The sequence below is a fragment of the Siniperca chuatsi genome, linkage group LG8 (genome assembly GCF_020085105.1).
Source record: "Siniperca chuatsi isolate FFG_IHB_CAS linkage group LG8, ASM2008510v1, whole genome shotgun sequence".
Classification (NCBI taxonomy): Eukaryota; Metazoa; Chordata; class Actinopteri; order Centrarchiformes; family Sinipercidae; genus Siniperca; species Siniperca chuatsi.
Window position 1 is genome coordinate 697,886 of NC_058049.1, and position 71,903 is coordinate 769,788.

Consider the following 71,903-nt stretch of genomic DNA (forward strand, 5'->3'; position numbering starts at 1 on the left):
TGGCTGTACCCTGAGTAATTTCCTCAAGACTTTAGAAAGTCACTGAGACAACAACGTCTACAAAAACAGTGTTTACTGTCCAAAAAGAGTTTAAACCAAGTGTTGTGGCGTCAAGCAGATCCCGACCGGTTACAATGAAAACACACACAGAAGCTAAACGTTCCCAGACAGCTCGCAGGCGTATGTTCATGCAGGGCCACGACACAAACGTGTGAATGATGAAACACTTCATACTGAGGAGAAGTGAACAGTAATTATCCAGACAATCTCCAGCATCAAATCCATTCATTCTCTACTTAAATACTCAATAAAAAGGCAAAATGATCATAACGTTTCATGTTAATGTTAGTGAAGGTTATAGGTCGGTGGTAAACTTGACATTTAGTAATATTTTGGAATCTCACATACATGAGGTTCATATCTGGAGGTTGACAATGTATGGCTTCTGTTAGGGTCATGCTATTCTGAGCATTTTATTAATAGGGACAATCAAATAGGGGAATTATCATTCTGGGAAACTCAAGAGACTCCAAACGCTGTGGCCTCAGCACGCTGCCAGCCTTGAACCGCAGTAACCTACAGTCCTAAAGATTTAAGAAAAATGTCGATAATTACGCGAGGAATAATCGTCTTTTTCTATGAATTAACAAATATTTCATGGACTCAGTATTCTGCAGCTGTGACCAACCTGGTGAGGCTCGGAGCCGTCAGCATGTGACGGCAGTTCTTCCTCTGCATCCTTTCCAGCAACAAACGTTTAGAGTCATCCTGGTTTTGGCTCTGGTGCTACAAAAAAGGTTTTTAGGTCAGCAACAAGCAGGGGAAAAAATAACGTACTTACAAATTCTTAAAACAAATGTTGAAAGACACACGAGGATATGGAGCAGTGGGGGAAAGTAGCCAGCTGGGGGGTCCGGAGAAACATTTTGGCCATAAACGCCCAAATTTGGTGGCCTCATGCCACTACATCATCACATAAACTGATCTTAATTATTGCATATTTTAATGAGTTTGCATGCCCGATTATAAACATGTAGTGAATTAATGTAAAAAGAGAATCAGGCTTCTTGTGCTTCAGCCCAAACAGTCTGTAACTAGCTGTTAATATTTAAAACCACGCCTATTCCTGACTGATCAGAACTTTAGTATTTAGACCTTATTTCATATGTTTTATTTATTTACTGGCGCCTTCACTGTAAGGTTTATCAGGACATGCCACAGTGATGGTTAGTGCATTGTTTTAAAATTACAGTGAGGCTGAGGCACAGCCTGTTCCTCATAAGACAGCTCCATCAAAAGAGAAAAATACAACAAACATAGTCAACAACATGCAAATCAGACTTTTGGAATTGTTAACGGAGCTAAGCTAGCTGTTTCCCCTTGCTCCCAGTCTTTGTGCTAAGCTAGGCTAAACGTGTCCTGGATGTATCTCTGCACTGGAAACACATGAAACTGATATCTATTTGAAACATCTGACTTTACTTAAACTTCAGCTAGTAAACTTTGGCTATCAAACTCATTAGTTGGTAAACTATTAGATTATTAACTTTAATTAGTAAACTTTAACTTGTAAACTATTAGCTAGGAAACTCTGCTAGTAAACTTAATAGCCAGTAAACTTTGGCTATCAAACTTATTAGCTAATAAACTTTAATTAGTAAACTTTAGCTTGTAAACTATTAGCTAGTAAACTCTGCTAGTAAACTTAATAGCTAGTAAACTTTGGCTATCAAACTTATTAGCTAATAAACTTTAGCTAGGAAACTATTAGCTAGTTAACTTTAACTTGTAAACTATTAGCTAGTAAACTCTGCTAGTAACCTTGGCTATCAAACTTATTAGCTAATAAACTTTAATTAGCAAACTTTAGCTTGTAAACTATTAGCTAGTAAACTTTAGCTAGGAAACTATTAGCTAGCAAACTTTAACTTGTAAACTATTAGCTAGTAAACTCTGCTAGTAAACTTAATAGCTAGTAACCTTGGCTCTCAAACTTATTAGCCAATAAACTTTAATTAGCAAACTTTAGCTAGTAAACTTAATTAGCTAGTTAACTTTAGTTAGTTAACTAATTAGCTAGTGAACATATTAGCTATAGCGAATAGTTTAATAACTAACATGTTTAGCTATATTAGCTTGTGGTGAGACTGGGATGTTATTAATCTTTTGGCTGAAAATAAACACATTTTTGACAGATTCTCACAGTTTTTTCAACTTGTGATGGAGCTAGTTCAAACTGTTTCCTCCTGCTTTCAGCCTTTGTGCTAAGCTAGGCTAAACATGTCTTGGAAAACCACAACATCTACACCTCAGTTAGGGTTAGGCTTAGGAAGGTGGATTTTTTTCCTGCAACATTTAGCATGCATGCTATCATGTGAAGCTCCACATTCGATGCTTTCTGTGTATTTTCTTCTTGCTGATGCTCAGTAACTTTGTATTCAGGCTCTCCACCTGAGGCCGCTCGCTCTGAAACCAATATGGAGTCCGGCGAGGGTCTCCCTGATGCTCGGCGTCCCCGGCGGTGTTCGTGGAAATCGTTACAGCTTCGATGCTGGAAGCTGAATGAGGCCGTCAGGTGGAGGGCAAACACTCTGCATGTGTTTATGGTGGATCCGATTTGGTTGCTGACACGTTTCTGTGTTTTATTATTGACGAGGAGACGACTCCAAACATCCAAACTCCCCGAGCTTCTCCTCCAACCTGCAGCCGCTGAGCTCCGAGCCGCTCACCTCCACCTCGCCGATGTTTACTCCGTCTGCACTGATGTGTTTGACGTTTTAAACGTTGGTTTGTTGTGTTTCTCTCGTGACACTGGAACCAAAACAGATCTTTTCATTTCACACAGCAATTTCAACTCCACTTGTTCTGGAGCTTTCGACCACATCACATGGTCCTCGGATTTTGACAGATGAGGACCTTTGAACTGTAATTAATCAAAATATTCTCCAAGTGAGTGAACGAGCAAATGAATCAATCATTTCTTATAAAACTTTTATTTAAAAACTGTTTTATTTCATTGATCACTTTTTATTCTACATCTACGTTCTTTATTCATTGTTTTGTTTTCATATACCTTGCTGTTTTTACTTACAAAGTTATGAATTATATTATTGTTTTTGAAATTACTGATATAAAAATGTGCAACAACATATGAAAAAAGTAATATAATATAATTTAATATGAATTTGCAAATGAGAGATGGTGAAATAAATGTTACATTCAACCGAAAGATTTTAAAAATAGAAATGATAAATTATTTCTTTTGATGCTGATTTGGCGTTTTGTGTGAAATCACTCCAGTACACTCCTGTTTTCACTTTTTATTATTTTATTTCGATGTAAAGACTAAAAATAAAGATGCTGAAAAAAATGAAAAGGATAAAAACTGAAAGGCCAAGCACTGCTGGGTTTAATTAAGTTGCAGAAATTACTGATAAAGGAAAAAACAACATTGCGTGACATAAAATGTTGATATTGAAAGTTAGTTTGGGTTTTTTCGTGGGATTTAACACGTCGGTCCGTCCCTCAGCACCGTCTGACTTCCTGTCTGCGGCTCTCAGCTGCGAGCCCGTTGGTTCCTGCTGAAGACGTAAATCTTTAAAAACACCTCACAGACATATAGTTTCCTGTTTTTCATTTTTAAAACGTTACTCAAACAGGAGGAAACAGTGCGTCTGTTGGGGACTACTTCCAGCGGCGGATGAATCCACATGTGGTGCTGTAGTGAGTGTTTGGGGCAGCAGGACGGTGTGTGTGGGGCGGAGTCAGAATAAAGTACAGTGTGTGTGTTCATGGTGATGAAGCAACATGTCGCCCAGTGCAGCAGAGCGGCTCGCTGATGAGTTTTAACAGTTTCTAGATTCACACACAGCACTCGTTAGCGGATATTGTTGGTTTGCACATGAAGAAAAACATCCTTTAAAATGGTCAGAAAACACAAGAGAAGTGGTATTTAAGGTTAAGCAGAGGAGTTTAAGGGTGTTAAAGGACAGCAGATGGCAGGAAGGATCAGTGCACGCTGGGAGTTGAAGTTCAGGAGTGCGTCAGCTCCTGAGGCTTCAACTCGTGACGAATCCAGATCCTGAAAACAGACGGTTTTCTCCAAGATGGACGACCTGAGAGGAAAATAAAAGACAAAGGAGCAGCAGGAGTTTAGTTTGTCAGGCCTGAACGTGTGCGAGTGACGTGGGAACAGCAAACAACAACGACACAGTTACTGTGTTTGGAAACGAGCATCTTGAAATCCTTTAAACTTAATATTCAGCCAACAATTAGACCGAGCCCCGGAGCTGGTTCAGGCCGAGACTTTCACACGAGTTAAAGAACAAGAGAAGAAGACTGACCTGAATACAAACACACAGCGTCTTTGTGTCAGTGCGGGTGTGTGTGTGTGTGTGTGTGTGTGTGTGTTAGAGGATGTCAGAGGTTTGTTCCTCGCTGTTTTCCCTGGGTCGAGCCTTGTAGGCAGTGTGTGTGTGTGTGTGTGTGTGTTATGACCTGAGGCAGGTCCGGCCCTCGGGGGACGGTTCTGTTTTGTTGGTTTTTTGGGAGGAGAGGCCGCTGCAGGAAATCTGCAGCTTAATGAAGTGTTCACATTTCTGCATGTTTCAGTCACACAGCGTCCATTTACGGATGCTGTCAGTCTGTTATTAAATATTAATGGTTCCCCTCTGATGCGATGCAGGTTCCTCTCTGTTTTCACAGCTGTCTAGTTTGATACTCAGGCTTTAATTTCTATTGGAGGACATTTTTATTTATTCTAGTTTAAATCAATAAAATCAGCGGGTGGTGAACTGAGAAAACTTCACTTATTATCCTCAATGCAGTTTTCCATGTTTCACGCTTTTTTATTCTGTTTAACAGGGACAGTGCTCAGTGATCAATAAAACACACAGAACAGTGTGAATGAGCCAGAGTCCGCCCCGGAGGCAAATCGTCCCAGGCCAGATGTTAAAGGAAACAGTTCGGCACACATTCACTAACAGTTCTGAGGACACATTAAAGGCAAACACAAGAAAGGAATTAGAGGAACGATCACATGTTTGATTATTAATGAGCTACGGCTCATTCTTCTTCTGTAGTTTCAGAAACAACAGAAACAGACCGACTGCACCCAGAATCAACAAAATGACTGACTCCAGTAATTAGCCCGATCCAAAAACACCTGTGATTTCTTCGGGATTTTACTCAACAGAAACAGCAGCTGCGTCCCACGTCTACGCCACAAGCTCCAGTACTGCAGACTGACCAGCAGAGCGCGCTGTTCCAGCAGCTGCGGTGCAAGAAATCTACATAACAAACTGTTTTCTACCAACAGGAAATGACAGAAGAGAGAAGATGGCAGCGATATGTTTTGTTGTTCACAACTAACATTTAGTTTCCAGGCCGTTCCTCCTTCCTCCCACCAGCACGGTCCGTGTTTGCTGTGATTTCAGTAATAATTAGAATAATAATGATAATAATAAGTGCTACACAAAATCAATTAATAGTAAGGGTTAGGGTTAGGAAAATACATGAGATGCATCAGAATGAAACAGATTAGACCGATTCAGATAATGACAAAGATAATTTAAGTGAAATCAAACAAAGTGTGAGAGAAAAGCGAAAAGAGCCTGCAGGTCCTGACGCGGACCGGACTGCAGATCAACCCGGAGATGAGAAGCGAAGCTCTGTTTGTTCTCTGAAAGCCTCGACTCCACACCTGAATCATTAACCGTTCAGAAAGACGGAATAAAAACTTGCAGCGCTTACAGAGAGGTTTAGAATAAACGCTGTTGGAGCAGGAACAGCGAGTCGGCCTTCAGGCCCCATTAGAGCCGACAGCAAACAGCAGAAACGAGCGTCCAATCAAACATCCAGCGCTGCAGGACGAGTGGGAACCGACAGCAGCGCTCAACCTCCACCTCCCCGGAGACGCAGCTCGTATTATCCTACGGTAAACAGAAACCCCCTCCTCCTCCTCCTCCTCCTCCTCCTCCTCCTCCTCCCTCTCTTCTTCTTCTTCTTCTTCTTCTTCTCTGATACGCGTTATTACTCTGACACCTGCACCCAACATGTGGAACTTAATGTCTTTTCATTTGCCATTTGTTTCCTCCCAAACAAGGTGCAGGGTCCGGGGTGGGTTCATCAGCTGGGAGCTCAACACCAGCTGGAGGTTTACTGACGAAATGTACCATAACCCCCCACACACACACACACACACACACACACACACACCATCACACGCTGCTTTAACCCCCCCGACACAGACTGAGGCGTCACTGTCAGTATTCATTTGTAAATGTTGCTTCCCATCAGCAGGATGACAGATTCACATGTTGTGTCTCCTTCACGACAGTTCGAACACATCATGTCTCAGTCAGGTGGAAGAAGTATGCAGACACTTTACTGCTAACCCCACGCTGTGAAAATACTCCGCTACAAGAAACAGTCCTTCGTCTGCGATGGTTCATGACAGCGACTGGAGACAGACTTTTCTTTCTTTACCATAATACCAAAGCAGATTCCTTGTATGTGTGAACCTGACTGTTTATCTCCATCAGCCATCACATTCGCACAGCAGCAGTGGATGGAAACAAGCATCGATTCGTGTTTTCTTTCGGAGATTCGGTTAAAAGCGGCCCGACTTGGATGGAAACTTGACTGTAGGCTCTCACAGAACAAAAGACTGACTTTGACTTCATCAAACAGTTCAGTCACTGACGTTTCCTCTCTGGTAAAACTAAAAAATACTGGTTGGTTTGGTAAATGTTAACTTCCTCACCTCCATTAAAAAGCTGCTTCATTAAACTTTTTAAAGCCAATATTTGTTTCCATTTTGTCAAATGAACCCTAATGAATTAATCTCCTCTGGACGCGTGAGTCACACGTTGTTGCATCACGTGCTGAGACATATCTTTGTAGCTCTCTTGTCATGACGACTGCATAAACCAGAAATTTGAGCATGCTAACATTTAGCGTACAGCATTTAGCATCTTTGCATGCTGACATGTGCACAGTTAGCACATGGAAATTAAAAAACGTTAACATTTGCAATGTGATATTTTGCACGTAATCATGTTAACATGCTAACAATTAGCATGTGTGGAATGCAATGTGTAGCATGTTAGCTTGTTAGCATGTTAACATGTCTACAGCTAACATGTCAGTATTTATGGTATCTACTGGATGTTAGCATGCTGACGAACATATGCATATTGACAAGTTTAATTGGCATGCTAATATATTGATCTTTAGCATGTAGCATTCAGCATGTTAGCATGTCGACGTGTCTTTCAAAAGTTTCAGAGCTTCATCAATAACTCTGTTAATAATTGTTATTTTAACTCTGCCGACCAGATCTTTAAGACAGACCGTCCGCACTGTTATCTGCAAGTGATCCGGTCGGACTTGTGAGTCCAGACATCACCGGCCTACAGTGTCTGTACGGGTTGCTGTGGTAACGCGCGGTGCAGAACTCCTCCGTCGCACCAGACAAACTCAGCGACGGAGGAGTTCTGCACCGCGGCCTGACGGCGCGCAGCACGGATTCTGCCGAGAGCATCCATGAGCCGCTCCGATGCACTCCGTCACTCTGGATGTGAAGTCGTCGTCGTGCGTCGCGTTGTGAGTGACGCTTTGAAATCCTATGTGAGCGTCACTGCTGTGGAATCGCACTGCAGACCTCCTCGTGTGGCCTGGATCCAGTCGCGTGTGGTTTTTGGCTGTCCGGACTTTCTAAAATCAATCTGGATCTGCCAAACAACGGATTTGGGCTGGCAGCCTGAGCAAGGCCGAAGAGTCTGATGACAAGACGAGTTAAAATATCAGCCTCCTCCTAACGAGACACCTGAGACAAACCGTAAAAGAAACCCGGCCCTCCATCAGTCTGAACTGGATTCGTTTAAAGATTTTTTCACTCAGTAATGAAGTCTTTGTGAGTGCAGATCATGAACCTCTCATCGCACATTATTAAACACTCAAAAACTATCAGTGAATTTAATTTCCATGAGTAGACGAGTTAATTCCCTTTTCCTTTTTCTGCCTTTTTCACTTCTAATTTCAGAGAGCCGCGAGGTCAGAGGTTAATGAGGGCGTTCGGTTTCTTCACCTGTTCCATATTACATGAAGTCAGGTGAAACTGTCAGTAATGACTCGCTGTCGGCTCGGTCACAGTCTGCTACAGACGACGCACTGACGACAGAACAGCGGGAAGAAAAGGAGAACACATCTGGGTTCGAGGTGGAAAGTTTCCTTTAGTTTCAGGGCGTGAAACCAGACGAGACGCCTGAATCTCTCTCTCCCGGAGAAGACAAACGATCAGCAAACACGGTGACACATACAACACGTACGTTTGAGATTTCCCCTGCAGCCGCCCGGAGGCGCCGTGACGTCACACACACGCCGCGTTCGCCTTCATTACCTCACCTGTAAACGACACCTGGCTGCTGCAGAACAACCGCACACACCTGCGCACACACCGGCCCGCTCCGCTCATCAATCCTCTGTCTCGGACTCCTTCCAGCTTTCTGTTATTGCAGATTCTGGGTTATTATTTCGCACATATTCTTCATACTGTTAAACATTCTGCAGTCAGTATTTTGCACGTTCCATCCTCTTCGTTTTAACGTATTTTTTCTTTCTTCATTCTTTACTGCGACCGTTACGCACCAACAACAACACCGAGGCGAACTCCCCCCTTGTCTGATGAGACCAGCGATGTGATTGGCTGAGAGCGTATTTATGAATCACCGCACCCTCCACCTTTATATTCCACCTGCCCACGACCGTTCACACCGCGTGCTGCGCCCACGCGACCCGAAACAACGGGTGGAGACGCTCACACGGCTCTTTGTGTCGTCTTTATCTTCAAGAACCTTTTTTGAGTTTCTACTTTTGTTCTGTTCCCATCTGGCATCGTATTATGTTCGTTCTGCATAATTTCAAGTCGCGTCAATCCACTCAAAGTCCGTCACAAGCAAATGTTCTGGACACATTTGCCCAAAACGTCATGCTGCCAGGTTTTTGTAAACTTTGCGTTGAAAATAAAGTTGTGTGAGTTTGAAGAAACAGCATGAGTGTGTTGCAGAGTTCGGGGGGGGGGGGGGGCAGAGCGATGACAGTGACCGTGAGAGCAGCTGAAACCCTGCAGAGGAGATAACTGTCTGAATAAAAATGATGAACTCTGCAGCTCCTCGGCTCGACGTGCTGAAGTCTCCTGCTGGTGATTTCAGCCGCAGGTTCAAATCCCACAACACACACACACCCAGTAATGACCCCTGGCTCCTCCCAGCATGCACTGCTGCTGTGTTTTATGTTTATTTATGGGGGCTGGTGGGGGAGGCGGGGCAGACTGACATGTTTATTGTGGCCCTCGGATCAGGAGCCGCCGGGGGCCACAGGTGCAGAGTTTTACATGAGGAGAGATTTACTGTATGGTCGCCATGGAGGGGGCTCTGCTCCGGTATCTGCACTAACAGATACTGGACTCTAACTGAACTTCTGCAAGTTTGAATTTGAGAATTTTACAGTTTTATAGTAAAACTTTGGAGTTTTTTGTTGTTTTTTGTTTTTTTGCATTTTCAGTTCTGCAGCTGTTTGTTGTTGTTGTTGTTTTTGCTTCGGGTAAATGACAAGTGTTCGTTTTGCTCCAGACTTTCCGATAAGGGTCTGTAATTTATACTTCTAACAGCTGTAGTTACTAGTTACTTTTCAGATTAAGATTATTATTATATTTAACAAATGATGGCACATTATTATAGGCAAAGCTACCCAGCAGTATAATGTAATTAATATGAGCTCCCCCTTAATGAACACTCAATAATATAATATATATTATTCTGAAATGGGCCATTCTGCATGATGAGTACTGTACTAAGTATATCTGGATGTGAATACTTTTAATATTTTTACTGAAGTAAAAGATGTGAGTACTTCTTCCAGCGCTGTGTAATTTCCTGATAATAACAGACTCTTCTTCTGTAAACGAGACTCTGAACATTAATTTAGCAGCAAACAACTATTTGCTATGTGAAGATAAAGAGGACGACCCCCCCCCCCCCCCCGCCTGTGTTGTCATGCGAGGTAAAATCAGTGTTTTTCCTAATGGAGTCTGGTGCGCCGTAGCGCCCATTTGTTTTGGTCTGAGATGCTGGCGCTCTGGTGCGACATCTAGTGGCGGTGAACGTCGCTCACAGCTCCTTTAAGAGAAAATGGGATTTTATTTGAAAGAGAAGTCACATTTATTTTGGAAACTTGATTTAAACTGTGTGCTGCCTGTAGTTCACGTTGATCTGACTGAAAGACCAACTGAAGTCCGTCATCAGCTGATCAGAATGATCAACAAGTGATAAAAGTGTCTCATCAAAACAACCCACGTGAGTAAAACTCAAACCACAAACAAAAACGAAACTGTCAATCAATTAAAACCCAAATTTAAACCATAAACAAACTCACCCCGACGTCCATTTAGTGGCCCTTCTGGAGTTTTTGATCACATGACATGATCTTCATTAGGAGATGAAGTTGTTCAAAGTTCCATATTGACTTTTCTTGATTTTAAGTTCAAGTCAAGTTTAAGTCTCACATTGAAATATGAATTATTATATAATGTTTGTGTCAGAATCCTGCTCCAGGACTTCTCTGCGATATTGTTTATACGTTTTTTAAAGGTTGAGGTATTTTTGATCACTTTTCCTTCCACGCACATCCAGGTGAGGAGTCGTAATCTGTCTCCTCCAGCTGCAGTTTCCACTGAGAGAAACCTGAGAGTCGGAGGGAAATACCAGGTGAGCGGCAGCATGGGACAAACTGTAAAACAACATCACCTGCTGATGTATTTATGCAGGTGTAGCTGCGCTTCCACAGTGACAGTTTACTGCTCGGATGGAGCCTCTGCAGGAAAAGAAGAAGAAGAAGAAGAAGAAGAAGAAATATTTTACTGCTGTTTTATTGCTGCCGAGTCGTCTGGAGGAGACGTCAGAAAAAACAAGATTGACTCTGGTGGTGGAAGTTATTACAGGAAGCAGACTGAGAGTCGTCAGGTGACAGACAGCAGGCCAGAACACGATCACACCTGACAGGAAGATGAAACTACACTTGAGGAGACTGTCAAACGACACAAACGCACACAGGAAGCGCAAGTGTGTGATGGGTAACTTTACTCATCTGCTTTTTATTTCAGTTTCTTGTCGAAGCTCTTGACTGATAGAATTTTCTCTCTTTAGCAGAAAAAACTACAAAACCGTCGTCAGCTCGGAAAGCTGTTGTCGAACACGAGAACATGAAGCGTGTCTCTTTCAGCTGCTGAATGTGAACTGAGATCAGCTGTACTGACGCACACCTTTGTTCCGTATGTACGTGCTGAGTTTTGAGCTGAAAGATGAAGACTGAACCTTTTTACTCAACGATGGGTTTTTATTAAAAAAAAGGTTAATACTCCAAAAAGCTTACACTGAACCGTCGCACAGCGGGACCTGGACTGTCAGTTCTGTACAAGTGCAGCGCTACATCAGTCAGCTGAGCTCATTATCAATGTGGAAGTGACCGACCACAGAACTGTGATCTCCGGGGCCATGAAGTGGTCCGCTTCAGCCTGAGACCAGCTGAGATCAGCCTGAGATCAGCCGAGGTCAGCCGAGGTCAGCAGAGACCAGCTGAGACCATCTGAGATCAGCCTGAGACCAGCTGAGACCAGCTGAGACCAGCTGAGGTCAGCCTGAGACCAGCTGAGGTCAGCCTGAGATCAGCCTGAGACCAGCCTGAGACCAGCTGAGATCAGCCTGAGACCAGCTGAGATCAGCCTGAGACCAGCTGAGATCAGCCTGAGACCAGCTGAGACCAGCCTGAGACCAGCTGAGATCAGCCTGAGACCAGCTGAGACCAGCTGAGATCAGCCTGAGACCAGCCTGAGATCAGCCTGAGATCAGCCTGAGACCAGCTGAGACCAGCCTGAGACCAGCTGAGATCAGCCTGAGACCAGCCTGAGACCAGCTGAGATCAGCCTGAGACCAGCTGAGACCAGCCTGAGACCAGCTGAGATCAGCCTGAGACCAGCTGAGACCAGCTGAGATCAGCCTGAGATCAGCCTGAGGTCAGCCTGAGACCAGCTGAGATCAGCCTGAGACCAGCTGAGACCAGCTGAGATCAGCCTGAGATCAGCCTGAGATCAGCCGAGGTCAGCCTGAGACCAGCTGAGACCAGCTGAGACCAGCTGAGATCAGCCTGAGACCAGCTGAGACCATCTGAGATCAGCCTGAGACCAGCTGAGACCAGCTGAGACCAGCTGAGATCAGCCCGAGACCAGCCCGAGACCAGCTGAGACCAGCAGAGACCAGCTGAGACCATCTGAGATCAGCCTGAGACCAGCTGAGACCAGCTGAGATCAGCCTGAGACCAGCTGAGACCAGCCTGAGATCAGCCTGAGACCAGCTGAGACCATCTGAGATCAGCCTGAGACCAGCTGAGACCAGCTGAGACCAGCTGAGATCAGCCTGAGACCAGCTGAGACCAGCTGAGACCAGCTGAGACCAGCTGAGATCAGCCTGAGACCAGCTGAGACCAGCTGAGACCAGCCTGAGACCAGCCGAGACCAGCCGAGACCAGCCGAGATCAGCCTGAGACCAGCCGAGACCAGCCGAGACCAGCCTGAGACCAGCCGAGACCAGCCGAGACCAGCCTGAGACCAGCCGAGACCAGCCGAGACCAGCTGAGACCAGCTGAGACCATCTGAGACCAGCTGAGACCAGCCGAGACCAGCCGAGACCAGCTGAGACCAGCCTGAGACCAGCCGAGACCAGCTGAGACCAGCTGAGACCAGCCTGAGACCAGCTGAGACCATCTGAGACCAGCTGAGACCAGCCGAGACCAGCTGAGACCAGCTGAGACCAGCCTGAGACCAGCTGAGACCATCTGAGACCAGCTGAGACCAGCCGAGACCAGCTGAGACCAGCCTGAGACCAGCCGAGACCAGCTGAGACCAGCCTGAGACCAGCCGAGACCAGCTGAGACCAGCTGAGACCAGCCTGAGACCAGCTGAGACCACCAGACCAGCTGAGACCAGCCTGAGACCAGCAGACCAGCTGAGACCAGCTGAGACCATCTGAGACCAGCTGAGACCAGCCTGAGACCAGCCTGAGACCAGCTGAGACCAGCTGAGATCAGCCTGAGACCAGCCTGAGACCAGCCGAGACCAGCTGAGATCAGCCTGAGACCAGCCTGAGACCAGCTGAGACCAGCCTGAGACCAGCTGAGACCAGCTGAGATCAGCCTGAGACCAGCCTGAGACCAGCTGAGACCAGCCTGAGACCAGCTGAGACCAGCTGAGATCAGCCTGAGACCAGCCTGAGACCAGCTGAGACCAGCTGAGATCAGCCTGAGACCCTGAGACCAGCTGAGACCAGCTGAGACCAGCTGAGACCAGCCTGAGACCAGCCTGAGACCAGCCTGAGACCAGCTGAGACCAGCCTGAGACCAGCCGAGACCAGCCGAGACCAGCCGAGACCAGCCGAGACCAGCCGAGACCAGCCGAGACCAGCTGAGACCAGCCGAGACCAGCCGAGACCAGCCTGAGACCAGCCGAGACCAGCCGAGACCAGCTGAGACCAGCTGAGACCAGCTGAGACCAGCTGAGACCAGCCGAGACCAGCTGAGACCAGCTGAGACCAGCCTGAGACCAGCTGAGACCAGCTGAGACCAGCTGAGACCAGCCTGAGACCAGCCTGAGACCAGCTGAGACCAGCTGAGACCAGCTGAGACCAGCTGAGACCAGCTGAGACCAGCCTGAGACCAGCTGAGACCATCTGAGACCAGCTGAGACCAGCCGAGACCAGCTGAGACCAGCTGAGACCAGCCTGAGACCAGCTGAGACCAGCTGAGACCAGCCTGAGACCAGCCGAGACCAGCTGAGACCAGCTGAGACCAGCCTGAGACCAGCTGAGACCAGCTGAGACCAGCTGAGACCAGCCGAGACCAGCTGAGACCAGCTGAGACCAGCTGAGACCATCTGAGACCAGCTGAGACCAGCCTGAGACCAGCCTGAGACCAGCTGAGACCAGCTGAGATCAGCCTGAGACCAGCCTGAGACCAGCCTGAGACCAGCTGAGACCAGCTGAGATCAGCCTGAGACCAGCTGAGACCAGCTGAGACCAGCTGAGACCAGCTGATCTCGGCTGCAGGCCGAGTGGACAGAGAGCTGCGAAGGATTCACCTTCAGCCGACCAATAACAGTAATCGATGGTTAAAAGCGGAACTCAAATCAATAAAAAGCCGTCATTGCAACACAGCAGCGCCTCCTCTTCCTCTTCCTCTTCCTCTCCACCTCCTCTCTCACTTTTTATTTCTTTCCTCTCTTTCCTCCTTCCTTTCTTCTTATGTTTGAGTTCAATTTCTCTTTGTTAAATCCCTCTTCTTCCTCTCCCTCCTCTTCTCTCCCTCCTCTTCCTCTCCTCTTCTCTACCTCCTCTTCCTCTCCCTCCCTCCTCTTCTCTACCTCCTCTTCTCTCCCTCCTCTTCCCCTCCTCTTCTCTACCTCCTCTTCCTCTCCCTCCCTCCTCTTCTCTCCCTCCTCTTCTCTACCTCCTCTTCCTCTCCCTCCTCTTCTCTCCCTCCTCTTCCTCTCCCTCCTCTTCTCTCCCTCCTCTTCCTCTCCTCTTCTCTACCTCCTCTTCTCTCCTCTCCTCTTCTCTCCTCCTCCTCTCCTCCTCTCTCCTCCTCCTCTCTCTCCCTCTCTCTCTCTCTCTCCTCTCCTCTCTCCTCTCTCTCCCTCCTCTCTCTCCCTCCTCTTCCTCTCCCTCCTCTTCTCTCCCTCCTCTTCCCCTCCTCTTCTCTCCCTCCTCTTCTCTCTCCCTCTCCTCTTCTCTCTCCTCTCTCTCCTCCTCTCTCTCCTCTTCTCTCCTCCTCTCTCTCCCTCCTCTCCCTCCTCTCTCTCCCTCCTCTCTCTCCCTCCTCCTCCTCCTCTTCCTCCTCCTCCTCTCTCTCCTCTCTCTCTCCTCCTCTCTCTCCCTCTCTCCCTCTCTCTCTCCCTCCTCTTCCTCCTCCTCTCTCTCTCCTCTCCTCCTCTCCTCTCCTCCTCTCTCTCCTCTCTCTCTCCTCCTCTCCTCTCCTCCTCTTCTCTCCCTCCTCTTCTCTCCTCCTCTTCTCTCCCTCCTCTTCTCTCCCTCCTCTTCCCCTCCTCTTCTCTCCCTCCTCTTCCTCTCCCTCCTCTTCTCCTCTCTCTCTCTCCTCCTCTCTCCTCTCCCTCTCTCTCTCCCTCCTCTTCTCTCTCCCTCCTCTTCTCTCCCTCTCTCCTCCTCTTCTCTCCCTCCTCTTCCTCTCCCTCCTCTTCCCCTCCTCTTCTCTCCCTCCTCTTCCTCTCCCTCCTCTTCCTCTCCCTCCTCTTCTCTCCCTCCTCTCTCTCCTCCTCTTCCTCCTCCTCTCTCTCCCTCCCTCTCTCCCTCCTCTCTCTCCTCTCCTCTCCCTCTCTCTCCCTCTCTCCTCCTCCTCTCCTCTCCTCCCTCCTCTTCCTCTCCCTCCTCTTCTCTCCCTCCTCTTCCTCTCCCTCCTCACATTTATATTTTTCTGCCCTCCCTCCCTTTCTTTACGTATCCCTCCTTTCCTTTTTTATCTCTCCTCCTTCCTTTCTCTCAGCATCCTCCCATCTTCCCTCCTCCCTTACATTTTTAACACCTCTGTTACGCCCTCCCTCTTCCTCCTCCTCCTCCTCCTCCTCCTCCTCCATCCAATCACTCCTCTTCCCTTCCTCTTATGTTTTTATGTTTCCACATTTCTCTGTATTTCCTCCCTCCCTCCTCTCTTCTCTCCATCCTCACATTTATATTTTTCCTCTCCCCCTTTCCCTCTCTTCTTTGTCCGACACATTTTTCACATCTCTGTTATTTGCCCCTTTAGATTTCTCTTTCCTAATCCCTTCCTTCCTCTCTCTCCCTCTCTCTCTCCTTCCTCCCATCCCTCCCTCCTCCTCCTCCTCCTCCTCCTCCTCCTCCATCCAATCACTCCTCTCCCCCTTCCTCTTATGTTTTTTTTCCACAGTTCTCTGTATTTCCTCCCTCCTCTCTTCTCTCCATCCTCACAATTATATTTTTCCACTCTCCATCTTTCCCCCCTCCCTCGTTTTATTTTTTCACACCTCTGTTATTTGCCTCTTTAGATTTGTCCTGGCTAATCCCTCCCTTCCTTTCTCTCTCCATCCTCCTCCTCCTCCTTCCAATCACTCCTCTTCCCTTCCTCTTATGTTTTTATGTTTCCACATTTCTCTGTATTTCCTCCCTCCCTCCTCTCTTCTCTCCATCCTCACATTTATATTTTTCCACTCTCCCTCCCTCCCTCGCTCTTCACAAACATGCCTGTAACCATGCCCTTTCCCTCTTCAAACTAATTACCTCGGCTACCTTGTACCCGCCCCCCCGCGGGACTCCAACAACTGTCAGACCAGTATTATTTTTGAAATTTAAACAATCATCTTACGTGCGCTGCTGCTAAGATCCTGGCCTTTTCGGCAGCTTCGACCTTCAGTAATTAATACCCCAGGGCCCATTATTGGCAAAGCCTTTATCCTCTGGGCCAAGAAGCCTCTAACCCGCTAATTACGGCCAAGCAGCTAATCTTCCAGCCGGCTGATTGACAGCTACACCTATTCTACTAATTGCCTGTTGCAGACAACACCTGGTGAACCGCAGCGCCGGGGGAGCTCGCCGGGCTCCGACAACGCCTATGGGTCCTGGGGGAGGCCAAACAAGTGAGGGGAGGCTCTGTGAGTGAGTGTGTGAGTGTGTGTGAGGGGTTTGTATTGTTTTCATGTGCAGGAGGTGAGTGTGTGACGGAGAGGAAGCTGTTTTTCTCGTAGGTGTGTGCGAGTGTGTGAGTGTGTGGTCAACATGTTGCTTATCGAACACACAGAAAGAAGAAATAATAACGACGAGCTCATGTGAAAATATTTAAGCGAGATGTTTCATTATTGTCTGTGTGGACACGTGAGACTCCATTCTGTCTCTACGAGGACACCTGAGAGCCAATAAGCGTCTCATTGTCTCTGTGTGGACAGCTGGGAGTCCACTGTTGTCTCATTCAGGTTTTCAGGAAATCGGTTTTTGTCTCAACATGGATATCTGATTGTCGTGTCTTTGGGGACGCCTGTTTGTCCACTGGACACCTCAAAGTACATTATTGTCTCTATGTGGAGAGAGTCGGTTACTGTCTCTGCGCGGACACCTGGAAGACATGAATACATAGAAGTCAATGTCTTCATGGAGTTCACCTGGACCACCTTGAGTCCACTGGACCTCTGGGAGTCCGTTATTGACTCTATGTGAACACATGGGAGTCCATTCTGTCTCCTATACCTATGTCCAGTTCCCAAAGAAACAAAGAGGCTGCGTCTTAGTCCATTATCTTATCTATGTGGATACCTGGGAGTCCATTAGTCTCTCATTGTCTCTACATGGACAGTTATTGATTCCATATGGAATCCAGTATTGTCTCTGCATGGACACCTTGGAGTCCATTATCATCTATACCTGGACCACCTTGAGTCCATTGGACCTCTGGGAATATGACATTTTGTGAATGGGGACACCTGAGTGTCCACTGGAGACCTGTGAGTCCCGTATTGTGTCTATGTGGACATCTTAATGTCCATTATTGTCTCTACAAATTTACGCATGCGATATTTAAATCCTGGTGTTTCTCAGAAACGAGCGTTTCACAGATTAAATCTGTTCACTGACGAGAGGAGTCGGAGGGCGAGTTTGTCTCTGTGACACGTAAAAACCGTGAAAAGCAAAATATCCTCGTCTCTGCCGGAGCTCGGAGCGCTGCTGACCGGCGAACACTTTCCTCTCAGACTGTAGCGCACGAACACAAATGTGGCGTTCACTTTGTCCCGTTTGTTTTGACCCTGGGATTTCGGTTCAGACTCAGTGTGCAACAGCTTTAAGAAGCAGAAAAGTGTCACGTCAAACGTACATTTCATCAAATGCATGGAGGATTCCCTGCAACGATCCACTGAGAAAGTGACTCTTTGCTGGAAGCTCTTGCTGTCTGGTGTGTATTATTTAGGCCTTTGTTGAAGAAAACTGTTCTTAACTTTCCCCTCAAAAGTTCCCTGAAAAGCGTTCAGTGCTTCACACAACGAGGACAATCTTCTCTCATCTATTTTATTTGTTTGTTCTCTGAAACTGAAGGTCGCCAAGTTCTTTATGGCCGCATCATTTCGTTAATATTCTAGTCTTGGAGCATCATTTTAAACACATTTTCATTCAGCCTGGGTTTGGGATGTTTGGGATGTTTGGGATGTTTGGATCTCCACTAGAGTTGAAATAAAGTTCTGTGGGTTTGAATCAAGGGCCCAAGAGTCCAGCAGAGTTCGAGCAGCTTTTTACAGGCGAGTTAAAGGTTGCTCTGTTATCTTGTGACCAGAGAGATGCAGTTATTTACCATTTTTTGGTGCTAATTGTACAGTAAAGGTCAGCGAGGCCGGTTTGCTTCTCACTCCTGATACTCAGTTGTACTACACCGGGTTTTTAATCGCCGTGTTGGCGAGTTGGGTTTGGAGAATAAGTCGGAGTGATATCTGAGCGTCTGACAGCAGCAGACGAGGAGGGGAGGGATGTCTGAAGTCAGCCGGGGGCTTTGGGACTCGCTGTCAGTCTGCCTCCGTCTGACAGGCTGGCGAGGGGAAAAGGCCAGAGCTCTGAGGCTCAGCGTGGGGCCGCAGGCGTGAGGAGGACGCCGCCCGGTCCGGCGGGACGCCCAGCGCCACCGTGTTGTGCAAATGTAACCCGTCACCCCCACGGCTCCTGACCTCAGACTGGCAGCGCCCGGCGAGCGGGCCGATCGATTGATCTAAATAACATTATGACGTGATTAACATAAACGGCCTGTGGAGGGGCCTGTTGAGGGGCCCGGCCGGCCCCGACAGACCGGACCACACAGCAGGCAGCGGCACGACGGAGCGACGCCACGGATCAGAGAGTCAGAAAATCCATCTGGAGAGAAACTCTGCTGCAGCCAAATGTGCTCATGCAGATTATTATACATCAATGTTCTCAGCTTCCATCAAGCTGTTAAATTATTGGGCCTATACTTTCTGCATCTTCTCCCCAAAAGATGTTTCTCGGAAATAACTTTGCAATTTGTCTGCAGACAAACACACAATTCAACAAACAGTATCTGCAGAATGAGGTTGAAACATTTCATGAGTTCATTTTTTTTTTTTTGTAATTTCCTGGAAGTTTACTGGAAACTATTTTGTAAATTGGTAGTAAAATAAGGGAACATAGAGATGGTGTTTAATTTGTCGGCCGGACATAAAATTCTACTTTTATGAAGAATAAAGATTCCAATAACTGATGAATTTATCTTTATTTGTTAATACTTTGTTACTGGTCCGTAATTTACGTATAATTTCCCAGAAATGATCCTGGGAAGAACTTAATTTGGTGCTAAATTGTAGGGAAAAGGTTTTTCCTTGAGAGAACGGCTCCATGTAAATATTTGGTAATGTTTTATTTTGTGGGTGCGGAGTTTCAGAATAATTTCCGAAATATTTAGGTTTCCTAGAGAAACCATGTAGTTTGTCTGAAGGCAAATAGCCTATACAATTCAACATATATGAAGAATAAAGTTTCCAATAATGAACCAAACAATGAATGCTTTCCTTGAGTTTAAATGGAGAAGTTCTGTAGAGGAAAAACATCTTTACAATGAGCACCAAATTACACCGGTCTTTCCAGGAAGTTATTAGAAAATGATGGAAGGTAAAAATAACTTCACAATAATGAGGTCAGTTTGAGGCTTTTCTCTCTGCAGAAGAGCAGAAAAGTAACTGAGAAATGTTAAATGCCATTAAAATAATGACTGTCCACCGACTCCCAAATGTCACGTACGGATATTGAATATTGATACTGAATGGTTTTTCTTTAGGAGAAAAAGATCTTCAATTTTATGCTAGTTGCTAACAAAATGGCGGCTGTGGCTCAGGAGGGAGAGCGGGTCGTCCACTGATCGCAGGGTTGGCGGGTGATTGTAAACGGGTGAATGAGCGGTAAAAACCATGTGAAGCGCTTTGGATAAAACCGCTATATCAATTTAGCCCTAATGCTACTGTAGCGGTTTATTTAGTGGCTGATATTATGCTAGCAGCGAGCATCTCTCAAGCTATGCTAGCTGTTTGTAGCTACCATAAAGGCCTGGAGCAGAACAGCGAAATTTATCAGGGAGTCTTTGTGAAATATTTGGTTCTAGTGACTTCAACTTCATAAACTACTGTAACTGGCGAGTAAACCGCTAACACACACACACAAATGAACAACAGTCAAATATCTCTGAGCGTCTTTCTAGTTTCTCTGTACTGAACCATTTACTCTACTACTTTGTTCTCAGTATTGTTCATCATTTAATTTGAGCACGCTAACTCTCAGTTAGCAGCCTTGTTAGCTAACAGACAATATGTCTCCAGAGTTTATTGAGAGCAGTATTAGTATGACGTCCTCTCGTCCCCTAACTGTGCGTAAATGGAGCAGTTTATACTCTCCATCCACTCAAAGCTCAGCTAAGTCAGGATGGTTAGCTATTGGTCCGCGGTGGGAATTTCGGTGTCAAAATTCACCAAAATTGAACTTCGCTCCTGCAAGCAAATCCACGTATCACAGTGATTCCACGAATTAATTAACTTTGCTGAATAAATTTAGTTTTAAATGCTGGTGTGACTGAGCTTTAACAATGGCTAGCAGCTGAAAGCTAGCATATTGTAGATAGCTAGATAGCCTTGCTGTTTGTTGCTAGCATAAAACAAATAACCATTAAATAAAGAGCTACAACAGCATAATGACCAACATCAGCTAGCAACAAACAGCTAGCATAACCTTAGACGTGCTAGGTCTGTTATTCTACAGTTGTAGTTTATGTTGTGAACAAAACACGTCGCCGTGGTTACTGAATTGATCCCAAACTGATCCAGAATCAGAGAGTGAACTGATTTAAACGTTGTTTAATGTTTCTACCAAGTGGAATATTTAGCTTCGTCTCGCCTTTAGCGGAGCACACAACAGAGTGTGAAGCTCTGTGATTGGATGTTTGTTAGTGAAATGCATCTTGGGAGTCGTAGTTGACTTCTCTCTTCTTGTAGCTTTTTTGACTTTTTATCAAAGAACCAGATATTTGCTAACACAGTTGTTCATCTTTTGTTGCGACGATTCAACAGGAGAGTTTCATGTCAGACTCAAATATCTCAACAAACATTCGATGGATCGTCACGAAATTTGGTTCCGAAACCCTCTGACTTTTCCTGTGGTGCCACCGGCAGCTCAAGGTTTTCACCTCTGCAGTGAAATAGCTTAACGTCTAATTTGTGGATTACCACAACGTTTGGTGCAGACATTCGTGCTCCCCTCAGGATGAATCGTGATCATTTTGGGGACCCTCGGGCGGATCGCGGAGCTGTCTCATGCCTCCAAGAAGATTGTTTAAACCACCTCAGGAGGACGTTTGAGACGCATTCGAGCCAGATGTTGAAAAGGTGTAAATGCATCCGTCTCTCCAGGACACATCTGTCTCCTTCCTCCTCCCACAGTGTAACTGAGTCAGTCAGCAGTGTGATGATCTCAAGACCTCCTCTGTCAACAGCAGCTAAAGCTCCACTACAACGACTCTGAAACGAGCTGCGGCCATTTCTACACATCCGATCAAATACATCTGATCTCTGATCAGCTCAACCGCTGAATGATCCGCACGGGCGAGGGAGCGGCGTGCGTTAGAGCCGTGAAGACGACAACACTTTCGTTTCGTTCGTAGTTCATAAATACGAATTATTCATGTGTTTGTGTTTATGGATAGCTGTTAGCTAACTCTAGCTAAACTGCTAAAGTTCTTCTTCAGGTGTTTTTGTCAGTTAGCAAACAGCTTCAGGTGCGTCAGAACGGAGACGCAGATATGCGACTGGCTGCAAATGAAAGAGTCTCATCTGGATTTTATCTGATACGAGACTCTTGAAATGACTTGAAGTGGAAATGAGGTCTCTGACGTGTCCTCTAGCGCCACCATGAGGTTCGCATTTGTGGTTCGGAGTGAAACGTGTGCTGCTAGCACTAGCATGGCTAAAAAAAGTCCAACAATTCAGGAAATACAGAACATTATAAACTCTTAACCCCATCGTATCAAAGGCCTTCTGCAACAGGAATAAAAATAAGAGAACAAATAAAATCTATTTGGCTAATTGTTGAAATAAAATACATAATGCAGGTTCGCTACAAAATAATCATCTAAACATTTTAAACTAACATTGTGTTTGTTTGTTTGTTTTGTTGTTACGGACTGCATGCGAGTGTGTGTGTTCTCAGAGTGTGTGTGCATGCTTTTGTGTGTCTCCCAGGTGTTGAGGTTTCTCCAGGAGTTTCCGTCTTTACGATCCATTTCGATCCTCCTCGCCCTCTCCCGCCTCTGGCAGCACACACACACCGGGGCTTCTGGGTAGCGGTGGCGAGGCAAACCTGCTGCTCCACAGCCGTAAAAGAAGCAAATGGAGCAGAAAAGTATTTGGAGGGGAACGACAGCTCGGTCCTCAGCGTGGTATCGCTTCCCTTCTTCCTCCTGCGTCAGCTCCCGGGTCGAGTTTAATGTTTGCTTCAGTGACACTCAAAGGTTCCTCGGTGGGTTTTTCCAGCTTTGCTTTGTTTGTTTCCATCATTGACCTTTTGTGGGGAAGCGTCTCCATCGTGGCGGCGGAGTCAGCACCGGCCTTCAGTCGAGGACTGTGGGGAAGAAGAACTCTAAGTCACACACAAATCAAAGAGAGAGAGATTTCCATGTTGAATGAACCCACCTGAGTCACGTCTTAGCCATGCTAGCAGCTCTGTGGAGGCTAATATCTGTTGGTTCTTTGGTCCTGAAGCATCGGCAGCTGCTGGACTGTGATGAGACGTGCTTCATCGTTCATGCTCCCCTCAGGATGAACTGTAATCACTCTGCTGATCCTCTGACTTTCCATCTAGCGCCACCATCAGGTCGACACGTTAACGCGTCCGACACTTTGGTTTCTGACCTGCAGAGCTGATGGCGTTCCCATCAGCCTCAGCTGCGCTCTGTGTTTACTGCTAACTAGCTAATGTTAGCATGCTAAATTAAGATGGTGAACATTATACCTGCTAAACGCTGACGTTAGCATTTAGCTCAACGCAGCGCTGTGTCTGAGTGCAGCCTCACAGAGCTGCTAGCACGGCTGTAGCCTCTTTTATTAAAAGCGGCGATGACATCCAGGAAGCCGCTGGCTGCCATCTTTGTTTGGATTAAGCTGTGTTCACATTTCATGTGATGGTAGAGATGGAAAGATCCCCATGTTAACAACAATCACCAGGACGGCTGTTTGATTACAGAGCTGGTCGAGAGGATTAAAATAAAGTGCATTGACAATGAAACACTATAACCATTACATTTGGGTTTAATTACGTTGAGTGAAGGGAGGCGTCCATGTTTGTTTTGTTTTCAGGCCCTTCCATATTATTAAGCGTCAAGTCGGATAAATCTGAGCTTTCTCTGTAATTACAACTTGGAAGCTGAACATTAGTCAGAAACGTGTAATTACGATATGACATGAACGTGACGTTATTTATTTAATCCAGATGGTTCAAAGAGTCTTTAGGATTCTGGAAATATCAGCAGGAAGTGATGTCAGAGCAGCCTCTGGGTTTTTCAAACACCGCTGGCTATTATTCTTTTAGAGAAATATATACGAGACGCACAAACGGACCTTTTACAGGCCAGGAGGTGAAACCAGATCAGCTGGTCATCCCGTCAGCCAATCGTCTCCTCAGCTGGAACAGCAGTTTAAAGAAAGACGTTCTTGAAGACAAAGTAAATAAGCAAAATAGATTTTTATTTAACATGAATGTTTCAATGAACCGAGATTATTGTTGTTGTTTTGTTTCAGCTGTTAACATTTAAGTCGTTCCATTTTAAAGTTTAGTACATGTGTGGGTTTGCAGCTATGCTGTTTACTGTATAAAGGTTAAGTGCAAACATGGCTGATTACACGTATTTGAATATGGACCCCAGAAAGAGTAGCTGTTGCCAAGGCAACAACTAATGGGGATCCCAGTCAGCAATAAACAGACGACCCAGTAAACACCGAGAGACGCAGGTGAGCCTCTTCTTCTGTGATATCCAGATGTTGGTGCGTGTCAGGTTCACGTTGTCAGGCCTGAAGAAGAGCAGCTCCGTCGGATCAGCTGCTTTATTATTCAGCAGCTGCATTAATGCGATGAAAGAGAGAAGCTGCGGCGCCGCGAGCTCCGAGGGTCAAACACATGCAAGTATTAGCATGTTGGGATGCTCTTTAAGCACTTCCTGTGTGTGTGTGTGTGTGTGTGTGTGTGTGTGTTATATAACCGTGTCTGTGCGGGTGTTTGAATTTAATTAGCTTCGTACTTACAGTCTGATGTCAGCTAATGAAGCGGCTGTGTGTCTGTCGCTGATGAATGGGGGGCGTCACCTTTAAACATGATAAATCGGACTCGGCCCCTCCGGACATCAAAAACACAACGCCGTCCGAGCGCTGGAGCAGGGAGCGCGGGATCGTGGGTAAATGACTGAGCGAGAGGGGGGCGGTTGTGTGTGGAAATCAGGGCGGCCGAAAGGCACACAGAGCTGAAATGTCAGGCCCCTGAAGAGGGGCCCCATCTGACAGAGAACTGAATAAAACACAGAGAAGAAGAAGAAGCTCAGCCTGACTTTCATGCGGAGAAACAAAGAGGAAATTTAAAACACACACACTGTTTGTTCTAATAACCGACTGATTAATAATGATCATTAGTTGCAGCCCGATTCTGGTTCTTCTTCAGTCTAAACGTCATTTTGCGGAGCTCACCTTTAAAAGGTCCAGCGTGGAGGATTTAGTGGCCTCTAGTGGTGAAACCGCAGATTGCAGCCATGTGAACACCGCTCGCCTCGCCCTCCCCTTCCAGGCGTGGAGGAGGAACTCGTGAACTGGTGTCTGGTTTGTCCGTTCTGGGCTCCTGTAGAAACATGGCGAAGCAACATGGCGGCCTCCGTGGAAGCGGACCCGCTCCCTCTGCAGATATAAAGGGTTGATTCTCAGGTAACGAAAACACAGCGGCTCTGATTTTCAGGTGATTAAACACTGATGAAAACACACTTATAAATATTATATTTCTGCCGACGGCTGCTGGAGCTTTACAGCTCAGTTTAACACGCATGAACGAGATGATTTTCTGCAGCCAATCAGGATCCAGTCTGCAACCTACACAAGTGTGATGTGTGAACATGAAGCCGGACTTTGTGGCGAGATTCTTTTGTCAATAAATGGATTTCAGTGAGAACATTAGACCAGTCCAGTGTCAGCATGAAATGTTATAATACCAACTGTTCTTTAATAAATCATGTACAGCAAATTCTCCATGCTTTTCTCATGCTTGTGATTTAAAGGCATATGAAGACATGAATTACTAATTAGAGGAAGAAAGTGATGGAAGTGTTCCCTCCTGAAGCCTCCAGGTTTGTCTGTCTGTCTGTCTCCCTGCTCGTCGACTGTCAGGCTCGCAGCCTAATGACACGGAGCGAGACTTTTAATGCACCTACCAAGACAGCAATTATCACCTCTGTAATCCTACAGGTCATTAGCCCACCCCCCACCACACCATCACCACCCCCCCTTTCTTAATAATTAAGTTGGAGAAGTGCCGGGCTCCGGACCCCCTCCTCCTCCTCCTCCTCCTCCTCCTCCTCCTCCTCCTCCTCACTAATGCACACATTATCACTCAGCCTCTGTTGGACTTTAAAAAGGTGTGTGGAGGATCTGGTCTGTTTCCGGTCTTGTCCTGTGGGGGGACATCGGTACATTGGGGGGGGGGTCATGGGCATATCGATCAGCGGCTGGTCGAGGTTAATGAGCAGACAGGTTTTTGCCTAATTGAACTTTATGTTGCCAAAGGGGAAACGTTGGGGAAACGTTTTTTAAATGTTGCCTGATGTTTCCAGAGACGCTGCAGCACGAGCGACCGTCGCAGGCTGCGAGCAGACGCAGACGCAGTCGCAGACGCAGACGCAGGCTGCGAGCAGACGCAGACGCAGTCGCAGGCTGCGAGCAGACGCAGGCTGCGAGCAGACGCAGACGCAGGCGCAGACGCAGACGCAGGCTGCGAGCAGGCGCAGACGCAGGCGCAGACGCAGACGCAGACGCAGACGCAGACGCACTCCGTATCTTAAAAACCTAATTTATGTCTTTTATGTCCTTAATCATCCAACGGGGAAAAGTTTTAAATCTGGAGACAAAATAATTCCCAGATGTTTTCATTACAGTCTGATCGGCTGAACAGGAATATCGGCATATCGTCGTCGCATCTATTAATCCCCAAATAAATACAGAAATAAAAGTCGCATGTGCAGCTGGAGCTGAACGTACATGCAGGCCGCTCGGCTGTTTCTTTTATACCTGTGAGTCAACTTTATTTACACCGCATGAAATAACAAACCAGCGCAGCGTCGCCGCTCTGCCTCCATGTTTCCTGGATACTGCCACGATTCATGTATTAAATATTACGGCTAAAAGTCTTTTTCTCTCTTTTTCTTGTTTTTTGTTTTGTTTTGTTTGGAGGCAACTTTGACTGATGTATTTCCAAAACCTCAGTTACACAAAAAGCAGTTAGAATAAAGCTCAACTGTATCAACATGAAAAGTAGTGATTATTAATATTATTAATATTATTATTAATATTAGTGAATGCAGCTCGTCGCGACCGTGAAGATGTGACGAGCTGGAGCGAGAGGAAAAGCTTGGTTTCCCCTCGGTGAGGTTCATGTCTGGACCCCCGAGCAGCACACACACACACACACTCACACACACACACACTCACACACACACACACACACACACTCACTCACACACTCACACACACTCACACACTCACACACACACACACACACTCAGTGAAATCTGTAAACATTATGAGGGGAGTCGACTCTCCTGCCGCCTCTGAGGACTCGCTGCTTCATGCATAATGCAGACGCAGAGTTTGACCGCTGGCCTGTAGCTGATTGGCCGTCTCAGGGTCGGGTGGGGGCGTGGGGGGGGGCGTGGGGGGGTGAACCGTCCATCTCCAGCAGCCTGGATGACTGACTGCCCGGACCCCCAAACCCCAAACACACACACACACACACACACACACACACAGAGGGAGGCCGCGGTGCTGCAGGATCTTCTGACCACATCGACTCTGTTTTCTTTGTTCACACGAGGACGAAGATGAAGAGCTGAAACCTGTTTGCTTGGATGAATATTTACTCGACATGAAATAACACAGGCAGCACTCACAGCGCCGCCTAGAGGCCGCAGAGTTCACCACAGCGTCAACGAGCAACATCACGAGGGTGGCGTCATTCAGATTATTCTATTTCTTATGCACAAACAGACCTGTTGGTGGCGCTGCAGGAAACACTGGGACTCACTCGCTTCTTTTTGTTTTTCATAATTTAACTATGAAGAGATACACATCCCGGTTTTGTTGTAGGGGTGAAACTTCCTTGTTGACCTTGGAAAATAATCTCAAGGTCCAAAGAAAAGGAAACACTGAGCTGCAGTGAACGTGTCCTAAGTTCTGATATCTAAGCTTTGGAGATTTGGAGTTTCAGAATTGCACAGTTCGGTTTTACTCCTCATGTCAGCGCCTGAATCCCGAGTCACCGTCAAACCGTCTGAGGAGGATCTCACCGGATCGCAAACAGAAAGCTGTCTGCACCGCTTCAGCTCCACGGCGAACTCGCTCTCATCTTCCTCTTCCTCTGGTTTGCTTTGAAAACGAGCGCTGAGGTTCAGAGGCCAGTTCCAACATCTCTTTCTCTTTTTTCCCCATTTTTAATGGAGACGTGCTCCATGATTTATTCAAATGACAAACCTCCTTTCTCTTTTTTCTCTTTCCTGAGGTATTAGTCACTAGGTGCTAATGTCAGATTACTTTACTAGCCATTCTGCTCTTGATAAATGACTGAGACAGGCAGTAAAAAATAGATCAAAACCACTGGGATGAGAAAAAGGAGGAGGAGGAGGAGGAAGGAGCAGAGAGGCCGTTAAATCATTTCCCTCCGCCGCCCGACAGGCCTCGGAAAATGCCACCCATTATTCCTGCGCTACGGCTAATCAAAGCTTCCAGAGTGATTAGAGAGCAGACGCAGCCGCTCCTCCTTCCTCCACCGTAACAAGCCATTATCACTCCGGCTGAACCGCCGGCGAGCCGCGCCGCCTTACCCGCTGAAATATGGAGCGCATCACCGCGCTCGCTACATCACAGGGCCGAGCGCAGGGCGGCAAGCTGTGTTATTACGCCTTAAATATGTAATTAAGCAATTTGCTCAAGGAGCTGAGAACAAAGAGCTGCTTTAGACATGTGACAGAGAGAGCAGGAAGTCACTTTAGGGTCACGAAACAAGATGAAAACATTTACAGATTCACATGTTGATCAGCAGCAGACATGCATGACGAACACTGTGTGTGTCTTACAAAATGTCCCGTGGCTCAAATCGGAGAAAATCCCGAGAAACACTCAAGGTCAAAACTGAGACACGGCTGGAAACTTTCCATGAAGGCAAAATTACAAGATATTAGATTTTAAAAAACATTAAGAGTCAAAATGTTGAGATAGAAAGTAAACATTTGAAACACTGAAGTGAGAAACGTTTGTGTCAAATGTATGTGATACTAAAGAAAATGTTCTAATTCAGATAGTAGAATAAAACATCCAGACACAAGAAGTCTCCATTTTACCTTTCTAAGTCAAATATTACACACAGACGGGACAAACTACAGGAAACACCTGAACAACAGGTGTGGTGAGGATCACCTGACCTTGGCCCAGCGTGTCAGACAGCGCTCTGCAGCAGCGTCTCCATCAGATGATATGATACAAACCTTCAGATCTGCGTGAAGACGTCTGTCTCCGCTGCCGTCTGTCCTTCAGCTGGTGTCTCTACCTGCTGCACTCAGGTGTGTCTGACCTCAGAGACGAGCTGCTTAATAAAGGCTGGATATATAACTGAGGGAGCAGCTGGTGGAGGAGGCGCTCGTCCTCCAGCAGAGCTCCTCAGACTCCAGCAGCCCTGAAGCTGCTCTGGAGGCTCGTGGAGGCCGGACTCCACGCCGACACACTTCCTGTCACCTGTCACCTGTCGCCTGTCAGCTGTCAGCTGTCGCCTGTCGCCTGTCGCCCGTCTGTAGATAGAAGTTTAAATCACATTATTAGATTTCGACCTACTGTCTCCTGATGTTGACTTATTATCATGATACATTTCAGAAATTAGCTTCCGAAACGAACTGAAACGTTCAGCCACAGGATGAAAGTGCTGGACGGAACAAACAACGTGACTTATCTTTTCTCAGAGTCCGAAGTGGAGCGCAGAGGAGAGATCGTGGACTCGTTAAACCCGAAGCTTCGTCCTCTGGAGAGCAGGAAGCAGAGTTCTCCCTCTGGACAGGTGAACGGACTCTTAGAGTTCGTGTGCTGTCGTTTTCAAGCACGTGATGATTTTTTAAGGCTTATTCTCACATATCCTTATTGTTCCAAAACCAAACCCTTGAATCGTTTCCAGCGGGGGTCGAGCGGACGTCTGCGGCGACGCTAAACCTGAAACAGCGTCTGTTAGAGCGTCAGAGCGAAGAAAACAGGCAGCCGGTTGTTCGAAAAACACACATTTTGAGTTTGAGGCCATTTAATTTCAGTGTTTTGTTCTTGTTCTTTAACTTTTTAAAGTATTCGCACATTTCTGCATCAGCGTTTTGTTATGGAGTCGGTGTTCTGCCGGACGCCCATAAGCAGAACGTTAATTGCTCTCAAATTCATTCATTCATTCAACCTTTATTTAAATCTCGAGGGATCGCTGAGGGCGTGTCCTCATTTTCAACGCTGTCGAGTACAAAACTGAATAAATACACGAAACGAGAAAACAGACAGACGGCAGCAGAACAGAGGCTTTGTAAATCAACAGAGACCAGAGCCGGTCCCGTCTTCCTGTTAGAGCCGTTTACCGGCTTTGCTGCAGGAACCTGCTTCTACCTGAACTCTCGTCCTTCCCGCAGAAGTGATCAGCGAGAAGTGAGCTGTCTGAAGTCTGATCCGCATCCAGACGTTTCCTTCCCGGTTCACGACGTTTGCCCCCTTCTCTACCAAACGATCGTGTGAACAGCTGGTCGCAGCAGCAGCAGAAAACAGGTGAACGTTTGTGTCGTCAGGAGCAGCTGGGTGGGCGGAGCCTGTTTACACCTGCTCGGCAGATAACAGACACCTGGCAGCTGTTGTTGTTACTCTCAGCGCCGTGGCAACACAACACAGATACATCCAAATTATGACAGTTTGAAGAAAATGACTAAACAGTCTTCATTACGCGCACATTCACCTGTGTGCAGGTGAGGGGGGGGGGTTCCCAGGTGCGCTGTACTTCGAACTTAATTTGATAAAATACATTAAAGAAAAACATAAAACATAAACATATGAAACCTATATGAACGCCTGTCACACATGCACACAGAAGCTGACTCGAATAATTAGTTTTTGTATGCAATATTATAATAATACGCAGAGTAGTTCGGAAATGTAACGTGCACTCTTGCAATATAGTATTTTTTTTTTTTTAAAGGTGACTGTAGAACATAGTCTGCCATCCGGAGCGCACCTTTACCCAAACTAATGTTAGCATGTTAGCATGTTAGCATACTTTGTTTCCTTCTGTGGTGGTTTTAACTCCTGAAACGTGGACTGTTCAAGTGTCGCTGGGAAAATACAACCCTATTAGTCCACTAATGTGCCGTTAAAGATTAGCTTGCTGCATTACAGTAATGTTAAAGGGTAAAAAAAAAAGACCAAAATGTTATATATTATCAGTCATGTGTTTAGTCACATGACTAACCGAACCCACTGACGACACAGGAGAGCTTTACGTTTTCAGTTTGTTCCAAAGGATATTTTATATTACAATCTGTTGCATGGTTTTATAGTCCTGGACTAACATTAATGCCAGCTTGTCCGACAGGCTGACATCACCTGCACTTTACCTGCGGTCAGCCAGTCTAACCCGCCCTGTGATGAGGAAGTGGCGGACCTCCCTCGGCTTGCGGACCTGGGTTCCCCAGATGGGAGGTTTGCGGTGCTAATGAAGCTTCTCGTGTGAGGATCCGTCCTCTGGGGATCGTGAACGCATTAAGTATATGTGTAGAAGCGTCCGTTGAGATATGTCACTATTAGTGATGGTACTGAAGCGATGGGCAGGCCGAAAGACAAACAGGGCCCACCTCCTCCTCAGAGCTGCTCATGTGACTGAAAATCCAATTTCAAAAAGACGTGATATTATAGCGTAAGAGTACAATGTAGAAATCTGTGGTCATTTTTGGTGAAAACCTCCACATAACAGCTTTAACGCGGCCTTGAACAGTCTTGTTATCGAAGCTCAGAGAAGAGGAATTCGCTGGGTCATTATCATGGGCAGCGATCTCTCAGAGATGAGAGAGTCGGCTCTCGGTTTTCCCTCGATGGCAATTAGACGAGTGTGATGGGATGAACTTCACTGTTTTAGCCACGAGCGAAAAACTCTGCTGTCAGGCCGCCGCTGACAACCGGAGGAGAGAGGAATAAAACAAATCTGCAGCTCGGCTCCACGTAATCCACTGTGAGAGAGAGCAGCACTGAAGGAAGCAACCTCTACTGCAGTGCAAGCATCAGCGCCGCTACAGCAAAGTGCTCTGCACCGGAGAACTCTGATAATATTGTATATTTTACTTCTTTAAAACACATCAGCGAGCCGCTCTGCTGCACTGGGCGACATGTTGCTTCATCACCACGAACACACACACACTGTAGTTTATTCTGACTCAGTCACACACACACCGTCCTGCTGCCCCAAACACTCACTACAGCACCACATGTGGATTCATCCGCCGCTGGAAGTAGTCCCCAACACACGCACTGTTTCCTCCTGTGTGTTTGTGAGCAGCTGAAATCACTGAGCCTTTTTAAACAGGAAACTACAGATCTGTGTTTTTAAAGATCTTCAGCAGGAGCCAATGGGCTCGCAGCTGAGAGCCGCAGACAGGAAGTGAGACGGTGTTGAGAGACGGAGTAACTAAGGCCCCGTTCACACTGCAGGCAAAAGTGGCCCAAATCCGATTTTTTTGGGGTCAAATCAGATTTAGACACATACATATGTGGTCCTGAATCAGACCCAGATCTGATTTCTTTCAATGCGGCCGCAGTGTGAACAACCAAGGCGGATTTGATGCGACTTTTACGTCAATCTGCGTCGACATTTGTCACAATTATGCGCCGGCGAGTCAGCCCCAGACACGACAGACAGTAACATTAAAAACTTGACTAGATGTGGAGAACAGCGATGGAGCGAGTCAGCGGAGGGAGAGGGAGGTGTTAGACCTGATTAGTACATGGGGAGAAACTTCAACTCAAGCTCAACTAGAAGGATCCTGCCGTAACCGCTCCGTTTTTGAAAAAAACGAACTTTAGTGCAACAGCGTGCTGCGTCTGACGTCATTGTTGTTGTTCTTTTGCGCACGCGGGTTAGTTTGAAACCTCAGGCAGTTCACACTGGAATCAGATTCAGGCCACATTTTAAAAGGTAACGTGAACAGCCAAACAAAAAATCGGATCTGTGCAAATAATCAGAATTGAGCATTAAGACTTACGGGGCCTAAATGATCCATCCAATGGTTTGCTTCTTGCCCTCTTGCCCCATCTGTCACAGCCAAATGCTCACAGCAGGTGGGCCTGTTGTGCGCGACAGGAAGCGGCAGCGTGAAGGTATTTGGACTTTTAAATCCAGTCCAACAGCACAGATAGTGACGAGTGGAGTTTAAGAGTGAAAATAAGAAAGAAAAAGAATAAAAAGGAATTGAGAAGAATTGCGTCATCGTTCGTGCTCCCCTCAGGATGAACTGTAATAACTCTGCTGATCTAGCGCCACCATCAGGTCGACACGTTAACGCGTCCGACACTTTGGTTTCTGACCTGCAGAGCTGCTGACGCTCCCATCAGCCTCAGCTGCGCTCTGTGTTCACTGCTAACTAGCTAATGTTAGCATGCTAACACGCTAACTCAGATGGTGAACATACCTGCTAAACATCAGCGTGTTAGCTGATGTTAGCGTCACAGCAGCGCTGCACCACAGTTTCGCCTTCAAACGTCCAAATTAAGTCCAAAGAAAATCAGATTCATCGTATCTTTTTATTTCTGAAATCCTGGGTGCGGGGCCTGTGTGTCGGCAGTTCCAGCTCTGTAACGACGATAACCATCTTCAGTTGTCTGATTGTGTGAAGGCTCCCGTCACGTAAACACACACGCACCAAAAGTTTCCAGAAGCATCACCGAAGGCTCGACCCTCAGCTCTGGTAGCTGCATCTCTAAGCTGAAGGTCACGTCGGGAGGAGTTTCAGTTTCCTCGCAGCCCAGAGGAAACGCTCCGAGGCTGCAAACAGCCAATAAGTCGTGCATTATTTACGTGTGAGCTGAGGGAGCTGCTGCCAAAACACAATCACGTGCCGAGCAGTTTCCAGTCCGGCTCTGTCGGGAGTAACAGCGCTAACAATGAAAGACTGACTGACTGTCCTGCAGCAGCTGAGGCCTGCAGATGCACGAAACCTGATCGATGAGAACTGAAGATCATCGATACCGATGATTAACTAACGACGACGTCGCTGAGTTGAAATGGTCGGGGGTCGTCCGTTCCGAGATCTTCCTCAGTTTAAAGTGTATTTTAATCTTTAATCTTTGCTTCTACAGCTAAACATTTGACAGCACGCACGTCCAAACGAAAGCTTCTGTCCACCCCATCAAATATCCTCTAAACTTATTTATCAGAATCAGAATCAGAATCAGAAATACTTTATTGATCCCCGTAGGGAAACTCTTTGTTCCAGTAGCTCTTCTTTACGTCAGTGCAGGAGAAAACGATATTATACACTATAAACAGGTCAGAAATAAATTAAGTAACATGTTGGTATAAGTATAAGATAAACTAAGTGTCGAGTACCAAGTGGGTTTACTGGTAGATGGTGAAGTACAGTATAAATACAATGTCACTAATTATGTAATAAATAATAGTAAAAGCGGAGGTGCATGTACTGTCGAGAGTAATTGAGGTATATCCGTAACAGTAATAAGAAAAACTAACAAGGGAAAACTAATATTGCACTTGAGTAGTAAACAGAATATTGCACAATTATTATTCAATTTAACTAGTTAAACAGCCAGAACTAGTTGCTGTTATATACTGAGAACTAGTTGAATTAACTGTTTTCTGGCTTTGCTTTTTACATTGAGCATTTAATCTACCTATTTACTTACTCTGTCTTTATATACATGTTTGTAAGGGGAGTTATAGTAAAACATATTGTGTATTTTGTATTATTTCCTGTTTTAACACAATAAAAACTGGTTTCATGGCTTCGATATGAAGCTGAATATGGGACTGAAACAGCGAACAGCACTCGTCTGGAGAAAGGCTCGGATCGGTTGTTGAAGATATTTCAGTTCCACCTGAAATTGATTTGCTGTTTGTTTGTTTGTTGTTTCTCCTCCTCGGTGATCGATCAGCAGCAGGACAGCTGACAATCGGACGGACGGCCGAGGAGACGAGCGACGCCCATTTATTTACCACTGTCAGCTCAGTGCCTTCATCTTCCTCTCCTTCATCTTCTTCTTCCTCCTCTTCCTCTCCTTCCTCTTCTTCTCTCCTTCTCTCTCTTCCTCTTCTTCTCTCCTTCCTCTTCTTCTCCTTCTCTCTCCTCTCTCTTCCTCTCCTCTCCTTCCTCTCTCCTTCCTCTCCTTCCTCTTCCTCTCCTTCCTCTCCTTCCTCTTCCTCTCCTTCCTCTTCTTCCTCTGCTTCTCTTCTTCCTCTCCTTCCTCTTCCTCTCCTTCCTCTCCTTCCTCTTCCTCTCCTTCCTCTTCTTCCTCTGCTTCTCTCCTTCCTCTCCTTCCTCTTCCTCTCCTTCATCTTCCTCTCCTTCATCTTCCTCTCCTTCCTCTCCTTCCTCTTCCTCTCCTTCCTCTCCTTCCTCTTCCTCTCCTTCCTCTTCTTCCTCTGCTTCTCTTCTTCCTCTCCTTCCTCTTCCTCTCCTTCCTCTCCTTCCTCTTCCTCTCCTTCCTCTTCTTCCTCTGCTTCTCTTCTTCCTCTCCTTCCTCTTCCTCTCCTTCATCTCCTTCCTCTTCTTCCTCTGCTTCTCTTCTTCCTCTCCTTCCTCTTCCTCTCCTTCATCTCCTTCCTCTTCTTCCTCTGCTTCTCTTCTTCCTCTTCTTCCTCTTCTTCTTCTCTTCCTCTCCTTCCTCTTCCTCTCCTTCATCTTCTTCCTCTGCTTCTCTTCTTCCTCTTCTTCCTCTCCTTCTTCTCTTCCTCTCCTTCCTCTTCCTCTCTTTCCTCTTCTTCCTCTGCTTCTCTTCTTCCTCTTCCTCTCCTTCCTCTCCTTCCTCTTCCTCTCTTTCCTCTTCTTCCTCTGCTTCTCTTCTTCCTCTTCTTCCTCTCCTTCCTCTTCCTCTGCTTCTCTTCTTCCTCTCCTTCCTCTTCCTCTCCTTCATCTTCTTCCTCTTCCTGTCCTTCCTCTTCTTCATCTCCTTCCTCTTCCTCTGCTTCTCTTCTTCCTCTTCTTCCTCTTCCTCTCCTTCATCTCCTTCCTCTTCTTCCTCTTCCTGTCCTTCCTCTTCTTCCTCTCCTTCCTCTTCCTCTCCTTCCTCTTCTTCCTCTGCTTCTCTTCTTCCTCTTCTTCCTCTTCCTCTCCTTCATCTCCTTCCTCTTCTTCCTCTTCCTGTCCTTCCTCTTCTTCCTCTCCTTCCTCTTCCTCTCCTTCATCTCCTTCCTCTTCTTCCTCTGCTTCTCTTCTTCCTCTCCTTCCTCTTCTTCCTCTCCTTCTCTCCTTCCTGTACTTCCTCTTCCTCTTCTTCCTCTTCCTCTCCTTCCTCTTCTTTTCCTTCCTCTTCCTCTCTCCTTCTTTTTTAAAAGTTTCTCGGGGGAAATGAAACTGACGGGCGTGCGGGCAGATGATGATGATGATGATGATGATGATGAGCGACAGGAGCAGGTTTCAACACTTTTTGTGCAGCCGTGTCCTGCGCCGTCTGTCATGACCTTTGCTCTTTAATTCGACTTTGATTAATATTTTCCTTAAACTGGTGAAGCGAGACGAAACGCAGATGATTTAACGTTCAGAGACAAACGTCACATTAAACAACTTCTTCTTTCCTGCACGTTTCCTGTTTTTCTGCTTTAAAAAGTTCTTTGTTGCAAAGATAAATCAGCATATAAACATGTAATAAATGGTTTATAACCGACTGTAATGTAGTCATAAGCAGACATAAGGACATTTTAAGTATTTATTAATGTTCAGTATTTGTTATAACGTCTCCCACATTTTATATCATCACAGCTGTGTTTTACTGTGTTGTCATATATTATCTGTTTATACAGCAGCCTCCACCTAGAGTTACCGAATACATTAATAGTTCTGTTACTAACCTTTTATTACATGTTTATTGACTGATTATAAATGATAAACAGCTTAAAAGTAATTCATCCCATAATAAAAACAATGGAGACGTTAATTTATTGAATTTCTTAGTTTCTTCAGGCAACAGACACATTTTTAAGTGACTTTAACGTCCATTTACAGTAAAAGAACATTTTTCCATTAAAGTGAACTAAAATCAAATAAAACATTTTACACATAATATAAGCACGTCACATTTATTAAGATGAATACATAAACTGAACAGTTGCTAATAACAGAAAGTCAGATAATCTGCAGATCAGATCGGATCATTATTATTGTTCTGAAATGTGACTTATAATAATAATAAAAATAATAATCGATGTTACCACTGTCAGCAGCATCAGTCTGGATTTAGCTCATTAGTCGCTGTGTTGTCAAACAATCGTAGTGACATAATCATTTCAACATATATACGAGAGAATAATATGATACCTTTCATGTTGACAGCAGTTTTGATCACAAAACTTTGTGTTTAATGGAAATATTAAGTATTTGTTGTAAACTTTAACCACATGCTAACAACAGAGGAAAACTTATGGGAAAAGTTTTGGGAAATATGTTTAATCTCTTTTTTGTGTTCAGATTGATATGCTACAGCCAGCAGCTGGTTAGCTTAGCTTAGCATAAATACTGGAAACCGCTAGCCTCAGCTTCCTCACCAGCTCCTCTCCAAGAAATATTAAACACATAATCCACTTTAAAGACGGCATATTTGTTGTTTTTACACTTCTTAAGCGAGATATAACGAGTTAATCTTGAGCTTTAGAGGTGCCTTTGCACAGAGCTAACTGTTTCCCCCTGTTCCCAGTCTTTATGCTAAGCTAAGCTAACCGGCTGCTGGCTGTAGCTTCATATTTACCGTCAGACATGAGAGCGGCATCACTCTGAAAGACAAGAAGAGCAAAATGTTGAACTGCTCCTTTAACGAGCAAGTTTCTGCGCCCTGTGTTTCGCCTCTCAGGCTAAGCCCTGCCTTGTTGCTGGAGCTTGACTGCATGTGTTTCGGATAAAATAAAAAAAATAATCATTTAATTTATGTGTTTATTTACAGTTAATTTCCTAAAAAGAAACTAGAATTGAACCTCATAAAGTAAAGCAATTCATTTTAATTCTTTTAATACTAGAAGAGAAAACCCTCACAGGGTTAACTCTGAGGTAGAATTAAGTTTCTATTTCCCTGCAGATACTTTTCTACTCTAAAATATGTTGTTTATTGCCAGATAATTAAATTTGGGAAACATTTTTTTTATTATTATTTTGTCCTGGACTTGTCAAACTGTTATAATGTAAACAGGAAGTCGTCTAATTGGATCTGGCAAATTCTCTCTGTGATGGATTTCATCATGAACCAAAAAAAAGATTCATTTCTGACAAAGAAACAGACTGTCGGTGCCTTTTATTAATCGTCTACTTCTAATTTAAGTGAGCAGGCTGTCATTAAAACGCTGAGACTCTCGTCCTGTACGAGCTTCTTTCACGACACAATTTATCTTTTTGGCTGCTTTAAGCCTCCAATTTGTAATGAGTTATTGGGCCGTTCCCCAATATTCCCCTGTGATTGAGCAGGAAGTATTCGGGACATGATTTATAGATGTTAATTGTGCTGTTCAAAAATTCACAATGGAGTACAGGAGGAGGGGAAAAAGAGAAGAAGAAGGAGGAGGAGGAGGAGGAGGAGGAGGAGGAGTGAGGTGCACATCTGGAGAAGTCATCATGACTGAAGCCAAGTTTCTGGTCCTGGGAGGGAAGTAAAAGCAGAGCTGAATGTGAACTAAGCTGCACCCTGGAGATTACAAAATATTTTCCCCTGTCAGCTCGGCCCCGGGCCCCTCGGCTCGGCCCCGGGGCCCTCGGCTCGGCCCCGGGCCCCTCGAATCCCAAATGTGCCGACCTCTGCCGAACCCTGGTCCACATCAGATCCCGCTCTGCAGGAGCTCCATGTGCTCTCTGCGCAAACAAGACATATTTGTATTTGATATTAAAGCAGCATCAGGCGGGACATCCATCACTGCGAGTCGAAACATTTCAGGGGAGGACGGGACGGGGGGACAGGACAGGACGGGGGAGGATGGGAAAACAATATGTGTCTTTTCCTAAAGTGGAGCCCACCTGCAGCTCCTCCGTCGCTCCCATCGAACCAGAACTGAAGAGAAGTTCATGAAAACGAGTTGAAGTGCGTCCAGAGGAGCTAATGATCCCCGCCTCCCCCGCCTCCCCAGCCTCCCCGCCTCCCCCAGCCTCCCCCGCCTCCCCCTCGGACTCCATCAGTGAGTCCATCCATAACCTCACATGTTTTCCACACAGCGCTGACACACAGGGAGGCTCGGCGTGCGATGACGGGGGAAGTGAAGCAGTTTGGGAAACACTCAGGCTTTTATATTAAAAACATCCAGGTCGTCCATTAACACCTTTATTATTTATTTTATTATTTATTTTATTATCTTTTATCCCCCAAAAACCCGCCGACCCACACGGGTCTGGGTGGACGGGTGTCAGCTGAGCCGCCAGGTTTGAGTGTTTCCTGCAAAAACCGGCTCACTGTGATGGAGTGAAACAGATCCGGCAACCGTCAAACCGACGTCTGTGAGATGAAGGTGGAGCAGTTTGTATTTATAGATTCAAACATCTTATTAATTATTAAAGATTAAAGAATTAAAGATCAAACAGTTAGATCACATTTTGAGTGTAAAGTGTCAGATGTCCTTCCAGCGTTCAAACCAAACTCTTCCACACATTTGAAAATGAATCTAATGTGAAGAGGCAACAAAACATGAATTAATTTTATGGATTTATTCAAATTTGGCGATTTTGGTTTACGTTTGCATTCTTATTCATTATTCAGGTAATTCATAGGTTTACTCAGATCAATGGATCATTTAACGGATACTAAATAACTTTACAGCTGTTCCTCAATTTGTACTTTTTCAATAAAGATGCAATTTCAGGGGTTCGCCTCAAGTTTGGGGCCGATTAATGGATAAATGAATGGATTGTAAGATATTAATACCTGTCCAGGTGTACCCCGCCTCTCGTCCAATAATAATAATATACCTTAAAATAATATCCATTAATCGCCGTTTTTATCAAGTCATTTCTGTCTGTTATTGGATGCATAAAGACGTGTTTTCTTAAAAATATTTGTAACCAAAACTTTCAAATAAACAAATAAACTTGCTTGTTTTGTTTCATCTCCACTAGACTTCACACTGTAAAAATCCTCTTGTCGTCGGGTAAAGTTCGTCTGTTATCGGGTTAATAAAGTCTTGTTTTTCTTGAAATGAGTAAAACATCTGCAGAGATATTTTCAGACCCGTCTGCTGTGCTGACATCTTTTATTAAAACCCACTGAGCTGCAGCTGTAAACATCTCTGCTTCTTCCAAACAAAAGAATCTGCCATGTTTTCAACAGAAATGAGCGTGAGCGTCTTGAAGCAACACAAAATAACCATCTCTGTCTCCACCTCCACCCAGCTCGGAGGCCGGAGGTCGGAGGTCGCTGGATCGGCCGGCTGTGGTCCTGAGTTGTGTCTGTGCACACGGTGACGGAGTTCGACGGTGAACTGTGTTGTGGAAGATCCGGGAGCGACAGGAAGTTCACGTCCTGCCTGTCAGAATAAAGCTGTGAGCGAAGGATCGATCGGAGTTTCAGTTTAACGTGTCGATGAGTCGGAACACCATCAGCTCAGGTTTCGTGCGAATTTGCATAAACTCTCTAACGTTACAGAGCGCTGCCAGGGGACAACCCCCCCACCCCCGCTGTCATTCATGTCGCACTGCAAAGGATTGTGGGAAGCTCGAGGATGATAAATGTATGTGCCCCCCCCCCCCCTCCTCACCTCGTCCTCTTTCAGCGACACTCCTCCAAGGTTTTCTGCAGAAATGTTTTCTTCTTTTGTATCTTTTTCTCGTGCCCCTCCTCCCCCCTCCTCCTCCTCCTCCTCCTCGCTGTGGTCCCATCTCCCCCCCTCCCGTCCTCCTCGCTCTCTCCCTGTTGGCCCCTCCTCTTTCTTTCCTCTCAACATCTTTTAAGTTGTGGAGCAGAACAGATGGCAGAACGTGTAGCTGACCTAAAATACATCTCTCCTCTGGGAGACGTTTCCAGCTCTCAATATGGCCGAGCTTCCTCCTATAAGCGCCGGCGAGGATCAGAACGAAGATGGCCGACTGAGCGGGGGGGGGGAGGACGACACTGACCGAGATGCAGCAGAGGAGACCCGAACCTAAAGCTGAGGCAGAACTCCATCAGTGTCAGTTTACAGCAAACAGAGGTTTCCATCTCTTCTCAGAAGTATAAATATGGTAGCAGGTGATGCGAGCCGTTGGCGGCGATTCGTCTCTTGGCTCGGAGCTGCAGCGTCTCTTCCCGTCCTCAGTCCCAGCAGGGAGCACGAAGCCAGCACTGCTGTTCGTTTCTGTCTGTACCGTTTATCACATATGCAGCCAAAACATTAGAATAAGATGTGATATGAACGGATCAGGGCCGGACCGAGCCTCTCGGACTCTTTAAATTACTTTTCTCTGTCGCCTCTTTGTTTGTGTATTGCGGCAGTTTTTTTAGTTTTCGCTCCCTTTGGCAGAGGCACTACAGATCTCAGCTGGGTATGAGTTACAGCTGAAACGATTGGTCACAAGAAACACAAGAGCAAAAGTGTAAAGTGTGTTCACACAGAAAGCGAGGCGAATTTTTCGGACGGCGCGATTATAATTATACAAAGTCAATGCAAAGGCGCAAATATACGCGAATGAGGCGAGTTGTAAGCTAGTTAAGCTAGAGTGTTGTGTGGGGACGTTGACGTGGTCTACATGGAGCTGTAGTAAGAGACTGACTCTGTATACGAAGAGTTTAGTCTTCTTTAGTCTTTTGAAAACCAAAAACACGAGAGCGAAAGTGTAAGCAACAGATTAAACTGTGAGTTTGTCTGCTCTAATGTAAGCCGCTAACGTGCTCCGCTAACTAGCTAAGTGCCTACAGTAGTTCAGTGTTAAGCACGAGAGTTAGCATATCATTAGCTAAATAAGTTACTGGCGACATGAGGTCATCAGCAGTCACATGACTAAACAACCTGATGGTATTTTTATTGTAGCTAAGTGATTGAAAAACATTAATTGGACGCAATTTTGAAGATCGATTAATTGTTTAAGTCTTTTTCAAGCAAAAACGGCAAAGTTCTTGTTTTGTAATTGAGAGGATTTTGTTCTTTTCAGTGTTTTATGTGATCGTAAACAGAGTATCTTGCTTTTGGACTGTTGGTCGGAGGAAAAAAGCAATTTGATGAGAAAATCTTGGACTTTTGGGAATTTTGATGGGCATTTTTCACTATTTTAGTATAATTAATTTTACTATAACAGACGAAACGAATAATCGATCGAAAGAATAATTGTCAGATGAATCAATAATGAAAATAATCATAAGTTGCAGCCCGAGTACGCATGTGTCGTTACTTTCAGAAATCAGTTTGCATGTTTCATGCCTGCATGTCCTCAAGACAGTCTGAGTCTCAGTAATGTCAAAATGTGGACTGATGGACAAAATGAAAAATGTCCCGCCCGACTGTGCTGTGATTGGCTAGCCGGTTACTTCGACGTGTCCTTGTGATTGGATGCTAGCTCCAGCGGTTCTGTCAACACTGGTGACGCTACTGACAAATAACGTTAGTTCTCCTATTTCGGAATAAAGACCAACTAGAAAATGAACGCAATAAGTCACCGGCGAGGGATCCTGCAGCTGCGCGCACAGCTGGCATCCAATCACAAGGACGCATCGAAGTAACGAGTACTAACCAATCACAGCACAGCAGGCCGGGTGGGGAAGATAATGCTGCTCTGACCCTGCTGTGTTGTCTTTGAACTTCCTGTCTGCACAGGAAGTGGGAATGTGTTGACATCTGCTGCTTATGATGACCTTTACCTTCATTTAATCAAATATCTGATCAGTTTTCTAATCGAACGTACAGCGTGAAGGACTGACTGAGATTAGATTAGATCAGCTCTGGGATCAGCTGTTTACATCACAAGGACTTATTATTGTGGAACAAGCAGATTATTCTAAATTATATTATCAATACATTATATTACATTAGCTGGGCGAAAAGATAAATCAGATTCCAGACCAACAAAGTTTAGTGATTGTTTGTGAAAAGTGTAAACATGTTAATAACTTAATAACCTGCATCATCGTACAAGAAGATGAAGCATCAGAGCTCTTGAAGATTTTCACCACAGAAACAGCTGCTCCAAAGAAGCTAGTTGTAAGCTAGTTGTAAGCTAGTTATAAGCTAGTTATGAGCTAGTTATAAGCTAGTTATGAGCTAGTTATGAGCTAGTTGTAAGCTAGTTATAAGCTAGTTGTAAGCTAGTTGTAAGCTAGTTATGAGCTAGTTGTAAGCTAGTTGTAAGCTAGTTATGAGCTAGTTATGAGCTAGTTGTAAGCTAGTTGTAAGCTAGTTGTAAGCTAGTTATGAGCTAGTTATGAGCTAGTTGTAAGCTAGTTATAAGCTAGTTATGAGCTAGTTATAAGCTAGTTATGAGCTAGTTATGAGCTAGTTGTAAGCTAGTTATAAGCTAGTTGTAAGCTAGTTGTAAGCTAGTTGTAAGCTAGTTGTAAGCTAGTTGTAAGCTAGTTATGAGCTAGTTGTAAGCTAGTTGTAAGCTAGTTATGAGCTAGTTATGAGCTAGTTGTAAGCTAGTTGTAAGCTAGTTGTAAGCTAGTTATGAGCTAGTTATGAGCTAGTTGTAAGCTAGTTATAAGCTAGTTATGAGCTAGTTGTAAGCTAGTTAACACCGTTGGTAACTTTGCACCAAAGATGGTCTTAATCTGATATCTGAGGTGGATGTGGTGATGTCAGGTCACATGACCACCTCAAAAATGTGGACTACGCCTTGACCTTTGTTTTTTCAGCCTATATTTATCAAGTTGATAAAAGCAGTCTCACCACAAGTAGTGTTTTTTTTCTCCACATGGTTATTCACCACCTCACATTTTCCACATGATGTATTAGACTGTCATGTTTCCCAGAGTTTAGCATCATCCTGTCTGCAGAGAATCACCCAGAAACCACATCAGTGCGTTTGTGTGTGAGTCAGAGAAAAGTCGACCTCTGCGACTACACCCTGAACCTGACCTCCGCCTCGCACCGCCTCCTGCTAACTGAAAGCAGGAAGGAGATAATGTCACCAAGATGTGTCACAAACAAAGAGGACCAGTGACGGGGTGGCGGGGAGGTCGGGAGGTTGTTGGCGAGCTGTCTGGATATTTTCCCGTCACCTCCGTGTGAAGAGACAATCGATCACTGTGTGAATTCATGGGACGAGGAGGTGAACGACGTGATTTACGATGTGGACGGCGTCGTTTGGCAGACGCAACAGTAATTATTGTCTGAAAGTGGAGTGATGTGGGGATGATGCAAACTGCCTTTTGTTTAGGGTCAAACTATAGGAATGTGTGGAGGAAAATAATTTGTTTTGGCAGTAAATTAATGTCTCAAAACATTGTAGTAAAGATCCCATGTCACTGGAAATGTGTGTCCAAGATGTTTCACGAAGACACTGTGAATCAGACTTTTTTTGAGCGGTTGTTTCACAGCCCTTATCTGCTAACTTCAGGAAACTTATAGACTTATTAGATAAAATCCCTCAGTTCTGACCATTTCCTCGAATTAACCTGAACAGCGATTGTCCACTCGTAGCCGGGGGTGTCTTCTTTCAAAACCAGAAACACAAGAGCAAAAGTGTAAAGTGTGTTCACACAGAAAGCGAGGCGAATTTTTCGGACGGCGCGATTATAATTATACAAAGTCAATGCAAAGGCGCAAATATACGCGAATGAGGCGAGTTGTAAACTAGTTAAGCTAGAGTGTTGTGTGGGGACGTTGACGTGGTCTACATGGAGCTGTAGTAAGAGACTGACTCTGTATACGAAGAGTCTAGTCTTCTTTAGTCTTTTTAAAACCAAAAACACGAGAGCGAAAGTGTAAGCAACAGATTAAACTGTGAGTTTGTCTGCTCTAATGTAAGCCGCTAACGTGCTCCGCTAACTAGCTAAGTACCTACAGTAGTTCAGTGTTAAGCACGAGAGTTAGCATATCATTAGCTAAATAAGTTACTGGTGACATGAGGTCATCAGCAGTCACATGACTAAACAACCTGATGGTATTTTTATTGTAGCTGGTGATTTTAATCAAACGGACCTCTGACACTAAAATCATTCCCCAACCACGGCTCAACAATTCAGAGTGTTGTCCTGCAGACTGACTGCAGGGAAGCGTTGATTAGCTGCTGCCAACAGGCTTCCATTCATACAAAGAAACAGGTAGATCAGAAAGAGCATCATGTACCGAGGACAGCAGGTATTGTAACGGCCATGAGAGGAGAAGTAGCAGTTGTGGGGAACGAAGCAGCGACTTTAGCAGCTTACAAACAGAGGAAGTGTAGGATTCCTCCCCGAGGGCGCCGTCCTGGTGCCACGAGGCCGGACCGGCCTGTGCACCACCGAAGGGAGAGCTAAGTCTAAACCACGGGTCCCCCCTTTCTTTTTACAACCAGTCAGATAACTGCACATTTCTATTATAAAGCCCTGTGTAATGTTAAGAAGAGCGCTCTTTCCTAGGATGATGGCTACAGACTAACAGCTTGCTGACGGTGGTTTACTGAATAGAAAAGATCCTTGTACAAGATATGTTTTGATCCTCCAATGTTTTAATAAATGCCAAATTAAGGAATAGCTTCTCTCCAGACTTTTCTTTGGCAAATAAACGAACGCGCTGACAGCATCAAGGAGGCAAAGCTGAGACATCAGGAGAGGCCGGAGAGAAACCTCAACACCGAAGATATGTGGCAGGCGATCAAAAACATCGCAGGCAACAAAAGCAGGAGCGCCCCCATCATGTGTGAGGCCGCGCTGCCAGATGAGCTAAACGCACTTTATGCTCGCTTTGATCTCCCCAACAAAGAGTCAGCTGTAAAGTCCACTCCGCCTCCAGAAGACCGGCCACCGTCAGCATCCACAGAGGATGTGAGAAGAATCCTGCTGAGATGAATATGAGCGAAGCTGCTGGGCCTGAGAACATCACTGGCCGTGTACTAACAACTCGTGCCAACCAGCTAGTTGATGTCATTACTGACATTTTTAACACATCACTGTCTCAGGAGATTGTTCCCACCTGCTTCAAGACGGCCACCATCGTCCCTGTACCTACAAAGTCTGCGGTGTCCAGTCCAAAAACTCCGTTCTGATGAAGTGCTTTGAGAAAGAGGTTCTCCAGCACATCAAGAACAACATGTCTGTACAAGCTGTAATTTAATTTAAATATTGTACATATTCTTTACTATTGTTATACTATTATTTCAAATCTTATCGTCTATTTTATATTCATGACTTTGATCGCAGTTCTTGCTTGCTATGTTTCTTTATATTTTTCTACTTACTATGTAGATTGTTTTGCACCATAATACCAAAGGCTTGTATGTGTAAACCTACTTGGCAGTAAAGCTGATCCTGATTCTAAATTCTGATCCCAGCCAGTCTGGACCCTCACCAGTTTGCTTTCAGAGCCAACAGATCCACAGAGGACGCCATCTCCACTGCCCTCCACTCAGCCTCCACCCACCTGGAGAACAACAACACCTACATCAATATGCTGTTTGTTGATTTCAGCTCAGCATTCAACACGATCTCCCCCATGAAACTGATTGGAAAACTCTGCACTCTGGGCTTGAGTACCACACTCTGGAACTGGATATTGGACTTCCTCACAAACGGACCCCGGTGTATATCAGCGATATCGTAGAGGAGAGGTGCCTGAAGGACAGCACCCACCACCCAGCCACAGCCCGTTCACCCGGCCGCCGTCTGGAAAGAGATGCAGAAGCATCTGCTGTCGTACCACCAGACTCCAGAGCAGCTTCTTCCCTCGGGCTGACAGACTCCTCAAGTCATCCTCAGCACTCCACCATAAATAATAGCTTTCTGTTTTTCTGTTTGTCGTTTTTGTTTTGTATTTGTGTGCAGCGTGAAGGGACTACAGCTTGCATTTCGTCGTACAACCCTGTGTTGTATAATGATAAATAAATGAACTTTAAATAAAACTGTCAAACTACATTTTCACTGTCAAACACTAAGATCAGAACAGTGAGAAGAGAGGACAGGTGGCGGTTTTATTCATAATGAAACTTATGAAGGAGGAGGAGCGTCGTAATAAAGTTATTATTCTTTGATTAAAGCTCACAGGGGAATGATAATCTTTATTTAACTGTTCCACTTTTCTCTCTGTTACACCTCAGTTACATAAAAGTCCTGCTGCAGATTCTGAATGTTCTCTTCAGTTTTTAACAGAAGACTATAACTTCAGTGTTAACAGGCTGCTGAAGTTAAAACATGGAAGAAAATATCCACAACGGTTGGTAATAATGTTCATACTAATGGGTACTAAGGTTTGTATGATATTTCACAAATAATATAAATAAATATGACCAAATCAGACAGATTATTGATGAAATTAGTTACACAAGGCTCTGGAGTTCATGCAGCATGTGTCCAAGTTATATTAGATAAGACATGTTGACAATTGATCAGGGAAGTTATTAAGATTGTACCAAAGAGGTCTGATTCACAGAACAGTCACAAAACAGGTGACTCAGATACATCTCTGCGATATTTTCAGGGCGACTTCTCGCAGTTTATTTGAAACAAAACATATTCTGCATAATAACCCATGTTTTCTTCCAGTCTTCAAATTATTCTAATAAAATATTGAAGGTTTTCTGACTCTCTGGAAAGTGTTTATTATACATTTAAAGGTTATATAGATAGCATTTTTATGTAGACAAGGCAATGGTATAACGACATTGGTGTCACGTGGTATAGCTGCCAGCTAGTGTGAAAAAAAACGGACACTGACGTTAGCACATATTAGCTATCTTAGCTTAATCATCCGAACAATAACCCATAAAATTACACTTCTGCTTATTTAAACAAAATCAACAACTACCGGCAGCCATAGTCCTTAAAACCTTAACCTTAACCTTTTGTCACCGGTTAGATTGTCAAGATTAGAAAAATAACAGCTTCAGTCCCTGAGGAGCTACGTTAGCTTTAGTGACGGTTGCGTCCAGTTAGCTAACGTTATAGTTCCCTCAAACAGTGTAACGTTATAACGAAGATGTGCATCAGAGGGGATTTAGAAGTGTCCGACATAACCGATGGCCCGGGGCCAGGACAAGTTTATGCAGGGCATCTGCTTATGAAAAGACAATCAATAAATAAATCTGCTCATTATAGTGTTTAGACCCAAAATGTGTGACTGTTATTGAGGGTGCCATCCCATTTAGCAGTCTAACGTTAGCCCGATTATGAGACACTTTGCTGAGGTACTTGTATTTTTTTATAATCCGCTATGAGATTTGTTTTCAGCGAGAAAACACTTTGACTAATGTTAGGTAAACACTACGCTAACACTAACGCTAGCTAACGTCAACTTTTACTAAGACGGTGTAGCTGTCTGTCTAATGTGGAGCGCTGTGGGTTTTAATAGCATCCCTACAGTGTACTGAACTCTTTGATTGGATTAAAATATAAATATGAACCTAATGTCTTATAGTGTAAGGATGACTGAAATGTCATTTTATGGTAAGTGATGCAATATAGGGCCCCTGTAATTATTAAATGATGGGGGAAATGAGTTACCTAAAGCTAGCTAGCCTTAGCCTCAGATTCCCATAGATAACGTTACATGAAACACCACCGCACAAAGTAACCTAAATCTAACGCTAAGAGTTGACTGAATCTCACTCCACTCGACCATGAAACATGCAGGTTAACGAACTGGGAACCACTGGAATGTAATGGGGGGGGGGGGGGTCATCTAGCACCTTTAAAGTTAAGTTTTTGTACTTAAAAGGATCTAATTTCCTAATGTAGAACTCTTGCGGTGCAGAAGGAAATATTTTATATCAGTGGTTGCAAATGATAGTATTTTAACACCTGATTGAAAAGTGTCAAGGACAACTGCATATTTTCTAGGGTTTACAGGATTGTTAAATTCTTATAAAAGTTAATTATCAACATATGAGTAAAGGATCTGAAATACTTCTTCCACCTCTGCAGCTGCAATGTTGGCAAAATGTCCACCACGGGAAACCCCATAGTTAACAAATATGGTCACAGTTCCGTATTTCTTTTTCCAGTTGGAACTAAAGTGCCGCTCAAGCTACATTTTTTACAGCTGGAAGTCAGAGTTTCCTGCTTTCTTACATTTCTGGAAGGCAGCTTCAGATGTTTAATGTGTGAGAGTTTGTTGGCAGGAGGAGGTAATGGAGGAGTGTTGAGAACAGCGGTGGCATGTCCACTCAGTCTGGTCTGCAGCCAGAAACTGCCAGCTCAATCTCTCTCTGGATTTCCCATTAAGATCGCCCACCGAGATCCAGAAAATAACTCTGAATAACCTTCAGCTGCTGACAGACGCTGAGACACGCCTCCTCGTTCGCTGCGACAATCAAGCCGAGGTTATTATCTCATCACTCCAAAATACGAGTCATTACTGATCTGAGGAGGGAAATGAGGACTTAAGTCAGAGAGGAAAGAACAACATTCAACAGATTCACCTTCGTATGGAAGATCAATTCTGCCGAGAAAAGGAAAAAACAGATGAAAGTTATGCATGATTAAAATAAGTAGTAATATTAATAGTCACAGCAGCCCAGCAGCAGATGATGTCGCTTTTAAAGTTAAATTCGTGTTTCTGGACATGTTGAAGATTACCGTCTTTTCTTGTCATCACAATAATCCATACAATAACCAACTGCAGTAAAAAAAAAAACAGCCCACTCCACTGTTTTATCATTGCACGCTCACAGAGGTTAGCTGTTTAAAAACAATTACACAGTAGTTTTTGTTCTTAATTGGATCTAAATGAATAAATTTGACTTATACATCATAATGTGACTCATGTCATTGCTGCCTATTCTGGCCAGGAAACATAATTTTGACTTAAATTATGATGGATTTTATTTACTGATCATTCCAATTATTTGCTCTTGGCAGGAATGGGCTTCCATACTTTCCGTTTAGAAAATGGTCGTAATTTCTCCCTCATTCTGCTGTAATAACAGGAAGCAGAGAGTGTGGCGGTCTGTGGGTGGCTGGGTGGGATTATCGTCGTGTGGACGCCCAAACGGAGAGGAAACGGAGTGGGTGCCAGCTAAGAACACCTTCCTCCTCCTCCTCCTCCTCCTCCTCCTCCTTCATCCTGAGCAGAGAGTGCAGATAGACCTCCACAACTCTCACATGATTTACAGCCCGAGCAGCAGAGTTCGCCGTGGATTCAAGCCAGCGACAAGCCGCCTTTTAACACCAGCTTTGTATTCTAATGACCCCCTAAACTGCACACCAATCCATTTTCTGTCCATTAGCAGCGAGGCCCGCTACCGCCGCTGCAGCTAATATTCTTTAATTCACTCCACAAAAGGGGAGATTGTCCGGGGCCTCGCTGCACTTAATGCCTGCAATTACATCAGGTTACACATCCTGAAGTGACCCCCGGGGACCCGAGAGAACTCCCCCCCCCCCCTCCAACGCCACCCTCCTAATCTACTCTTAACCCGTCCAAACACCTGATAGCTGCTGGCAAAAACGGCCAGCACTGATGCACCTCATGCAGTCAGACAATCCGTCTCTGTGCGTCTGTTTGACTTCGCTCTGGCTCTCTGCTGTCGCTCGCTTTCATTAAGAAGTAAAACATGCTGGAATGCGACTGGACGGCACAGATGGCCGAAAAAAACCTGCAGTCAATTAGAGCCGGCACAATACACGTTTTGTCCCGAGGAAGGAAAAAAGAAAGGCTAAGAGTGTTGTTTTATGGCAGTTATTTATTGCCTTATAACTCAGAAATCAAATTAGTTCATATTGAGGAGGCTGAGCTCGAGTCTGCGGTGATTGATTTCCCTTCGCGGGGTCGAGTTGATACGAGCGAGTCGGGGCCAAAGAAAACAAGAGTCCGGAGTATGTCCTGGAAAAGGCTCGACGATCAGGAGGAGGTGGAGGAGGAGGAGGAGGAGGAGCAGGAGGAGGTGGAGGAGGAGGAGGAGCAGCAGGAGGAGGAGGAGGAGGAGGAGGAGGAGGAGGAGCAGCAGGAGGAGGAGGAGGAGGAGGAGGAGCAGGAGCAAGTATTCAGTTCTTTTACTTTAGTAAAGTATCAACACCACAGTGAAAATACTCTATTGCAAGTCCTGCATTTACGCTTTAATTGAAGCAAAAGAGTTTTATAAGTATTATAAGCAAGTGCTCATTTAGCAGAGCGTTTTAAATTAAACAGTTTTAATCACTTGTGCATTAACATGTAAACAGCATTTTACTGCGAGCTGATCACAGTGGAGCTGATTGCAGCAGTTTTATGTGATGATCAGATTGTGTTCTCTGATTATTAATTAATTATTGAGACCCTCCGACAAGCACTTCTAAAGGAGCAGACCGGCCCCTTTGCAGTGGAGAGTGAAGGGTCTGCCAGCACAACGAGCAGTGACTTTTATTTTGAAATTAAGGCCTCGGCTCCAGTATGTAGCAGGAAGAAATTATTAATTAGTTATTGAGTCCTAAAAATAAGTGAAAAATCTGCTGGTCTAATTAGATTATTTCAACCTTTCCTTCTGTCGGAAATGAACTTGTTTCAAATGAGAAGACAGAATAAGTAAACTGCTTTATAATCAAGGCAAATGTCATGTTATTCTATACAATTCATAAAACTAGACTTGACTTCTGTTAAAACATTGAAATCATCTCACAGCAATGGCAGATTCTTTACTCAATATTAGACACAGCTTACTTGGTAAAAAATGAAGGTTTTCTACAAGGTTGTACAATATTTCTCACTCAAGTAAAGCACAGGTAACTCAAAATTGTACTTAAGTATAGTACTTCAGTAATTGTACTTAGTTATTTTCCACCCGTGAGGGGCTGGAGGAGGCGGAGGAGGAGGCGTGGATGGAGGCGTGGAGGTGGTGTCTGTCCGCTGTTCATTACAGGTGATAAGTGCCCTCAGAGGAGCCTGGAGCCGGAGACATGAGTGAGATCCAGCAGAGGCCTCCGTCCGGAGCCTTTATGGGGCCGCGTGGAGACACCCTCATCCCTCAGCGCTCTCTGGGGACCCGGGGCCGCTTGCAGGAATGGGCCCCCTGCCGCCAGTTTCACCGCCGCGGCCCCGAGAACAAGCCAACGCTGTGCCAATTAGACAAAGAGAATAAAATGGACTGCGCAGAAATGTAATCCATAAATAACACTCATGTCAGCTGTCGTGTTTTTACTCCCCAGAATTTTTATTTCCCAATTTTTAGACGTCTGTTGGGTTTAAATTGGTCCGAGCGAGCGAAGCCTTTGTTGGGTCGGCAGCAGACCTCAGCATTGTTCAGCTGCTGCTACAAATCACAGAGCTCACACAATTAGAGTCCGACTGCAGGAGGAAACACTGACTGACCACACAGCAGCACTGCTACTAGTGCTAATACCTCGTGCTAATACCTCGTGCTAATACCTCGTGCTAATATCTCGTGCTAATATCTCGTGCTAATATCTCGTGCTAATACCTCGTGCTAATACCTCGTGCTAATATCTCGTGCTAATATCTGATACATTTGTTCTCAGCTCTATAAATAAACTTGACCTTTTAACAAATGAGAAAATAACTATTTGTCACATTGCTGTTTTTCAGGAGAGTTGACTCACATGAAGACGCTGCTGGTTTGTGTCCGACGTAAATGAAAAACTAAAATGCATCCCATCATGCACCACAGGCTGCGGCGCCTCGAGAGGAGAAAACGAACAGGCGTGAGCTTCAGTGAGTCTTCACGCCGATCAAACGTCACTGAGCCTAACAAAGCTAAAGCTAACGTTAGCGCTCTTCAACATTTAGCTGTTTGGTCAAACGTAAGTTACCGCAGTTTAAAAGAAACATCTCAAGCAGCAGCAGCTGAAATCTAGCTGAGCCTCTGAACGTAAAGTTAGTCAGACTTTCATCAAAGGGTTTAAAGATTTTAGCCAAATGTTGCTAAAAGGTGACAAGTTTGCAGCTCTGTGGAGTTTCCCACAGTGTTTGTAGAGCTCTGGGCTCGGCTGCCTCGACCTCACCGCTTTAAACATGCAAGTACTTTGAATTTCCAACGTGGGAAGCCAGAAGATCTCACAAGTGTGGCTCTTTCCTGGAAAACCTTGAGCTTCAGCTGTTGGCTGGAGGAAAGCAAAGAGGTGCCACGACTTCCTCAAGCTGATGGACTCAGAAACAGAAGCTCAGCCATTTTACAACGAACCACCAGCAGGTGATTAGTGAGTACTGTGCTGACTAATGTGGGTTTGCTGTGAGACAGCACAGTAGGAACATGAAGTATAACGGGCTGAAACATTTCAATGTATTTAGAAAACATCTATAAATGATTGTAAAAAAAATTCACAAATGGAAAAAATATATTTATTGTGTGTTTGTTATTGTTAATAATTCTGTTTACAAGTATAGAAGCAATATGATTTTAATATTTGGCTTAATCTGTGTTACATGAAACCAGAGGTCTGTAGGAGTGTTTGAAACACACCTGTGCATTTAAGGGTTAATGATTTACTAACGTTTGTAACTGAAGACTTGATGGATTAAAAACCTGTCAATAGTCACCAGCCAATAGGGCCCCCAGCAGGCTGGCCCTGATCCAAACGCGCACGTGTTGGAGGGCGTCTGAATGTTTGGATCTGACCTGTTAAACATCAGGCGTTCCTGCGGTCAAACTTTAACTAGAAGGACAGAAGAAGACGAGCTGGAAGGACACAGGATTACTGCAGCAGTGATGAACATGTTCACAAATAATTTGTCGGCCTCCTCGTCCTCCGTCCAACACCTCTACCAACATCCTGCAGGTCTCAGGACCCCCCCCCCCCCGTCCTGACAGATGTTAGAAACATTACGAAACACAGCCAACAATAAAAAAGAGCCAGTGTAAGTTTTCCAAGAGTGCAAACAAAAGAATGTTTTAATGGTGCTGCTTTAAGAGGAAAAATGTTGGACTGCTGGAGAAATTCAATTACAGCGTGATTGAGTGTTGACATTTCTGAGGCCGTAAGACAGGAAATTCATTAAAAGCAGCAGAGCAGCCTGGGAGGGAAACTCCAGCGGCTGTAAAAGAATCCGCCGGTCCGAGGTGATTATGGAACGGATCGTTGCTCGGGTCAGCCCGCCGCTCTCCGCTCAGCCAACCCTGGATATTTAGAGGCTCCAGAACCGCCGCGCTCGCTGTATTGATTGAAAATAATCCACCTGGGAGTCGGACTCACATCTGCACTGAGGGAGGAGGTGGTGGAGGAGGGTGGGGGGTCGGAGGAGGAGGAGGAGGAGAGTGTTTCAGGAATAATGTGAGGCATTGATTCTGACACGCATGGTATTGTAATAAGCTAATCTGGGAAAGAAACAGTCGTGAAATGCAGCAGAACAAAACGGCCATTTGTAAGCAATTTATGACGGCGTCTAATCATTACGGCGAGGTTAGGTCAACATCCACGGGACGGCCCGAACCGACAGGGCGGCGCTTTAGTTTTTCTTCTTTCTGCACAGGATCGGATCAGGTTACAGCCAGTTTTTCTCCCAACAAACGGGATCTTTGACTTTTTCTGGCTGTCGGTTTATCAGAGAATTTCGTCTTTGTTTCCAGGAAATGATTTGTTTAAAGAATGCATCAGGATTAATGGAGGAGAGTTTGTGTTGTGTTGAAATACGTCCAACTGCGCTTTCTCCTGCTGCTGTATCGCATATTACCACTACGGCTGTCAGGTGAAGAGCTCGTATCTCCAATATGTCACATTTTCATGCTCTAAAACACGTATTCCGAACCTTTCGTCTGAAATACGGCTTTGATAGGTGGGATCATGAAATTATTTGTGTATCTGACAGCACAGAAAACACACCGGCTGCACATCTGCACACGGAAGGGCGTAGTTTCCACTTTGTTGGGGGAGGGGGGGTCATGTCCCCGTCACTTTTACAGAGTCCTATGACTGTCCAACCGCTAAACTCCAGACGTGTCTGTTATCACCGTTAGCTCACGGCATTTTAACTTTATAAGCAGTGATTATACGAGTGATTCGCTAACTGTCTTTGCCCTGGATTTTGCCTCTCAGGCAACACGTTGGAAGCCTGCAGACACGACTCAGGGCTGAGAAAAGTGACCCAACTCCTCGCCCAATCATTGAGCTGTTTTTAATTTAGAAGCAAAAATGTGAATTAAAATGTATTTATTGAGTTTAAAGGTTCACTGGAAATAGCATGATAACCAGTTCAATCAAAATTATTTTCTAGATATAAATATATATATAATGAACAAAACAACATTTATATGACTTGTTTTGCAAGTTTTAATCTACTTGTTTTGTTGTTGTTGAAGAACCTCCGACTTCATTGAACCTTCACCCTCGTGTACTAGACTCAGTGATCCTGGACGTGGTCTCCATTTTTCTTGTTTTCAGTACATTTAGACAAGTTTCCATTCGTCCCAGCAGCTGAACGTTTCCACCATTTATCCCTTACTCATAAATATCCATTTCAAATGTTCTTTCAGCTGTTAAATACTTATCGGACACTTTCACAACATATGGTGTTACAGCTGACTGCTCAGTGGGAGTCCTGTGGGTCCTGTGGGTCCTGTGGGTGGTCTGGGTCCTGTGGATGCTCTGGGTCCTGTGGGTGCTCTGGGTCCTGTGGGTGCTCTGGGTCCTGTGGATGCTCTGGGTCCTGTGGATGCTCTGGGTCTTGTGGGTCCTGTGGGTGCTCTGGGTCTTGTGGGTCCTGTGGGTGCTCTGGGTCTTGTGGGTCCTGTGGATGCTCTGGGTCATGTGGGTCCAGTGGGTGCTCAGGGTTCTGTGGGTCCTGTGGGTGCTCTGGGTCCTGTGGGTCCTGTGGATGCTCTGGGTCCTGTGGATGCTCTGGGTCTTGTGGGTCCTGTGGATGCTCTTGGTCTTGTGGGTCCTGTGGGTGCTCAGGGTCCTGAGGGTCCTGTGGGTGCTCTGGGTCCTGTGGGTGCTCTGGGTCCTGTGGGTCCTGTGGATGTTCTGGGTCCTGTGGGTCCTGTGGGTGCTCAGGGTCCTGTGGGTCCTGTGGGTGCTCTGGGTCCTGAGGGTCCTGTGGGTCCTGTGGGTGCTCTGGGTCCTGAGGGTCCTGTGGGTGCTCTGGGTCCTGAGGGTCCTGAGGGTGCTCAGGGTCCTGTGGGTCCTGTGGGTGCTCTGGGTCCTGAGGGTCCTGAGGGTCCTGTGCAGCCGTCCTGTTGTAGAGGTTCGAAGTTATTTTGACAAAAAAACAAACTCCTGAGAAAAGTTCCCCTTACTGCGTTTTACGGAGCTTTCAGCCGCATCTTGTTTGAAGCTTTTGTTTTTTCCGAGTCAATAAGAAACTTTCAGACTCAGTTCTGATTATTGTGACATTAAATACTGTATTTATTATTATTTATTATAATCATCAACCGGTAAACCCACTTTGTACTTCACACTTATTTTATTTTATACTTATACCCACCTGGTACTTTATTTATTATCTGACCTGTATTATATTTATTTATTTGCTAGTACTTTCTCCTGTGTGCACTGACGTAAAGGCGAGCTGCTGTAACAAAGAGTTTCCCTTCGGGGATCAATAAAGTGTTTCTGATTCTGATTTACTGTACATACTGTACACATGGTATCCAGTTCAAACATCCGTTAAATCATTTCTGATTCTGGATGCCCACTCTGATTTTTACCATAACTGATCTGTGTCTAAATCAAACTATTTTCTTAACTTTTAATCAGTGTTTCCCACAACTTTTAAGGTTCAAGGTTCAGCTTTATAGTCACCACACAACACAGGATTGTACAATGAAAATACAGTTGCCGCTCCCTCCACGCTACACGCACAGAAAATATATAAACGAATATTCAAATATTTAAATTAGAATAGAAAATATATAAACGGATATTCAAATATTTAAATTAGAATAGAATAAAACAACATATACTGTACACACAAAATATATAATGTGCAATATCCACGTCACCCAGTTTAATTTCACTCTGTTTATTTTAGCTATAAACACTTTCTCAGTTATCAATACTGTGATATAAACGCCTGAACACACGGTCCCTGACAGATAAATTCAGTAAATAAAGGCTAAACATACAGTAAGTGCATCATTGGGGACTCGTGCTGCAGCGTCTTGTTGCGAGTCAGTTTGACTCGGACGCTGCAGCTTCCAGTTTTCCTCCACAGTTTGCAGGAAACGCCGTCCTCCTGTCCGAGTGTTAACCGCTCCCTGGACGGACGAGGACATCTGCAGCGTCCAGCACTCACAGATCTGTCCATAAAGACTTTAACGTCCTCGACCGCGACCGCTGCCAGGCTGTTAACTTGTTTATAAATCGTCATCCTTCATTTCCTTCACTAACTGCACTCTGAGGGCCTGTTTGAGGCGACAGCAACCCGAGCGGCAGCAGGTACGAGGCCACGGCTGCAGGAGGAACAAAAACTTCTCCCGAGTTTCTCTGAGACTTCTTGTTTTTTAACAAGGGCTCTCTCAATATTTAATCATCATCTCTGTGATGTCAGTGTGTCTTTTTACTGTACAGCTCTGATTAAAATAGCCAGAATAAAAAAGCTAAAGATTAAAAACTACTTTGAGTTTTGCACTTAACTCCACAATTAATCTGAGTGTTTTCAGCGTTTTCAGACTTTGGGAAAAACTTGAGGAGTTTGATGTATCAGCTTTCAGAGCATTAAAACTGTGTGTGTGTGTGTTGTTTTATTTGCTGGCTGCACTGCAGGTGTTTAACAGTTAACACTTGAGTTTTTATAAACCCTCAGAGTCCTGCAGCCATCTCCAGGTGATTAAAAACAGGCCTATTTCTAAATAAATTATGCTTCTCTCTCAGTTTTGATAGCTTCCAGCTCAGAGAGGTCAGACTCCCAGCCCGGATTCACTCACAACTTTGAGGCAAAATAACAAAAAGTAAAGTAGCTGGGAGAGTAAGAAATCTTCAACAAAGTGTAAATATTTTCTACCTGAGAGCGCTTTCAGCGGGTTTAAAACGAATCCCTGAAAGCAGGAGCATCCCGGGGTAATGAAGCAGCTCATGAATATTCTGTGTGGGGCTTCGCAACAAGTCCACTTTTTCTTATTTTCTAATTGACGGAAAGTTCAGACAATAATTTATTTATCGCTGCTATTCCTCTGCGTTCCCTCAGAAGCTGATAAAAAATAAGAGAGGGGTGTGTTGTGAGAGGAGGAGCTGGGCGGCCAACAAACCCTAAGACCTTGTAAAGATCGCTCCTAACAGATTTTCTACCGAGGATTTGTGAACTCCATCTTGCCTAATCACAATGGAGCCTATTAGTGCTTGACATTTTTATCCGGCAGCCAAAGACTTCACATCTCGGCTGCGGCGGGGGCTAACGGTAGCGGACAGCTCGGTGCGGCAGCCGGGGGGGGGGCGGGGGCCGGCTGGCGCTCCTCCTGGGTCCACCTGCAATCCAATACCTGAGCCCCAGCGCCCCGGACGCATTGATTTCTTGTCAGCCGCAGAAGTTTTCAGACCGGGTTGAGGGCAAGGATGGGGAGAGGAGGAGGGGGGGGGGAGCGGTGGGATAAGGGGTGAGAGAAATCTTAATTAAGAGAGGGGGATTTACTCGACCTGGCTGCAGCTTCTTTGGGGATCCGGTCAATGAATCATACGAAGGAGGGAGAAGAAGAAGAGGAGTGTGTTTTCTGCTGAAGATTAAAAAGAGTGACAGGCCGAACGCGCCGCGATGTTGAGTCTTTTCTCTCCTGTCGATTTCTTTCTGTCTTTACGAGGGGTGAAGGTGGGGCCTCGGGCAGATTTGCACTGTTGAACTCATTACAGAGTATTACCCGCTAAGAAAACACTTCGCCGCTCTAATTGCCCAATTTAGGACTGCAGGTGGTCGCGGCAGCCGGCAGTCACTCACACCTTTTTACTGTTTCTCTCAGCTCTCGCCTCGCCGCCGACCTGAGCTCTAATAACAAACACGTGATGCCTTTCACAGACAGAGTCAGGACAGAGCTTTAAACTGCTTTAAATATTTAACATGACAGACGGCTGACTGAGAGTCTCATTCAGCTATTTTAATCACTTTATATTTCAAATATGATCAAAACCAAACTGCATTAAAACAAAGGAGCAGCAGATGGAAAATAAACATTTGATCAGGTTGCAGTGACTGGATGAGGATATGACTGACCCCCTCCAGAAGTTAAATACCAGTTAAATTAGTCTCTTACCTTTCACTCACTGCAGAAACCATCTGAACGCCTCAGGCAGGTAAACTCACTCTCTTTGGCCTTTACCTGTTTTCGAGACTTGTGTCCCTGCTGGCCACTGTACTCTCTCTCTCTCTGCTCAGCCTTGAATAAAGAAACTGAAGCTTTAGAAAGAAGAAGTGGGAAATTAAACCTGAACAGTGAGCAGCAGCAGAGGATCAGCTGTCTTATAAAGTCCCACCGCTCACTGCACATTCAAGCCGAAGCAATAACAAATAATAACAGAAACATGTTTTCAGCTATATGAGCAAATACAGTATTTATTATTTCGCCAAAAGTCTTGCAGCCTTCCCTTTAAAGACTTTTAATGTGAAGAAACATAAGGAAGTGTTGAGTTTTGTTGACAGTAGCTTAGCATCAAACAGGAGAACAGTACTGATGGAATTAGAGCTGTTTTTGTACCCGGCCTTTATCTGCTGGTGCCGGCCACCGGCCATTATTTCAGACTCGGCCATTATTTGAATACCAGCTTTTATAAGAGAACTTACAGTATTCCTGCATGTTTTAATTCACCTTTTTGATCGACCAAAATGTGCAACTGTTGACTGACAACATGAAGCCACAGACGGCAGGAAGATGTGAACAGTTTGATCTGTTTGTTTTATTTCTATCACAGCTCAGTCTCAGTCAGGACCACATGAAGCCACAACATGTCAAACACTCCTGCGGTAATATAAAACCAGCTCACTACAGTTTAGAACGGATCTTCTGACAGCAGCCATGTTGGAAATTAGATCGCTGAACTGCTCAAACTGCAGACAGACGACCGAAATATCTGTTCTGCCAGAAACCCGACCGATCAGTGATCGATCAGACAATTGATCAGATTGTTCCTCAAACTGAAGAACCACAGCCCAAAGTTAGTCAGAGGCGACCTATTGAAGGGTTAAAATGTGTTTAATCTGTCTGCGCAGCATTACGTGTCCGGGAAAAGCATGTTTCAGCCTGAAGTACGTTTTTGAGAAAAATATTAATATTTTGTAAAAAGTAAGAATCGTTTGTGGTATCGGCCAAAAAGGCCTGATTGAAGCATCATCAAAACAGTACTGGGTCGAGGTCTTCTCTGGATCCACTTGGTTGCTGGTATCAGAGACCAGGACCAGGTCGGGCCAGCTCCAGATGAATGGCTGCTCTGTATTCACCAGCGTTGTGTGTGTTCAGGTCCACTGCATTTTGGATCGGGTCTAATGATCCTCGGGTCATTGTGGATCAGGTCCAAAGTTCTGGATCAGTGAAGACTTCTAGTAGTGGGTATTTTAAAGAAATGTTTCCACCCTGGCGTCACACACACACACACAGACGTGAGTGTGTTTGAGTCTCTGCGTTGGAAACCACACACCACCAGAGACACAATTAGCTTGTTGAGCTAAAGCGCCGCTCGGCCCGCAGCTCAGGCCTTTAATCCAGCGGGTCCATGATGTCACTTCCTGCTGGAGGAGGTGTGTTTGAACTCTGCAGAGAGGAACAGGAAGCTTTGTCACAGCGCTAACTGGTGTTTAAGGGTTTAACTGGTTCCTGTGGAACAACAGAAACAAGTTTAACTGGAAACACTGAGTGAGATTTTTACAGTGAAAACAGAAATGTCAAAAAGTACTCTGTGTAAAGTCATGAAACTCACACCACATGTAGACACACAAGAACAGCAGAATAAATAAAGGTTCATACAACACAGGTGCAACAAAAAGATGGAAATATGAGTCCAAAATAATCATTTAAGCTGCTTTCTCAACCCCACTGACTGAACTGAAAAGATGGGATTATATGTTGACAAATTTAACATAAAATGACTGAATGTTTGTTTTATCAAAGTAATCGTTTCATCAAGGATTATAGAAGTTTTGTAGCAGTTTCAGTGACCTCTGTGAGAACGCGAGCTCATTGGCTGATGGAGGTGAACAGCTGGTGGAGCTGATCCTCCAGCCGCTGCCGTTAAAGCGCCGCAGAAGAAGAGGACGCAGAGAGATGACGTCGTTAAAAGCTCAGACGATGGGAAACCATGTGGGAAACATGACGTTTCTGTCGGCTTCATGTGTTCGTGTGAGGAAGGCTCCAGCCTCCTCATCGCTCCACACACAGCTGATGCTCTCAGCTCTTCATGACGTCAGCAGTTATTCACTCAGTCTGCTTCTGGTTTCATCCACAAACTGTCATGCATTGCAACACAAACGCCCAGCGGAGGGTGCTTTCGTGAGACGAGCAGCAATTTTGTCATAGCGGGCAAACTTGGTAGTGCAGGTCGAGACTCAAAATGACTCTCCGTAAATCAGAATTTCATCCTCGGGGTCCAAATAAATTAGAAAAAGTCTATGTCAGTAACTTACTAACAGGAAGTCAGCCGGCTCGGCCCGAGAAAGTCTTTGATGTTCTGTGGGACAAAAAACACAGAAGCCTGAGTGTTTTTGTTGGCTATTGAGTAACTTTCACTAGAATGAATGGGACGCCATCTTGGAACGCAGTATCTGGTTTTCTTAATACCTCAGACTGCCTCCATCATCCAACATCTGTCAACAATGAATTAGGGCAAAAACAAAGGTTTAATATAAGAAAGTTACAGTAAAAATCCACCAGAAAGACACAGATAGTTTCACATGTATTTGATGGAAACATGATTCATGTTTTATTTTTGAACCCAACTGAGTTTCAGCTGCGAGTAAAGACTCCAGAAGAGTCATGAAGCCGCCGCCCTCTTCACAACGGTACATCCTAAAGGTGTGTCGACAGGTGAGGCCGGTGTTTACTGGTGGACAGACGGACGGACGGAAACCTGATCCTCGCTGCTGAGAGGATGGGAGGAGTTATAACATGCATGAGCAGCGTGTTCAGGCATAAATCCACAGAGGGTCAGGTAGATGATGAAAGCCCGCCGGTCGCTGTCGACGTGGATTTACAGCCGCGCAGCTCTTCTTCCATTAAAATACTCTGAATGTACTCTGAGAGCTACAGTACGACGCAGAGCGCCGCAGGATTTATGAAAGGAAATAGCTGCACAGTGCTTTTTCTGTTTTATTATATTTTCCAGGGGAAAGTGTCACGTTCCAGCGCTCGGTGGGAACTGGACACAGGAAGCAGGACGGGGAGCCGATGACAACATCTGGATGTGATTTCAGAGAGATGGCAGTGAAATATGAAAAGTGAAGGAGCGACACAGAAACCTCAGCTGGAGGGTCAGAGAGCCACACAGTTTTTACTTCTGTTACGACCAATAAATAATTCTGTACCAGAGGGTCATAACCTTTCATAACCCTTCATGTGAAGTCACAGTTGTGGAAAGTAGTAAGTATATGTACTCAAGTACAATTTTGAGGTATTTTACTTGAATATTTCCATTTTATGCTACTTTATACTTCGACTCCACTACATCTCAGAGGGAACCTTTTACTGCACTACATGTATCTGACAACATAGTTACTAGGTAAAACATGATCAGCTGATGAATGCACTATTATTGCATTATTATTCACAAGCTACCCAGCAGTTTATAAAGTCGTTAAAATGAGCTCCACCTTCACCAGCTGCAACATTAAAGTGATGAACACATTAATGCATTAATAATTATAATCCAGTAATATATATTATTCTGAAATGGGCCATTCTTCTTACTCAGAGGTGGAAGAAGTACTAAGATCCTTTACTTAATTTGGAGTTCGGGACTTTTACATATAAATGAACATCCGTTACATTCAAGCCCTTGTTGCCAAACAGTGCTGATTAACCCTGTCACCGCCAGGTAAATCTCTCTGCATTCGTAGTATATGGAGTTTTTAAATCTGGTGTCTGTGGCGACGTTCCCGCGCAAGCGCACCCGTAATGATGCGTTTTACGTCAACCAGCATTGATTGGTTTGCCAGAGCAGAAGCGGGGCGCAACCCAGAGCCATGTCCGCCATTACTGTAAAAAAAAAGGTCCATTGGAGAGAACGTTTATTATTGAGAACTGTTTATGGTTTATTTAGTTTGTTATGATCGCATAGTTTGTGTTAATATGATTTGGCAACGTTGTGTTGCATGCAGTCGTACCAGTAAGCCACTTGAATTGAAATTGAACGGAGTTGATGCAACTCTCTCTCTACACGGCTCTGGAGCGACCGCAGCGACGCAGTGGCCTGCAGCAGCTGGGAGGAAAACCTAAGAAGCTCCAAGAAAAGCTTCTGATGCTCCAGATAAAACAGAAACTCGGCGTTCAGAGGAAGGATTACTGGGAAAACAAGAAAGTGATTTACGGCGAGGACAAACACAGATAACCGTTGGTGTAGCTTTAGCTTTTCCTCGTTGGAGAGCTGAGAGGCGGCCTGAGGGCAGACACAGACGTCCCGTTACTGCTCTCGGACAGGCTGGTAAAATATTCGGAGTAGGCTGTGCAGCTGTTACATTTACTCTACCTTAATAATGGATTATTGTCTCGGAACTGTGGAAACTTCTCTGTATTTCTGTAACTATTTCTGAACACGAGCCTGGAGCTCGCTGTAGGCAAACATCAGCAGGCGTCGACAGTGTTTGTGTAGTTATTCTCACTGCCAGAAGGGGGAGACAGAGGTTCACACTGCAGCTTTAAGTAAAAGTACCATTTCAACAATGTAAAAGTCCTGCATTCAAAATGTTAGTATTAGCATCAAAATATACTTCAAATGCAGTAAAATGTCCCTGTGACTGATATATTATTATATATCAGTTGAGTTCATTTGAACTGCTTTATATACAGTTAGCTAGTTTTAACTGCTTTATATACTGTTAGCTAGTTTTAACTGCTTTATATACAACTAGCTAGTTTTAACTGCTTTATATACAGTTAGCTAGTTTTAACTGCTTTATATACAGTTAGCTAGTTTTAAATGCTTTATATACAACTAGTTAGTTTTAACTACTTTATATACAGTTAGTTAGTTTTAACTGCTTTATATACAGTTAGCTAGTTTTAACTGCTTTATATACTGTTAGCTAGTTTTAACTGCTTTATACACAGTTAGCTAGTTTTACCTGCTTTATATAGTTAGCCAGTTTTAACTGCTTTATATACAGTTAGCTAGTTTTAACTATGTTATACACCGTTAGCTAGTTTTAACTGCTTTATACACAGTTAGCTAGTTTTAACTGCTTTATATACTGTTAGCTAGTTTTAACTGCTTTATACACAGTTAGCTAGTTTTAACTATGTTATACACCGTTAGCTAGTTTTAACTGCTTTATACACAGTTAGCTAGTTTTAACTGCTTTATATACTGTTAGCTAGTTTTAACTGCTTTATACACAGTTAGCTAGTTTTAACTATGTTATACACCGTTAGCTAGTTTTAACTGCTTTATATACTGTTAGCTAGTTTTAACTGCTTTATACACAGTTAGCTAGTTTTAACTATGTTATACACCGTTAGCTAGTTTTAACTGCTTTATACACAGTTAGCTAGTTTTAACTGCTTTATACACAGTTCTGATACACAAATCAGTTTTCAGTTTCTGGACTTTTCTCTAATCTTTGATTTTTAGTGAAATATTTGAACAGTTATTGAAATGAAACCATGTGAGAAGTTTAGAGGAGAAATGTCTCTTTGGTGGAACTGATGACGACTCAGACTCTGAAACACGACGAAGAGACACGACTACACACTGATTTCATATAAGAGGTCACAAGACCTTACACAAGGCTTATGTTTTATAATGTAAAATATTAATCTGCAAAGGAACTAGTAACTAAAGCTGTCAGATAAATGTAATGGAGTAGAAATGGAAATACTCAAGTTCAATACTTGAGTAAAAGTACTTAACCACTTTTGTCTGTTAATATCAGTGACACAAAATGAGGCCAAACAAGAAAACACAACGTTACCAGCAACCATGAAAAAAAGATTTGAAACAATTTTGACACCAGAAAATAGTTAAAAAGAAGTAGTTTGAGGAATAACAAATACTTTAGTGTAATTGAATTAGATGAATATCTTAGATGGGGTGTAATTCAACTCAGCTCTCTGAACACATGAGGTAAACATTTAAGGGTTAAAGGTGAGGGATTAAATTTGTGTATCCAGAACAAGAGGAGTCGGGAGAAAATGTCGGATCATTCATTCCCTTAAATTTGTCATTTGTCCCTTTGAAATGTAGAAGTCAGTCTCTTTAAAACACTAATTTGTAGACTCAGTATACTTAATTTGTTCCATCATTGTTTCAAATTAAATATCCGGACCTTTGAATGACTGCGCTGGGCTTTTAGTTTGAAAACACTAAATATTTGTAATGTTTCTGGTCTAAAAAAAATATTATAATTAAGTACGAAAGTCATTAAAAACCCATTTTGATCTGATGGTAATCACATGAACCTGTTCAGTTTCTGCTCTACAGTTTAATTTGCTTTCTGAAACATAATTAGTTAAAACCTTTGCTGCCCTCCTTTGTCTCCACTCGCCTGGAGATGAAAAGCAGCTCTCGGTGAAGTGGAGTCACACGTGAAGCTGAAATGAAAAGAAAAAAGAAGAAATATTGAGCAGCTGATGGAGGTTAACAGGTTTTCCGTGAGCGTGTTGTCGGCTTTCCTGCCTGTGTTTCATCATCGTGTTCACGCTGTATCTTTAATATCGACTGTCACCGGGGAGCGACACAAATATCATCGTCTGAGGCGATGAAGAAATGAAGAACACAATAACATCAAAAGAAAGCAAAGTGTTCGGCTCACTTTAAAGACAACAGCAGGAGGAAAAAAACTGACACTTTACAGGAAAAACAGCCGTGTTCATTTCCATATTAGATGTTGTTGAACCTTCATTTAAACCCCCCCGAGGTGTTCGCTCCCCGGAGGATTCCTCCACGTCGGAGGGAAAGAAAAGAAAGGCTTCCCCCTCCAGAGCTGACCGCCTCTTTGTTTCAGCGTCTGAGAGGTTTCTGTTTTCTAAAAATACAGCGTCTGAATCGGATAAATCATGTTTCAGTCTGATGTGTTCTCAGAGTCTGAGGTTCCCTGAAGGCACCGCAGAGTGTTTTCTCTGCCTGATAAGAATAACTGAGCTAATATTTTCAATATCCAGCCTCATGCAAGACAAATATTTACAGTCACATTTACATTTTCTGACATGGAGCTCAAAGCTCTCAGAACCAGAGATCCTCCAGTCTGAGTCCAAGTTCTGTAATAATAAAATATACACAAATACTATAAACTGAACACTGTGTGCTCGTGCTGACAGAGCTCCATTACAGCTACACTTTAATGTCATTCACTGTCGACAAGATTTCTGGGGCTGAGGGGCTTTTAGGGGTCTTGCAGCAGTCAGTGAGATGATTTTGGGGTCCTTGAGAGTGTTCCAGAGTTCTAGAGTGTGGGCCCTTGGGAGAGATCCAGGGGTACTTTAAGAGGTTCGTGGGTCACTAGGAGTCCTTGCAAGGGTTGTTGGGACCCTTAAGGAGGTTTAAAGGGTTGTTGGGGAAGTTCTATGTCCTTACAAGGATTCAAGCAGTCCTTAAGAACCTTCCAGGGGTCCTTGATGAGGTTCTAGGGTCACTTGACAGGGTTTCAAGGTTCCCCGTGGATATTCTCAGAGGCTCTAGGGGCCCCTAAGAAGGTTTCCAGGGGGTTCTTGAGGAAGTTCTGAGGGTTCTAGTAACCTTGAGACATCTTTGGTTCTTGAAAGTGTTGTAGGGGTCTTTGATGAGGGATCCATCGTGAAACTATAGGCTCAATGAGAGGGATCTATTGGTTCTTCAGGAGGTCATAGGGGACACTAAGAGGGTTCCAAGAGTCCTTGAGAGAGTGCTAGGGGCCCCTGGATAGGCTCCAGGGGTCCTTGAGGAAGTATTCAGGGATCTGTTTCCTTAATCCAAAACTAACTGACAAAAGAAACCAAAACTACAGAAGCAGATATGTTGTTTCTCTGTAAGTGAAAAGCTGTGTGGACTCTGCCTGTTGATCCTCTCTGCAGGGTTTCCTGTTCTTCGACTGCTGCTGGCTGTACATTAAATCCAGATTACACCTCAGAGACTCATGAGAACAACATTTCCAAAACACAAAAAGAAAAGTCGCCTCTGTCTGGATGTTTTTCTTTTAAAAAAAAAAAAAAAGGAAAGAAAACTCAAACTGCTGTCAGGGGTTCCTGCAGACGGAAAACTCTCACAGAAGTCGGGGAATCCCTGAGGAACGACAGCCAGGAACATGGAGGGGGGGCACCGGGACCCACCACAAGAACCACCACAGAGCTGCGGTCCGCGGGGTCACATGCCGGGTCAACTCGGTCCTGGATATGTGGAGGTTTTTTATTCTTTGGTTTGAGAAGAGGAAATGCAGCAGCATTTTACGACCCCCCATCCCACATGTCGGAGGCGGGGCTCAGATTTTGGATGAAGCTGAGCATCTGTAAACCTCAGAACTGACCCGAGTAGTTTGAGGAAACAGTCAGCTGTGAGCAGGAAAACAGCTCCTGTGGAGGAAACCCTTCCACAAACACCTTCTGGTGTGTAGTATGAGAGGGAACTGAACCTTCACCCCTGGTTAATGCTTCGCTCTGTTTATGAAAAGAAGAAGATCTGGCTTGAATCTGAAATGTTTTAGTCAGTTCACCCCAAACTCAAAAATACACATTCCTCCTCTCACCTGTAGCACTGTTTATCCATCGGGATAGTTCTGGTGCGAGCTGCCGAGTTTTGGAGATCTCGGCCGTAGAGATGTCTGCACGTTTTGAATATAATGGGACTGTATGACACTCAAAGCGCCAAAAAACTACATTTTAAACAACAACGGCAACGTCTCTTTCCAGAAATCCTGACCCGGTTACTGAAGATAATCCACAGGTTTGTTGTGAGCGGCTTCATGTGGGAACTAAGTTCAACATGAACAATCTAGATGGATAAACGACACTACAGGTGAGAGGGAAATATGTGTGTTTGATTTTGAACTGTCCCTTTAACATTAAGAATTATAAAAAGAAAACAAGTCAGCCTACATCTGATGCACGTCAGCTGACGTCCACAGAGGAAGATGCTGCAGCAGTATGTTGGACAACAATGGTGCGTTTACATCATATTGCATTAATCTGAATCAAATTAATCACCAGAGACCGCTGTTCACTTCCTGTTTCCTACCAACAGTCAACCTTGGTTTCTTTCAACAATGACCGCCATCGTTCACTAACCTTAACCACGTGGTTATTACTGTAACCATGACGACGAAGGTCCCCTAACCTTAACATAGTAATTATTTTAACCCAAACCTTAACCGATCTTTCCCTAAACCTAACCAAACCTTAAAGGGTAACGTGGTAAGCGTGGACAGAGACGGAGAGCTGGTAGTCGGCGCTAACCAGCAGCTGCTGTCAGACTCGGAGTCTCTGCTGGACAGACAGGAAGTCTGCCGGAGCTTTGACTCACTGGAAGATCCTTCACGTCCCTGTGGGAGAGTCGCTGTGTGGTAGCTGAGCTAGCTAGCTGCTGATGTGTGGCGTTTACTGACCCAGCAGAGGAATAAATCTCCTTCATGTACGACGTTTTTCCGCTAGTGTACATCAGGCTTGCTAATGCTAATGCTAACGCTACCAGCAGCTCTGTGTGAGAGGCTCAAACTGGAGCTACCGTTCTGCTTTTAATACCTGCAGTGCAGCAGCTGCTACCACAGTCGAGGAGGGGGGGTCAACATACGTAGCAGACCTCAGAGTCTTGCCTGTTACATCACAGTTAGGGAGGGGCCAGAGGATTCAGCTGAAACAAACTTTAAATTCTATACGAGCTAATATCGAGCTGGCAGTGCAGTTTTTATACGCATTATGTGTTTTATTGTCAAAATCACCTGTTTTAACAGCAAACGCCAGCAAGAGATTATCTGTACAGAGAAAAATCGACAAACTCGCTCATCTGGAAGACGTCGGCCACGAAAACCCTGCGCAGAGTTTTACAATATTTTACAGATCTGGAATATTATCACGGAGATTTTATCCTCATTTCATCACCAAGTAAACTGCAGAAATACAGCGTTCATGTTACAAGACGATCTACCACGAATGAGCGTTTGCATGTAATTCATTTGCCAACGCAGCACTTTGCTAAAAGATGGTTTAGGTCATGCTGGGCTTCAACACAGTGGCCCCATTTAAAGGGGGGGGGCTGACATCAGTCTAAACACGGCCTCAGGCGTAGATGGATTACAGGGTCAAGGGTCAGGATTTCTGCATTGGTGGTATTCGTGGCAACGGCTGAGGTCTGAACCTCCATAAAAACCTGATCAGCTGCACGTGTGAATGCTTTAATGCTCTTTCCACATATTGTCCGACATATTTCTGTTTGTCTGAACGATAACTGGATGAAACAGCAGCAGCAACACTGTGACTCGTTTTTTTACTCTTAACTCTTCAAGTCAAAACCACATGCTGTTCATCGTGTGTGTGTGTGTGTGTGTGTGTGTGTGTGTGTGTGTGTGTGTCAGGGGATGTGGCCTTACATTAACTTTGCTGTGAAGGTTCAGAGGAGGATGAAGAAGAAGAGGAGGGTCGCTCCACCTCCTCACTCCAGCGGCGGAAAAAAAGAGAATGAAATCTTTTTTTTTTAAAAAAAGAAAAACCGAAGTGTGAATAAAGGTCAGCCGTCATGCGCTGTCAACACACACACACACACACACACACACCCAGTGCAGCAGCAGCCGTCCTGAGAGGATTTGAGCGTGTGCAGAGATGGATTGTGATTTTTCTGCGAGTTGAAAAAAACCAACTCGTGCATCAGATGCAGCAGCTGCAGCTCTGCAGTCTGACCTGCTGACAGTGTGTGAAGTCAGAGGAATATTTACCTGCAGCTGCAAAACCCGTCACACACCGAGGAGAAGAAGAAGAAAACATCAAGCCGATAAATGTCCCGAAAGTCAAAAATCTTATTTGGCATCTGGGAGAAAAACCTGAAACTCTGTATTTTCAGGACCATCAAAGGTGTGTTTAAGTGTTCACTGCTAAAACGCTTACACGGGTGTGTAACTGATACGCAGCTGAAATACAATAAGCTGTATTTTAAAAAATGTGACATTTCAATCATGTTTTAGTTTTAAAAATAAAATGATGAATCGTCGCCAAGCTTTGAGAGAAAAGAAGCAAAGATTTCGTTGTTGGGCCGTTGTCACGCAGCCCTGTCTTCGTGCTGTTCTTTTTAATATACTGAAAGGTTTCTAATAATCCATAAGTCTCAGCAGCCGTCAGCGAGTTTCCACTGACTGTGTGAGACAACTGTAATCATGTCTTGTCTAAGTGGTTTACATGGCGGCTTCATCCACATAGTGTGATGATCATTATTACATCCTATTATTGGAGCACAGTGAGGCAGCACAGACAATTATCCTGAAAACACGCAGTGGATTCAATATCTCTGCTCTAATAATAGACACATTAACTGAGCTCCAAACAAACTCCGAACCCTATTAAGACTCTGCTGCTTATTACTGCTGCAGTAATTATTTCCCTCTCTGCTGCAACACTCGTCTTTCGGGTTATCTCTCACCTCCTCCCTGTGAAGACAAGGAGCTCAGATTCTTTATTTCCTCGTTGTTTCACAGTCTGACACACTCGCACGTTTCTGTCAAATAAGAACTCTGTTTGTTTACAGGTTGGGTGGCTTTTTATTCACCTGCTAAATGAAATGTTTTTGTTTGAAAATGAAGGTTTGTCCTCGTGTTTTTAGTAACATGACATCATGTCCAACAGATAGCTCAACAGGTACTGGAAATTCACGGTGGATAATCGTGATCCCCGGAGGATGAACCCCGAGGATCTCGTGAGAAACCGTAGCAAAACGTTTATTTAAATGGAAACGTGATGCCTTGAACACCGCCAGCGCACTGCCTCTTTAATACGGAGTGGTTTGTATTCATGTCGCTGTGATTGGGTAACACCTCTGACACGCCCACCAAACGCCCCGTTGCACACTGTTGCACACCGCTTCGACTAAACATGTCGTTCAACCGGGAAACCGTAGCAAAACGGTGCACACGTTTTCAGCTTGAACGCGCCCCAGGTGATTCATTTCACCTGTGTGTTATTGGACTGAAGGAAACACTTTGATTGGCCAAACTGACGGCTGCAATTTAAGTTCGTCAATCTGTTTTTTTATACTTTGTTCTTGTTCTGAAATGTAAAATCCATGTGTCGATCACCATATTTAAAACACCTTTGATCTCCTTTAGATTAACCCTGATAAAAAGTTAACTAAAGCTGCCAACAACTAACTTAGAGACCCAAAAGTTCACTTCCTGTTGGTTTCATCTGTAACACGCTGGAAACTATCTTCTCAGAAAACACTTTGAGGCTTCTGGAGAAACATTTCATGAACGTCTTGTTTGACCTCCTTTGTAAAAAAATAAACAATTTAGGATTTTTACCAGTAAATTTGAACTTGTGATGATTAAAATGTACAAAATAATTATGTATAAATTAACACAACTGTTAAATTATACATAACGTACATAACGTCTGAGTGATTTTTGTAAGTTCAGAAGATAATTTCTTATTTGTTATTGGTTAAAGCACAATTGGGCAAATAATGCAGATAATAAACATGTTGCCGGTGAGCAGTAATCATTTCCTTCATTACAAACTCTTCTGATGTCTGTCCTCAGCTCTGAAGCTCGTCGCTGCTCCACATCCTGGCAGCGGCTGAAACCACACAGGGAAACATGTCATGGGAAAACAGTCGACTGGATCAGGGAGCGGGCGGGAGGCTCGCCACATGAAATGATTCCTGGGAAAAATCTGGCAGAAATTCCTCTGAATATTTCTGATCCAGCAGCCAAATGAGGCTTCGAGTCAGAAAACTGGCAGAAGATCTTCTTCTTCTGGTGACCAAACAGGGTCAGCACAGGAAGTGAACGTGGACGGAGCAGGAATCTGTGGAGGGTGATTTCTGGTCATTACAGGAGGAAACTTCTGAAACATCTAACGAGTTGTTCCATTTACATGCTTCTGCCTTGTGTCACATGTTGTCCTGTAACAGTTCATTCCTTTCACAGCTGAAAAACATTCACACCATTTTCATCAACTGAAATCAGTGTTTTTCTACAGAGTCTGGTGTCACGGAGGAAACTACCTGAATCATTCACACAAGTTAACAAAACGATGTCAAAGAGAACAACATTACT

At 44.7% G+C, this 71,903-nt stretch overlaps 2 protein-coding genes and 1 long non-coding RNA gene across 3 annotated transcripts in view; 1 reads left to right on the forward strand and 2 right to left on the reverse strand.

Annotated features, from left to right (window-relative positions):
• Positions 1 to 34,793: 34,793 nt before the first annotated feature.
• LOC122880741 (spore wall protein 2-like) lies at positions 34,794 to 38,787 on the reverse strand (the record flags this gene model as incomplete). The annotated part of the gene is given in 8 exon segments (XM_044206157.1): positions 34,794 to 34,860; positions 34,928 to 35,069; positions 35,160 to 35,251; positions 35,400 to 35,468; positions 35,595 to 35,707; positions 35,710 to 35,796; positions 35,888 to 35,935; positions 38,620 to 38,787. Coding segments are annotated over 8 exon segments (786 nt in total), but the record flags the coding sequence as incomplete, so codon positions are not given.
• Positions 38,788 to 55,139: 16,352 nt separating this feature from the next.
• On the reverse strand, positions 55,140 to 58,866 carry LOC122880742 (sporozoite surface protein 2-like). The gene is made up of 2 exons (XM_044206158.1): positions 58,792 to 58,866; positions 55,140 to 55,785 (listed from the first exon to the last, which is right to left on the reverse strand). The coding sequence occupies exons 1-2, from the start codon at positions 58,812 to 58,814 to the stop codon at positions 55,140 to 55,142; spliced, it is 669 nt and encodes a 222-aa protein (XP_044062093.1). The 5' UTR covers positions 58,815 to 58,866.
• A 2,656-nt stretch (positions 58,867 to 61,522) lies between these two features.
• Positions 61,523 to 71,903, forward strand: part of LOC122880660 — a 12,966-nt gene continuing 2,585 nt past the window's right edge. The window contains exons 1-2 of the long non-coding RNA XR_006378997.1: positions 61,523 to 62,103; positions 71,385 to 71,903. The exon at positions 71,385 to 71,903 is cut by the window's right edge and continues 2,585 nt beyond it. This is a non-coding gene — a long non-coding RNA (uncharacterized LOC122880660). The remainder of the gene's footprint in view (positions 62,104 to 71,384) is intronic.

Excerpts from the sequence above, each read along its gene's own strand:
- LOC122880742 (XM_044206158.1), bottom strand. The coding sequence starts at position 58,814 with ATGGTTTCTGCAGTGAGTGAAAG. Across the intron at positions 55,786-58,791 it reads GTTTCTGCAGTGAGTGAAAG|GACGGCTGCACAGGACCCTC; the intron begins GTAAGAGACTAA and ends CCTCTACAACAG.